Source organism: Spermophilus citellus (genome assembly GCF_964194105.1).
Source record: "Spermophilus citellus genome assembly, chromosome: 7".
NCBI classification, from domain to species: Eukaryota; Metazoa; Chordata; class Mammalia; order Rodentia; family Sciuridae; genus Spermophilus; species Spermophilus citellus.
This window is the reverse complement of record NC_138188.1, coordinates 159,896,009-159,967,245: the sequence shown is the minus strand read 5'-3', so window position 1 is coordinate 159,967,245 and position 71,237 is coordinate 159,896,009. Positions and strand designations below refer to the sequence as shown.

Below are 71,237 nucleotides of genomic sequence, written 5' to 3'. Positions count from 1 at the left end.
TTCCTGTTCTGCTTTGAAAGAGCACCTGCAGTGATGTCATCCTCGCTCTCTTAAATTCACTTGGAGGCAGAGGAAGGCTTCCCTGGCCACCCCGACCCTCTCCTCAGACCTGACCCCTGGGTGCTACCCGGTGTCCCAGAAAGCTCCCGTACTCGGGCTGACGGACAGGATCGCCATATCAAATCCCGAGAATTATTACAGCCAATGAATTCATTCCTTTTCAGTTGTTTGCTTTTATATTTGAGTTGATTCAACAATTTTTTTTTCTTATCTAAAAAGTCATACTTACTAAAAAGTAATATAGCATAAGAGCACAGAGAAAATCAAAATTGTCTGGAAATCCATTTCATAAAGATAATGACTATTAAAATCTCTTAGGTTTACTTGTGATCTTTTTTGTTTGTATTTTTTGGAATTCTATATAATCTCTATAAAAATGAAAGGGGAGGAAGGGCAGAGGGAGGGAGGGAAAGTGAAGAGTCTTAGGGTGCTGCTGTTGTGGATCCTCTGTGCTTTTTCCAGACTGATCTCCACACGCCGTCACAGACCTTTAATGGTTCATAACGTTTCATTGCACACCGCTCCTCCCTGCTGTGTGTGCAGTTCAGTGATGCTCTGCTGTTCTCTTCACGTTCCTAAGGAGCCTGAAATCTTTTTCACTAATAAGAGTCTACTTTCTGCTTGGTTCTCATTGGTGTGGAGAAGCTATTGACTGTTTATGTTTATTATGTTTTACTTTGGCCCCTTTAAATTCTAAGCACTTTAGAGTCACCTCCCTGGGTGTGCAGGTTATCGAGTCGTATCATCAGGTATGTATAATGAACTTTTTGCCTCCTTTCTGACACTCGAGAGTTCACATTTCTATTTCGGCTCCTATTGCAGGAGCTAGGTCTCCCCTGCATGTGCAGGAGCAGGGCTCACCAGCCGCTTCTGGTTTCAATAGAGACACTTTCAGTGCTCCTCCATGAAAACGTGAAAATGCTGGCCATTTGTTTGAATAATTATGATGTGAAAGTAGCATTTTTAGTTCTAGTTTCCCCTCGATAGGCTTTGAAAAGGTGGAGGTGTGTTTTCAGTGATATTTGATACCTTTTAAGTTAGGATTAAAGGTTTTGAACTGTTGCCAAAAGATATCATAATAGATTTCCCAGAGTGAACACTTTTTTCATCATTGAGATAAAGACACTCTCTTTGATCAGGACAGAAACTTCTTTTAAGATACTACTTATTTTGCAGCTACTTTAGGATTTTAAAATGATGACTCCTCTGAGGCTGGTTTATGGTCATCTGGTTTTGCTTGGTTTCTGTTGGGTGCTGTGGTCAGGGTCAATGTGGCTTCATGAAGTGGACTGTGTAGCCTCAGATCTTTCTCTCTGCTCTGGAATAGCTGATAACTCCTGGGAAGTTCACAAGACGCTTTTGAGATATGTTAATTGTATCTTAAGTTTCTTCTGTGGTTAGTAATAGAGTCACATTTTAAATTTCTTCTGATGTCGATTCTGGTAGTATGTCCAGAGAACACCTTTATCGGAAATCCTCAGCCATGTGCTGTGGAGCAGCCGGTCTTAATCTCCTGTTGCTTCTGTTCTTACCTCAGTTTCGATGTTGAAGCTTCTGATTAGACAGAGTTAGAGAGGCTGTTCTTCCCTCCTCAAGCTTCAGCGCTGATCAGCTCCTGGAGACTGCTCTGTGCCTGTCCCTGTCCCGCTAACCCGTCCCGTTACTGTGAACCAATCACATCATCAGTAGTTCACCCAGAAATACTTCAGAGTCCCTATGTCTCCAGAATATAGGACTCTGAAGAATAATGAAGATACCGCCGCCTACCCACAGCATTAACAAGACACGCTGAATATCATCAAGGGACATTTCGTGTTCAGGTGTCCCCAGGCCACGTCCACTGGCAAGCCTTGTTCGCGGCCACACAGGACCATCGGTTGGTGGGCGTCTCCTGCGTTTCTATCCTGCTTCTGCTGCCACCTCTTTCCCTTTAAGATTGCTCATTTCTACTTCCTGCTTGCCCATTTTTCTCTTGATTAGATTTGCGGAAGTTCGTCTATTTTCTCTCTTTCTCATTTCTATGTTTATTTATTTTTTCCTGTTTCTCGATTGTACTTCACAGAGTTCATCTGCGGAGCTTTTTAAGAAACCAAACTCACATTGCATTGGGTCTGACACAGTTCTGTCTGATCCAAACGTTTGTCTTATTCCACTTTGGTTCCCTAGAGTCCCTTCCAGCCTCCCCAGACCTGTTACCTCCCCATCTCGTGTCCTGGCTCATCTCAGGGTGTGTGCAGAAGCTGATGCTGACTTTCCAGTAGCTTTATTTCTGGGTCCTGGGTAAGAGCCTGTGGGGGACAGGAAGCCCACTCTGTGGCTCCTCCTTCCCACGCGCAGCCCACACAGCATGAGCTGCAGGCTGGTCTTCAGTGGCGGGGACTTGCTGGTGGCTGGAGTCACCTCACCTTCAGACCTGGGCAGGACCGGGCGGGTTAGACCCGGGAGCCGCAGCAGCACATTTGCCCTGAACCTTCTCCTGGCCACAGCCTTTTCAGAGAAGTCCTGCGCTTCCTTTCCAGCCTCTTCAGAGTTCCTGTGGAGGCTGAGGTCAGCCAGGACCTCCCAGGAGGGCTCCAGGGAGACCCCACCATCTACAGAATGTCCATCCAGCCCTCCGCCCCCAGACCCCCAAGTGAGCTCCTCAGCATCTCTCAACACTCAATCCCTCCTCAAAGCTTTCTGCTCGCTGGCCAGAGATGAGTGCTGGTGGGAGTCTCTGTCCATGGAACGTCCACCCACCCCTCCGTTCTCGGTGCCGTCCATGTTTGCTCTTTCAGCACAGATGTTCTTGGACTGTAGTTTTCTGATCTGATATTTTGGAGGCGCTGCCTGCATGTGCTCCATGAGGGTCGGCACACGGTTTCCTGATCACTTATTCCTCATTACCTAGTAAACGGTTTTCAGCTTCCAAGGCCATCGATTTCTGGTTTGCACAGTGAGTCACTTCCAGAAATGCTCACCTTCCTCTGTGCCACCCCTCGAGGCTGTTTCCTTCAACATTTCTGAATGTTTTATTCCACTTCCAGTTTCGAGAGTTTTATTCCAATTTCAACTCACCTTTCTCACAAGAAGCACCTGCCTAGGCATGATGACGGTCTGCAGGGAGTCACCCGACCTGCCTGCTTCCCGTGGCGGTGCAGCAGCCGAGGACAAGACTCACGGCAGAAGACAGTGAGCAGCAAAGGGGCAGGGAACCTCAGGGACCCCAGTGAGACCCCAGAGCGAGGTCCGACTGCCACTCAATCAGAAACAACAGGGACCGAGGGAAACGCCAAAGACCATTAATTCTTCTCCCCACCTGCTGCTCAGAGCCACGTTTCCAGGGACCGGTGTTAGGAAACTTCCAGAATGGCTGTGGAAGACCAATGCATCTGTCACCTCATTTACAAAGACCTCAGTGTCCCCAACACGGCCACTGCCCCACATGCGTACTAGACCCTACATGCGTACTAGACCCTGGGGGCCTCTGCTCGGCGAAATCTAACCCCCACCCAAATCCCGTCTCTGACCGGTGGGTTTTCATTTCCTGGCATCTGCTGCACTAGAAGGCTGACCAAGAGAGCTGAGAGGGGAAGTAGGAACGGCAGCCGAGGGAGCCGATGGCAAGTTCCCTGCACCAGGCAGGGTCGCGGACGGTGGAGCCCCGGCACCCACAGCTCCATCTGGGAAGCCTTCACCCGCCCTGGCCTCTGCCCAGGAGAGGGTCTCCCTTTGTACCAAGGAAGGATAATTTTTTTTAAAAAAATCACAATTCCTTTTTGCAGTAACTCTGGGGTTCTTCTTGACTGTCTTCTTCCATAGAAATTTATATTCAAATAAAATGTGTCACCAGAAATCTCTCCTCAAGCTGTCCACGTCAGAACTTACCACATCCACTGTTTTTTTTTTTTTCAGTTTCAGTCTCTGAGTGAAAATATAAGGGTGTGGGGAGACAGGAGGGGAAATTCTGATCACCAACGTGAAAAGAGAGTGCGGCACAGTTCCTAGCAGGTGCAGATCCTGGGTGCCTGAGCTAAGAACAGGATCTGTGCAGAGATGGCTTTCAGGTAAACCAATCGACCTGATTAGGCATTTGGAACAAGTTACAATAATCAGAATTCTATAGGTCGTGTTCTATGACAATAAAATTACAAGATGATTCATTTGCATATTAGAAGAGATCTCTTTTTTTTTCCTTGATAGAACTTACATGTAGCTTTTCAACAAACAGTGCTGGCACAACTGGACATCTACGTACAGAAGAACAAAATTTGGAATCTACCTCATGGCATACACAGAAACAAACTCAAAATGCATCCATGGCCTAAATGTGAGAACTGAAAATGAAAGATATACAATGACCATGTAAAAAGAGGCCCAGTGTCATCAGCCTATTGAGAAATGCAAGTCAAACCACAATGAGATGCATTGCACACCCACTGGGAGAACTAGAGGGAAAAAAGGCAGTGGGTAATGAATGTGGACGAGCAGTGGAGACACCGGACTCTCGTTCTCTGCTGGTGGGAACTTCACTGAGGTGGCTGCTCTGGAGCACAGCAGGGTGATTCCTTCCAGAAGTCCTTTGTGGCATCACCATGTGACCCGGTGACCCCAGCCCATGGGGACTGGAAACATGTGGGCGCTCAAGGACTTGCACACAGGGGCTCATAAGAACATTGCTCAGAATCGTAAACAGTGGAAAAGCCCCGCAGCACAACGGCTGATGAATCGACCCTCAGAAGGCGCCTTCCATTCACTATAAAAAGGAGTGAGGTCTCAGTACGTGCCAAACGTGGGTGAATCTTGAAAATGGTATGTTAAGTGAAGGACGCTCCCAAGGTACTACAAACTGCATGACTCCGTTTCTGTTTCCAGTCCATACCAGGCAAGCCCATCAGGAAGAGCACAGGTCAGTGTTGCTAAGGGCCGAGGAGAAGGGTGGGGGGACACTGCTCGTTCTACTAACATGAGAGAATCATTGAGGTTGCACGACTCTGTGAGCACCCAGAGAAACACTGACTGCGCACTCCAAAGGGGAAAATGTTGTGCTAAGTGAATTAGACCTCCAAAAAGCTGCTATTTTAAAAAGTAGTGAATGAAATCATTATTCCCATTTAACCCAAACACTGCTCACTTAGCACAGATTATTTGTGGTCTGCTCATTGGGCGCACTATAGTCCTGACTTCAGTAAAGAGTCTGGAAATGAAAAAAAAAAAAAAAAGAAAAAAATGGAAATTCTAAATTAGTTTAAAGGAAAATGGCTAAACTAAAGCAGAAGAAAGGGGGTGATGTAGGTAAAAGCAAGAATTGATGAGTTAGAAATTTTAAAGATGGTAGGTATCATAAATTCAAGTCTAGTTCATTGAACGAAATTCAACAAAGCAGACAGCCCTGCTTAAGAAGATAAGGGAGAAAACAAAAACAAACAACAGTGGACAATGACTGAAACAAAGGAAGTTTTAAAAGCTATGAGCAGTTCATCTCAGATCAAGCAGGAGTAACAAGATCCAGGCTTCCCTGTAAAGTACTCGAAAACTGAACACGAGAGACCAATGTTTCCAAACACTGGCCAATCAACAGCTTGGTGGCCAGTTTCCTGTTGTTAAAATGAAAAGCCTGAAGCCAGGAACTTTAAAAAGAAAAGAGGTTTATTTAGCTCACAGTTCTGGAGACCGAAAGTCCAAGATCAGGCAGCCTCACTGATTTGTCCTCTTGTGAGGGGCCTCTTGGCTAGGTCACCACACCACATCATTGCAGATGGCATCGTGATGGAAGCATGCACAGGAGACAGAGAATGCATGGTGAGACAGGAAGCCAAGTGTGTGGAGGAGTCAAGCTCATTTAAATTTTTTTTTTTTAGTTGATAGACCTTTATTTCATTTATTTATATGTGGTGCTGAGAATCGAACCCAGTGCCTCACATAGGCCAGGCAAGTGCGATACCTCTGAGCCCCAGCCCCAGCCCCCAGGCTCATTCTTGAATATAAATTTACTCTCGAGGGAACTAACCAAGGTCCCAAAGGAGCCACGTGAATCCCTCCCCAAGGCAGCACCTTAATGACCTACAAACTTCCCTACCTCTCACACCACACTGGGGACCAAACTTCCAACACATGAACCTCTGGGTGACAAACTACAGCCAGATCACAGCAACTGTGATCCCTGTTATAGTTTGGATGTGAGGTGTCCCCCCAGAGCTCACGTGTGAGACACTGCAACAGGGTCCAGAGGAAAAATGATTGGGTTATGGAAGCCTTAACCCAATCAGTGGATCATTCCCCTGATGGGATTACCAGGTAGCTGAAGGCAGGTGGGATGTGGCTGGAGGGACATTGGGGGCGTGGCTTTGGGGTATCTATCTGAATCTGGTGAGTGGAGACTCTCTTTCTCTCTGTGCTTTCTGATCTTCATGTGACCTGTTTCCCTCCGCCACACTCTTCCGCCATGATGTCCTGCCTCACCTCAAGCCCCGAGGAATGGAGTCGGCTCGCTATGGACTGAGACCTCTGAAACCATGCGCCCTAAGTAAACCCTCCTCCTCTACAGATGTTCTGGTCGGGCCTTTAGTCACAGTGGTGGGAAGGTGCTAAAACAGCCCCTGACTATGGGCAGACCAAGGACACACTCTGTGGTTGCCAGCTTTCTATCCAGAGGCATTGCTTAGACCATAGATGTAGAAGTGGCATTTACAAATGGCACAGTGGCCTCAGTGAGTGGAAGGGACAGAGGTCAGAGTCCAGGGAGGCTGGAGCTGTGAGAGGCTGTAGGGCAGAGTTCCACAGAAGAGGGAGCTACCCAGAGAAACAGCTGTAGACATCTGCATAGGGCATCTGGGAGTATTGAGACTGTCAGGCTGCTCTGGTTGGACTGAACCTCAGTAAAGAGGTGCAAAGAGTGGTCAGAGGGCTGGAAGCTGCCTGAGGACCAGGTCGCAGGGGGATGCACTTGACCCTGACCAGCTGGAGTGCAAAGGCCTCAGGTGCAACCTGCAGCAGTCACCCAAGAGCCCGGGGCAGCCAGGCCGTGTTGCTAGGACTGAGCCACCGGTGGAGGGAAGCCTCCACAGACCTTCCCAGGAGAGCTAGAGCAGGGGCCTCGCAGGCAGCGGCCAGGCCTTTGATACCTAACTGCCCTCCAAACCAGGGCCCACCACTCCATAATGGAAACATCATAACCAGGCCCTAAAACGTCACTTACAGTGTCCTGCCCAAAATTGTAAGGCACCCATAGAAGTGCCCATAAACTAGGAGAACCAACCATCATTAGAAGAAAATCGGAAATGACAGAGGTGATGGAATTATCAGGCCAGGACGTGATAACAGGTGTTATAATTGTACTTAAGTATTTCAAAGAAAACCAAAACACAGTGAGGAGGGAAATAGAATAAATTCAGAAGAGCTAAATGGAACTTCAAGTGATAGAGAATTCAATAGCTGAATTCAAAAATATAGTGGAATGAAGAATAGTAGATTAGATACTACAGAAGAAAAGATCTATGGACTTGTAGGTATGGCAGTAGAACTAGTCCACAATTAAGCAGACAGAAAAAGACTGGGGAAAAAAATGGACCCAGCTTCAGTGATTTGTGGCAAATAGAAAGTTCATGTAACAGAACAGCAGTTGAAATCCCCCCAAAGAGACAGAAGAATATTTTAAAAAATAAAGTCTGAAGCGTTTCCAAGTTGAAGAAAATTATAGCTAGAGATCTAAGAAGCTCAACAACCCAACATAGCCTGGAAGCTCACACACACACACACACACACACACGCACACACACACACATGCACACATGCACACACACATGTACACACATAGACACATGCACTCACACATGCACACACGCACACACACAGACACATGCACACACGCACACACACATGCACACACATACACACACATACACACACACATATACACACAGACACATACACACATGAAGAAACATCATAATCAAATAGTATAACCCAGTGATAGAAAAATTGTTAAACACACAGAGAGAAAATGAACATGTGCAAAGAAGACAGAAGAATGACTGCAGACCTCAAATCACAGAAGACAAAGGAAGACAAAGGGAAGGTGCGTTAGTGGGTGAGCAGACAGAGAATAAGCCCTGTGAACCTACATTCATGGGGAACAATCCTTGGGAATGGAAATAAAATCACTTAAAAAACCCCACAACTGCAGGAATTCATTTCCAGGAAACCTACACTGTGATAAACTTAAATCAAATCCTTTAAAACCACAGGGATGGGAACCCCACGAGCACCTGGAACTTGGGTCTGCACTGAAGAACACAGAGTGCAGAGACTGGAAAATGTATGGGTACATATAAAAAAAATCTTGAAGAGATGCTTGAATATTTAAAGCAAAAAGAATCAAGCATGGACTCCAAATTACATGAGAAATAAAATGTATGGTAATACTAGCACAACAAAAGGCAAAAATAGAAGCCTAATATTCTAAGAATTGTGCATCATACATGAAACAACATAAGATTATTCATGTATGAGCTGTGATCCATTAAAGTTGGATGCTATCAACCTTGAGTAACCATTTTTAGAATAATAAAACAGAAGAGAGTTGTATCCAAGAGTATATAGATAAGATAGTAAAAAATTGATACATCTACTCTTAAAGAAAATTGAAATTGAAGGAAAATAAAAACATAGTTACAAACAAACAAAAAAGAGTAGATGTCAACCATGTTGGTCATTATGCAACAGATAGTGGTTGATATTCCAGTTAAAAGCATCTTGTAAGATTAGAAGAAAGACAAATCTATGTGATCTATGGGAAATCTACTTTGAACATGACATCAGAGGGTAAAGGTAAAGGATGGAGATGAATGTATTGTGCAAACAATGGCTCAAATAAAGCAGGACTGGCTCTGTTAACATCAGAGAAAACAGCCATCATCATGTGCTGTGAACAGGGGCGAAGAAGGTCGTTTCACACAGACAGAAGTTCAGGTCCTCACAAAGCCCTGACTCCTCATGCACACAAGAAATGAAGCAAAAACTAATGGACTCAAGAGAAGAACAGGCAAACCAACAGTTGTGGTTGGGAATGTCTGCAGACCTTTCCATCTAATTGTAGAACAAACAAACAGGAGCTCAATGGTGATTAGAACTGACTTGAATATCACTGTTTACCACGCTGGCCGGCTGACGCAACAGGGTCCATAGTTCACAAGCAGACCCTGGGCTGTGCCAACAACAAGCCTCGACAAATGTAAAAGGATTGAAGTCATATAAAGTTTATGTTATGCCCCACGAGAGAATTTAGTAAGTCAACAACAGAGGGATCTGGAAAAGCCCCAAATATTTGGAAATTAAACAACATACTTATAAATAACCCACGGGTCAAGGAAGATGTCACAAGGATTAACAGTGTTTTGAACCAAACAAGAACAAAAATATAGCATATTAAAATCTGTAGGATACAGCTAAGAAGAGATCTTCATCTCACTTTAAGAGGCTAGAAAATAAAAAAGAAACTGTTTAATTCCTAAAACAGAAAGGAGATTATATAAAAGTAGACATCAAGGAAATAAAAATAACTGAAAAACAAATCATAATGATAATGTCCCTGATACCTACTGCTAGTTCTTTGGTGTGAAAATCAATGGAATCCATGAACCCCTAACTAGACTTATTAGAGAAAAAGAAGATGTCAAGTACCTGCTCAGCAACAGTCTACAGACCTATGGCCCTAAGAAGGCCAGCAAGGAGGCAGGAGGCTGTGAGCACCCTCATTCCAATCACTTGGGCAAATGCAACCAATTCTGTGTTACACTGTTACTTTGTTTGCATTAGAGTGTCTTTGTTCTTAGGAGAGACTTGCAGAAATATGTAAAGTGAAACTTACTTTCAAATTGTTAAGCAAAATGCTCACAATTGTGAATCTAAGTAGCGAATACAAAGATGTTCAGAGGATTCTTGTTTTACTTTTCCTGTAGTTGTTCAACCTTATTTGCATGTTCCATAGCCTCGTATTTAGCCAACTGTGGATGAAAATATTCGAGAAAAAATTGTCTTTGTGCTGAATATATTCAGACTCTTTTCTTGTCATTGTTCCTGAATACAGTAACAAAATGTATTTGTATAGCATTTACATTGTATTAGAGAATATAGATAATCTAGAGATGATTGAAAACATACAAGAGGATGTACCTAGGTTCTGCACAAATCCTGGGCCATTTTATGTAAGGGTCTTAAACATCTTTGGATTTTGGTATCCATGAGAGGTCTTGGAACCAGTACCCTGTGGATGCTGAGGAATGATTGTATCTAAAGATTTCTGTAATACAAGAGATACGGAAGGCCTTCATGCCAGGTGTCATTTGAAATGGGGTTGGGACAGGACGGACAGTCCTGACCTTCTCACTCGGAGGACAGGCCTGACCGTCCCTCTGTCAGGCCCTGGCTTCTTGGTGGTGTTGGTGGGCTGTGGAGCTTCCCACAGGCTGAGCAAAGACAGAGGAAGGACCCAGATCCCCGGGCGCCAGTCTTGCCATTTCCTAGCAGCCAAGGCCAAGGGCAGATTGAGCAGCTTTGTTTAGTGGTCCAGCTTCCAGGAGTCACTCGGAACATGCCGGGAGCAGGCAGCGTGGGGCCTGCTTTGTAAACAGAGGCTTGACCTATTTAACTCTTCCCAGAGGTTGGAAAGAGAAGCCTGACTCAGGGACATGGAACTGCGGCCTAATTGGATACTAATTACTCACAAGGGCTCTGTTTACCCAGACTTCCCGTAAATGGAGCTGCGCCTGGAATGAGAGCAGCCTAAAGAAGCAAGACCCTGCTAGGAAAATGATCAGCCCTCAGAGGCCTTTCTTCAGAAATGCTGCTGCTAATTGCACAAGAATAAACAATAAGGAGTTGGTGAATTCCACACTGAGGCGCTGAGAACGGCTTTCCTACGGTTCTGAGGGGCTCTTTGGAAATATTTGGAAATTTCTAGGGATAATTGATGTTCTAAAGCCAAGTTGGATGAAATAAGGAGAATTCCCCAACTTTTGATAAATGTCTGCGTTGAGCATCTGTAAAGACAACTATGTGGGTTTCCCGGTTGGTGTACTGTGCCAGGGAAAGGGCTGGGCTCCTGGGAGTTTGCTGTGGCCTCCGGGCTTGGCTGGTGTCTGGTGTCCAACAGCCCTTTTGGTCTCGGTGCAGACGTGAGAGGGCACGAGAGGTGGGAAGAGCGCCCAAACCTCCCGCACAAAGATGAGCCTGGAGGACATCGAGTTGGGGGAACGAAGCCAGGCACAGAAGACAAGTGCCACGTGTTCTTGCTCAAAGTGGAAACCCAAGAAGTTGATTTCATAGGAATAGAGATTAGAGCGGTGGTCACTAGAGGTTAGGGAGGGTGGGAGGAGGGGGTCAATGGATGGCAGGTACCAAAATACAGGAACATGGAAGAAATAGTTCAGTGTTCCTTAGCACACCAGAGTGACTGTTGTTTACAACAATGTTTTATGCATTTACGTAGGACTAGAACTGGAGTTAGGAAATTCCCAGTACCAAGAAATGATAAATGTGTAAGGATCTAGAAATGCTGATGACCTGGGTTTCATCACCACCCATGGTGTACATGTAGCAAATCACCACCCTGTACCCCCTAAATATTTACCATTGTTCTGCATCGGGAAGTCATCACCACTTTGCAGGGAGTCATCAACCCCCTTCTTCTTGTCTCGTGGACTATTGGTTTGTCACAGAGAGCATCTCCATCACTTGGAGCTGTTATAGACACAGGCATAAAACTAGGGTGGGGGAGACAAAATACATGGCTGAGATTTTTTTTTCAGCTAACAGCATGACCCATAACAAGAGGCGTGGGAAGACTTTGTGCTTGGGAGACCTGGGCTCTCACCAGCTTTGCTGTCGGCTTGTTGGGGACAAGCGTGGGCTCTGGAGTAGAGCATTTCTGGCTTGGCAAATGACCTCTTCTTCTCCTTTCCAAGTTGTTGAAGCACTGAGACATCAGATCTCTTGCTGCAAAATGAGATAAAATGCTGCTCACAAAGGTGACAGCAGAGCGGTCCCCAGGCTCCTGGCACCTATGTGTTTTTGCTCCCCTGGGAGCTTCTATGTGACAAAAGGTTGTACCCTGAAAAGACAGTGATCACTGCACTAGTGCCAAGATTGTGCAATGGAAGCTGCTGTTGCCCAATCTGAAAAGATTTTGCTGGTGATGGAAAAGGAGTCCTCCCAGCTTTAATTTGACCATCTTTGATCTGAAGGACTTCAATTCAGTGAGTCCCCAATGGCACGTACATTGTCACTGCTGAGTGTATGCTCCTTCTGTAAACTGTCCATGGCCACAAGCTGCACCTATTCTTTACCCAGCCTACTCCAGGCACAGTGGGGTTGACCAGAGGTGGCAGCTACTAGCTTTGCCACTACTGTCCTCTGGGAAGATGGCAGGACAAGGTACTCTTGGTCAAGTATCAGAAGGAGGCTCCCCGTGACAGCAGTCTTATCTTTTAGGGGCCTTACGTGGAACTCTCCAGGGCAAAGTCCAATATAATAGCCTTGATTTCTTTTCATTTCCAGGTGTAATAAATGATTAAGAATGGAACTCCAGGATTCAGAACTTCTGGTGAACATCAGCAAGAGGAAAATAACAATCTGATTTTAAACTGTGTCTCGTCTTGAGCAGAAGCTTCACAATGGGGCACAGATGAGGTAAGGTCCTGTGGCCCCCCCACAGCCTGACGGTTGAGGTGAGCTTTGCAGGAGCACAGTCATGCCCATTCAGCCACATGTGACTGTGACTGCGACTGCTCTACATCCCCTGTGGATCTGAGACTGGGGACCAGACCACATGGCCCACAGAGCCAAGGATATTTACTCTCAAATCCTTTACAGAGGAATTTGCTGGTCCCTGCAACAGAAGATATCCAGGTGACTGACCCTCACATGAAAAAATGCTCCAATGTGATGAGCCACTGTAAAAAGAAAGGCTGGACCCCTGAAGGACACATTCACTCTCCTTTAAGATGGCCCGACAGCAGTCCTGGAGCACCAGTGGCTCCAGTGCCAACAGGCCATTTGCAAACAGCTGGGAGTGTCTGCCTGGCTCACCACACCTGTCCCTGTGGTTCAGCAGGTCCTGGGTAGATAGATATTCAAGGAAAGTAAGGGTCTCGGGCAGCAGGAGACATGGGGGGAATGACCTTAGCACCTGGGCTTGTAACAGCCCCACACCTGACACACCCAGATGTCCACCATCAGGGGAACGGATTAAATAAAGTGTGATATGTGCACACGAGTAAACGGCAGATAGCAACGAGAAAATAAATCTTAGTTTCTTGCAAGAACATCTCACAGAATTAATGTGGACAAAAGAAAACAGGCCCTGGGGAGTGCGTAGTGTGCTACAGCTTCCACATGAAGTTCAGTAACATGTAGGAGTTAGCATGGCAGCCAGCTGCAGGACTGCAGGATTAAGTGGACCGGAGGGACTCCAGGGGCCAGCTGGGGGCTTGGATGCTCTGGTTCTTGTTCCAGGAGTCATTGAAAGGTACAGCCGAGATTTGACCAAGGTACAGTGTTGTGCCTCAGTGAAATCCAAAAATATGTATTAAAAAAGATCCTGCACTTTGGACTTGAACCTTGTGCTGGGAGTGGAAACTAGAGAATCATGTTTAACTAGAATTTGAGCTGTAACACCTTATAAGTGTTGCATTAAAAAGAATTAAATTTCAGAATTTAATTCTGCATTTGTAATAAACTGTGGTATAACTGTGGTCTCCCTGGGAACCTTGCCCTGATCTCTGATGGGTGTTTGACAGACATACACCGAGGAGACCAGCCATCCCGGCTGCGGCCCCTCCCTGTACCTGACTTCCACATGCGGGTGGCAACTGGTTTTCCTGTTCGCCCAGTGATGGACATGACAGGAGGAAGCGCCCTCCAGAGTCTAGGAGGAAACACAAGGGACAAAGTTAGATTTCTTGGTCAACTCGCACCTGCCTTTGCAGAGCAACCCCTGGGGGTCACCCCATCACACCTCAGACAGGAAACGCATCCCACACTGTGAGCTACAGGTGCAGGTGGACACAGGGTTGCAGCCCAACAAGTGACATGGATGCAGCTGCCCGGTTGGTCTCCAAGGCAAGCAAGGCAAAGAGGTATATCCCACCAGGTGACCTGGACCCTCCTCTGCTCTCAATTACATCCTGCCTCACCTGTGCTGGGATCCTGGTGTGGTCCAGTAGGATCACAGGGTCCTGGAGGGCTGGAGCCACATCAGAATGTCCTTGGACCTGCCCCCCATTGTGGCCACCTGTGAGGCTTCTCCCCCCAAGGGCTCAGCTGACCCAGCACACAGATCAGCTGGTCCCACAATGCCTTTTCCAGGGGCTTTGACTTACAGCCACCTCAATGGAGGGGGGGGGCAGGGATACAGGATCAGATGCAGAATCCGCATCCCTCCATGGACGGACCCCAGTGAAGACACCTTCCCCAGGATGGAGGGGGCAGAGTGCAGCGTTCACCTCCCCAGGGGGAATTGATCTCCAGCTGTTCTGCACCTGTGCTGTGAGAGCAGGGCCCCCTGCTGAGCTGCAGAGCAAACTAGAGGCCCCGGTGCCTCCCCCAGCCCCTGCAGCCACCCACCTGGCTCAAACAGCAAAGGTAACGCCAGCCTCAAGTTCATGGGACATTCCCCAGAGGCTGCTTCTAAAATAAATACCTACAGGAGGGGCTGGTCTGTTCTGTTTTCTTACTATTGGTGCCTCCTTGACAATGTGGGGAGCAGACCTCAGTCACACTAAATGTTGGTTTTAATGACAGCTCAGGCTTGGTGTGTGTGTGGCACTGTATGAGTTTCCTGTGGCTGCTGTAACAAACAAAGCTCCACAGACTGGGAGTCCCGACACAGCAGAAGTTCGTTCTCTCACAGTCCTGGATGTTGGAGTTCTGCCTTTGGGGCTCTCTGGCACTGCTGGGAGCTGCCCACCCATGGTGTTCCCTGGCTTGTGGCCGCTGCACTCCGCGCTCCCCTTCTGTCCTCTCATGCTTCTTCCCTGTGTGTCTTTGCATCTCTGTTTTCTCTCTTTGTAAAGACAACAGTCTTTGAATTTAGGACCCCTCCTAATCCAGTATGACCTCATCCCAACCAATCACACCTGCAAAGACCCCGTTGTCACACAGGGTCACTCTCTGTGGCTCTGGGAAGGACATGGGTTTGGGCAGATGCTATTAACCCAGCACACGGAGCACCCAGCGCTGGTTTGCCCCTCCCTCCCGCCCTTTGCAGTTCTGCAGAGACCCCTGTGACCACACCATGGGACGTGGAGGAGCCTCAGGTTCTGGGGGAGAGGGCCTGGACCAAGGGAGGATGGGGCTGGGGTGCTCTCCCTGGTGACTCCCTGTCCAGTCTCTATGGTCCTCCCTGCCACGGGGGTCCTGTCTTCCACCTTCGGGACTGGATGATTCCTGAGCCAACGTCCCCCACACAGGGTCTTATGGGGGCCAGCACTCTTCCCCTCACCCGATAGCATGGGGTCCAGTGGAGCCACAGCTCTGGGAGGGTGAGGAGGGCTGTGCTTCCAGGAGGGGACACTGGGGGGTGCTGGGAAGGAGCAGGCGGCTGGGCTCTAGCCCTGGGCACAGGGCCCAGATGGGCCTGAGACCCACAGCACACAGGTCTCCTGGGGCTTGGCCTCCCTGCAGGACAAGAGGTCTAGCTGGGCTTCCTGTCAACTGGTGGCAGAGACCTGGAGATTTAGTCATCGCAACTGTGTTCTGGAAGCTGAAGACAGGGCGAGGACTTTGCTTTGGAGCCCCAGCTGGGGATTTCTCATGGGCATCTTCTATCAGGCATTTGGGAGAAGGTCCAGTCTGGGCCTGGGGAGTCAGGTGCCCCCAGACAGGTGGCATTCCACAGACCCTGCTCCCTACCCCCCTGGTCTCCCCAGAGTTAGTGAACAGGGTGGCATGGATCCTCACCTCCGACCATCCTTCCCACACCTGAATGGATGGGTGAGAGCCGCCTTCTTTCCATATCCTGTCAGGGAACCTGCTGGTGCTGGGTGACGGGATGTGGTTTCAGCTGGAAGGTTCTGTCTGGTGGCTGGAATTAGGTATCCAGGAGGCACAGGAGTGGAGTTGTCCTTTTGCATCAGTTTTACAATTACTGTTTCCGTTTGGTTCATCCTAACTGTGATTCAGACTGGAAATTTCATCAGCAGAGAGAACACGAGGGAATATTGAAGAAAAACCAGCCTCAAATCGGCCATGATTGAAACTGATGGTGGAATCCCAGCTGGGGCGTTGGTGGAGGTGCTGGTCAGCTGTTGGGGCATGCAGAGAGGCAGAGCTCCTGCTCAGGCTTGGTGACCAGGTGGCCTGAGCCAGGGGTCTGTCCCCTGAGGCGCCTCCTGGGGTGCCAATAGCTCCAGGCCCTGGGGGGGGGCTCCCTCTGGAGCAGCTGCACCTCTTCTCTCCTGGCCCAGCAGAGCCCACGGGAGGGAGGATTCTCCGGGCTCTGGGCTGTCTGGGGCCCTCCAGCCTCTGCCCTCTGGGCCTGACAGGTCAGCAGCCAGGGCTGGGCCTTCGACTCCTTGTCGTGCCATGTTCGGTGGGTCAGTTTGGGAGTAGGCGGAAACCACCCCACAGTGAGAAAGCCAGGGCAAACAGGTGGCGTCAGAGGAGAGTCTGGTCGACCCGGGAACAGGGTGAGTTCCTACTGCTATTGTCCCAGGAGGTGAGAGCCCCCAGCCCTCTGCTGAACCCTGAGCTGTGGAGCCTTAATGTTCTGATGGCTCTGTGACTCTGCACAGAGCATTCCACCTAAGGGACTCGGCTCACTGGGAGGATTAGCACCAATTATGCCAATAGAATCCTTTCATGAGAATGGGGCAGAAACGCAGCTCAATTGGCTTAAGCCTGCAGGGGGCTGACTGTCTTGGGTGATTTATAGACTAGGGTATGGGGCTTCAGGAGCAGGTGGATCAGGGCCTCAGGACTCTGTCCAGTGCTTCCTCTCTGAGAGCTCAGTCCCCTAGGTAGGCAGCTAAAGGGGACAGGATGACTGTGGAGCCCAGGATGACCGGATTCTTGAAGCCTATGATTCCAGAAGGGGAACTTGGACCTGCTGGGGTCTCATGCCCCTCCTGGTACTGAGGGCCTGGAGATTGCTCCTGGGTCAAGGAGGGCAGTTCCCAGGAGACAGAACTGCATCATCCACCATGGGACAGTTGAGACCAGCTCCAGGTGGGGGCGGGGGGGTGAATTCCAGGCTCCTGGTGAGCGTGTGGTGCTCAGCAGAAGCTGGAGGAGGAATAACTGTGATGACAGGAGGAAATATAAGGGCTTTAAAGACCCTTCACACTCACAGGTGCACAGCTCTGAAAGCTGAAAGCATCACGTCAGTAAGGACAGCAGAGGGCTGGCAGGTCCCCTGGCCCAGCCCGCAGCGCTGCTCTGGAGCACAGAGCTGCCTGCCGCGGGGACCTCGCAGCCCTTTGTCTTTGGCCTTCAATGCCAAGGTTTCCTGGGGAGACCAGAGCGACTCTCCAGGTCCAGGTAAAGGGCAGCTCTCTGAGCAAGGACGTCCTCTGCCAAGCTGGTCACCAACGCCTGCCTCTCAGGAGAACCAGAGGAAGCAGAGTGGCCGGAACCACCTGTGACATCCAGTGCTGTCCCTGTGACCTGAAACTGAGACGGGGGCCGTGTTTCAGTCCCCTGAACCAGAGGCCCCAGGCTGGGTGTCCCCAGAGTCACCAGAGAAGTGACTGTTTGGGGTCTAAGAGTAAAGATGGACGGGGACGCACATTTGAATTTCCCCGGACTTCCAGCTGGCCGGGAGCCTGGTCCTGAGCTGTTGAATGGAGGCCGGGAAAGCGGGATTTCGGGATACTGTGACGGTTCCAATGGTTTGCGGCTCCTCCTACTGTTTTCCAAGGTGGCTGTGCCAGTCTGCATTCCCACCGACTGTGAGCAAGGGACTCCTTTTCCACGCAGCCTCACCAGCACGGTTAGTCTTCTGCCCTCAGCCAGTCGAACAGGGGTGGGAGGGCACCTCACTGTGGACCGGACTGGCATCTCCCCGATGGTCAGTGACGCTGAGCATCTTTTCACACTCCCGTCGGCCATCCGAGTGTCTTCTCGGGAGAGCTGTCTATTTGGATCTGTTAGATCAAAACTCTTGACTGCAGGATCTCTAAAATAAAAGTGCTGATTAGTCTTGACGGGTGCTAGCCAGAAGAACTTGATTCTGGGCCAGTTCCTGTAACTTCCAACAGCAAGGGTAGACAGCAGTGGGGAAAGCGTCCGCTGGACCTAACAGCCCAGAGCATGTTTATAATGAAAATTTGGGGAAGAAAATTAAATCATCAATTGTTCACAGGGAACTTACATTGGCTGTGGATGTTGTGAGGCTGGAAAAGTCTGGAGGCAGGGGGACGGTCCAGATGTGCGTATTGCTTCTGGATTGGTGGGATCAGTGGTCTGGAAGGTTTGTAGCCCTGCAGGAGGGCTAGCGCCTGGGTCTCCAGGGGTCGAAGTTCAAGGCTGCAGCTGGTATTCAGGAAGCAGTCTTGTGTGCTCCCAGGAGAAGCTGCTTGCTGATGGATGTCCCTTATCTCTTTCTCCACCCCCACTCCGGCTTTGAGATTAAATTTAGACGTCTCAGAATTCTTTTGTTAGATCTTCTGCCCATTTTTTAGTTTTTTGCTATTGGCTTGAGTTCCTCGCATGCCCCAGATATTACCCTCTTGTCAGATGTGTGTTTGCAGATAGGTTCTCCAGCTCCGCAGGCTGCCTCTCCACTCTGTTGACTGTGTACTTTGCTGTGCAGAAGCTTCTTCTTTTTTGTTTTTGTTTTGGGTACCAGGGATTGAACCCAGAGGTGCTTAACCACTGAGCCACATCCCCAGCCCTTTTTATATATATTTTTTTTTTAATTTTGAGACAAGTTCTAAGTGGCTTAGGGCCTCAGTAAGTTGCTGAGGCTGGCTTTGAACCTGTGATCCTCCTGCCTCAGCCTGCTGTGCCCCTGGGATTACAGGTGTGCGCCATCGTGCCCAGCTGTGGGGTGGAAGCTTTTTAGTTTGATGAAATTCCATTTGTCTACTTTTGCTTTTGCTGCTTGTTCTTCTGAGGTGTTAGCCCAGGGACAAATGACTTCCTTCCACCCTTTGAGACTTTTTTTTAGCAGGGCTACAAATTAAATAGATAAATGACAGATTTACAAAAGAAAAGAAACACAAATTTATTCTGTGAGTAGGAGCATCACACGAGAGAAAAATGTGTACCCCCAACCTTATGCTCATATATGCCCTTCACGGGGAATTCAGGACCGGGAGGGGATCTTGTGCAATTTGGGGGATCAGAATGAATTGGAGGAAAGGTGAACGAGCCTGCGGAAGAGTACGTCCGGTCTGTTTGGTCCTGGCGTCCGTCTCCAATCTCTTCTGTGAGTCAGTTGATCAGACTGGGTTAAGTCCCAAGGAGGCAATTGTGATAATGGAGTACCCTTGGAGGACAATCTTCAGATAGATAAGACAGGTCAGGGAAAGCCTCTGCTGTGTCCACGTGCCCTCTGCCCAAAGTCACGAGCACACAGTGCATGGTGCTTGGGGAGATATTTCCTGCTCTCCGGTAAGGAGAGTTGTCTCTGGCAGCCCTCTTCCGGACGCAGGTATGCTCAAAGCAGATTTCCTTTACACATACAAATTCCTTTTAGAAAAGAACAGATTTTCTGAGCTACTCCTGTGTCTGACTTTCTTAGACTAATCAACTACAGATGTGACAGGTTTGTGTGGTATATTTCAGGTTTGTGTGGCATATTCTGCTCACTTCCATTCATATTTTGGAGAGACGCAGTCTCAAGCCGTGTATTGAGTTGATGCTTGGATGTGGTGTGAGATGAGGGTCTAGCATTATTCTCTCGCTGGGGACAAGCCATGGATTCTTTCAATCCTCAAATATGGGGTATTTTCTATTTATTTGTGTCTCCTTCAATTTCTTTCCTGATTTTTAAATACTTTTCAATGTATGTATCTTTTACCAACTTGGTTACATTTACACCTAAGTAGATTTTTTTTTTTGAAGCTATTGTAAAGAAGACTATTTTCTTTCTTTCTTTCTCAGATAGTTTGTTGTTATTTTATAGAAACGCTATCAATCTTTTGCATGTTGATTTGGGATCCTGCAACTTCACTGAATTTATTTATTAGTTATGACGGTTCGTGGTGAACCTTCAGGAATGTTGTATGAATCATGTTATCTGCAAACAGAGACTCTTTTTGACTTGTTTCTTTCTGAGTTGGATGCTTTTTCTTTCTTTCTCTTGCCTAGTTGCTCTGACTAGGACTTGTAGCATGACATTGAATAGAAATGGTAGGAGTGGGCACCCTGAGCTTACTCTTGATCTGAGAAGCTACCAACTTCCCACCGTGGGGTGTCATGTTAGTTATGGGACAGTGGCATTGGCCTTTAAGATGAGGCATGTTCCTTCCATACCTAATTTGTTGAGAGCTTTCACCATAAAACATGTGCTGAACTTCACTGAGTGCTGTTTCTGCATCTGTGGAGATGAGGGTGTGGTTTTTGTCCTTCATTCTGTTAACATGCTGTGTCACATATTGATTAATGTGCATTGAACCATCCTTGTATTCCAGGGCTAAATCCCCTTCGTTAGCCTTTAATCTGGGGAGCTTGACCTCACAGTGAAAGGTCGTGACTGAGGGAGGATTTAGAGTGAAAATAGATCTAAAAATTAGAGATTTCTCACTGAAGAAGGCTCTTCTCTCCTGAGAGATTGTAGGAACACCAAGAAGGCCTGCCAACGCCTCTCCCGTACCCTTCCCACCTGCTGCCACACCTCAGCCACCCATGGCCCCTCCCTCCTTGGAACCCCTCTCCCTGAGCTGGGCACTAGCAGGCTCACGTGAGATACTGCACTGACGGAGACACAAGTAGAAACAACCCAGAGAGACGAGCTCACGTCCAGCCACCTCCATCTCTCAGAGGAACCTAGAGCCCGAACCTTTCCCACGGGATCCAGTGTCAGTCCCTGTCAAGGCTGGGGTCAGGAAGAGTCCCTGCATCTCCTGGCCAGCGTCCATAGGGACCATGCATTGGCTGAGTGCAGAGGTCTTTGGAACAGCTGCCCAGGTGTGGAGGGTGGCGGTCTCTCCCTGAGGGTGTGGCCGGGGTTCCCTACGGGAAGGTAACTCTGTGAAGATAAAAGCAAGTGACCTGCAGCCAAGTCCTGCCCCATGAGCCAAGGCCGTTTCCAGCCTGTGGCCATCAGCCACCGCACGTGGGAATGGCCCAGGGTCAGGGCAGCCAGTGGTGAGGGAGGGGAGCAGGCTTCGAGGGGCTGGTAGAGCAGCCCTGGCGCTGGGTGCCACACCGTTGTGGCCTGGAGCGCTGGGGAGCCTGGGACAGTGCGCTCTGAGGCCGCGGGAAGAGAAGTCAACACTTCTGGTGACAAAATCCAGAACACCTGCCTTCTAAGTGGTGCCCCTGCCTCCTAAAGACCCCAGCCCTGTCTGCTTTACTGTCAGTCATCCCACCTCTGCCGACCGGCCCACTGGCCCATGGACACAGGCTGCAGCTCTAGCCAAGGCCCTGCAGGGTCTGTGGGGCTATGTGGGGGTACAGGAAGCCCCCTGGGGTTCCACAGGGAAAGACCAATGGACACACAGGGACTGGGCCTCCTTCCAGGGCCCTCGTGGACACTGGGGAGGTTTGTGGCTGGGCGAGGTGGGGTGAGGTGCCCCCCACACCTGCTGGGATGTCAGCACGTTAATAACAAGTGCCAACCAGGAGGTAGGGACAGCAGAACCCCGAGCCCTGCTGTGGGGGTGGAGCCGTGAGCTGCTGTGGGTGACATTGTGGCCCTGCCAGAGACAGCACACGGCACCAGCACACGACCTGGAATTCTGCCCACAGTGTGTGTGCCAAAGATCCAAGAGCAGGGCCCAGTGGGCATGTTGTGTTAGTGTTCCTAGTAGCCTTGTCCACGAGAGCCAGATGGTACAAATGACTCCACTGTCCACTGATACACAAGTGCCACACAACAGGTATCTATACAATGGAGTATTATTCAGCCTTTAAAAAGAATGGAATTTTCACGTATGGTACAGCCGGATGAACCTCACACTAAACAGAACAAGCCAGACCCAGGAGGACAAGTACCATGTGATCTCACCTCTACGAGGTCCCTAGAGTGGTTAGACCCCTAGAGACAAGAAGTGGAATCACAGTTGCCAAGGACCAGGCATGGAGGACACCGGAGCCAGTGTTCAGTGGGGACAGAGCTTAAGTTTGAGAGGATGAAGGAGTCCTGAAGACAGAGTCGGGGGCTGGGGGCTGCAGTGTGAATGTGCTTGAACACTGAATGGTGAGCTTACAAATGATTCCAGGGTAAGTTTGATGTTCTATATATTTTACCAAAATAAAAAATTTCAAGAGATTCCAAAAATCTGAGCAATCAGATTAAATATTGTTAATGCAATATTTTAAAAATAAAAATTAATGTAATAAAATCCATGTGGACAAAATTGCCAAACTTTAAATAAAGGGGATACTAGTTCTGAATGTTCCCTTTGCCCCAGGCTCCACGGTGGCAGGGCCTGGTGCTGACAGTTATGCCTCTTGACGGACTCCGGTGCTTGTCACGAGATTTCTTGTTTGTGACAACCCCACAAGGAAGGATTATTATTCATTAGATCGTCACTATTGTTTTCATCATTCATCATTATTACTCCAGGGGTCATTATTCATTAAACAGGTAAACTGAGGCCCCTGGGAGGCTAGGCCAGCTGCCCAATGTCCAGCCTGTGCCCTCGGCCCCTGCCAGCCACCTGCCAGCCACACAGGACACCTTGGCTCAGAACCAGAGAAGACTCACCTCAGCATCTTCTGAGGAAAACCGCTGAGCAGGTAGAGCGCGGCTGAGCTGATTTCCATCAGGCAGCTTCAGCCCCGGGAGGCGGGCGCGGGCTGACGGAGCCAGGGCTTCTCCCTCCGAGGTTCTTGCTTAACCTCTTTCCTTATTCGTTGTTCCTTTAACGATGTGATTCTTTCAGCTGTAATCTGTCCTAATAAACACTGTAATTATAAGTTTCCCTGACCGTGTGCTGACCGCCAGTGCTCTCCCTGGCCCCGGGGAAACCGGACTGAAGAGGCATCTGGTTAGGGAACCTCTGCCGTCCACGGGCCGTTGGTCAAGTTGAGCTCTGGTAAGCTGGACCTCGTCCTCCTGTTCCAAGTACAGTGCCACAAGTGGCCCAGTGCCTGGACAGAGAAGATGCTTGATTAATTCTTGATGGATGAAGAAATGAACGAGAGGAAAAAAAAAAGTCTAACTAGCATAGAACCTGTAAAAAGGCACACACCATCTTTCTGTCCTTTTCCCTGCCCCTGGGGTAGTGGTCGGAGTTAGCCGAGAGCTTTTATGATTGAAATGAGAAAGCACGTAGATCCTGTGCAGTTTTGTAAGCTACATGTAGGAGATACAGACACACACAGGGATAGTTGAGGTGGCCACAGGAGAATGTACACCTATCATCTGAGGCCAAAGGAGATAAAAACATACATTTGTCATCCAATACTTAGGCCTCTGCTGAGCAGTAACTTGATATGTCCACTAAGACGAGTGGCCAGCTGAGCTGTCAGCCGTCCTGCTCATGGGACGAATGAGCTCATCCCTGAGCACATGAGTTGGCTTACAGTTTGAAGCCACGACTTTATCTTCAGGCTCTTCTTTCCAAATAGCTCTGCTCCTTGGCAAGCTGTTTCTGCGTCCGGCAGAGCGGGGGTCCATGGCTGGCTTCCAGGGCAGCCTCGACCGTGGGTCCTCATGCCCCTCTGAAAGAGTGTGCTAAGACGGGGACCATGTGTGTTGGCAGCTGTGCCGGGAGGGCAGCTGAGGAAAGGGGGCCTTGTGCACAAGTCCCCCGTGGGCTCTGCCCTGTGCTCTGCCCTCTTCCTGAGCCCTGGGCCCAGGACACTCACTGCCCAGAGCCCTCCCCGCCTCGCAGACCTAGCTGCTTGGGTCCTTGCCTTTCCAGCATGGCCAGGAAGGCCCAGCCTTCATCTTTCCCAGCTCCTGCCTATTCCAGGTGTGGTCTCAGCATAGTGACAATTGGGGGGTGGGGGAGGCAGGGCCTCAAGACCTGATAAATCCAAATCTGCTTGGTAACGAGATCTCCCAGTGATTCACAGACGTTCTGGAGTTTGAGAAGCATCGAGGGTGACTCCTGATATTTGGTGCTCAGTCCAGAGGACCTGTCTGGACCCTCCCACCCGTCTCCAGCTGGCTGCAGGAACAGCCCCAGGCACGCCCAGCTCTGGAGTCTTCCTGGTCGACCGCTGCACACTTGTGCCGGAGGAGCATGGCTCTCCTCGGAACGCCCAGCGAGGAGTCCAGCGAGGGTCCAGCTTGTGGGCTCCCTCCGGTTGCCAGAGCGCCTCACCTGGGAATAGGTGCCCTGCCCTGGGGCCCCACTTCAACCTGCCCCTTTGGGTGAGAGCACCTGAGAGGTGGGGCCACCTGGTCAAGAGCCTCAGGGGTTCTGGGACCGCACGGAGGCCCGGGAGACACAGGCCTGTGCCAGGTCCATCTTCAGAGGACAGGCCTTCTGGGCTGAGCACCGTGACCACCTGGCTTTTCTCAGGGTTTCCCTGCAGATTGTGTTAGTTTGGCTTCAAGAAGTGACAAACAACACAGGGGGTTATTAGAAAATGTCTGAGTGTCCTTTGCTCCTCTTTCCCATCCCCCAAATCATCCAGGCAACCCACTTCTCCATTCCCATGATGGCCACCCAATGGCCAGACCCCCGCCCCCACCATCGTCCTGTTCCTCTTTCTGCATGCTTTGCATGGCCCAAAGAGCCACAGAGCCACATGTCCCTCCGTGTCCCCTTCCCTTCCCCCAGCCCCACCTCTCAGGGCTGGACACCTCCCCTGGGGGGTCACCCTGTGCCCCAGGCCACGCCCGGCCCTGGGCCTGCTCCCCCTCCACCCGCCGTCCCTCCTTCTCCTCTGGCCCCAGAGGCTGGGCTCCTGGTCTCCAGGCCAGAAACTTGGTACCTGGAGTGCTCTGTCCTCTCCTGCCCAGGCCAGCTGCTTCTTGCCTTCAGACCTCAGGTTTTATGTCGCCCCCATTGTCCCATCACCCCACGGGAAGTGTCTGCAGTCACGTGGCCTTGCTCTGTTGATTTATCCTCACACCTGACCTTGCCCTCAGGAGAACGCCAGCTCTGGGCCTCAGGCCTCCCCGGGCTGCTCTCTCCAGTGCTGCACCCCAGGCCCCGAGAACCCCACCGAAGGCCTCCGGAAGCGCAGTGGACTCTTGGCAATAAATGGAGGTGGACGGATGCAGTAACACCCTCGGCCAAGGGAGGCCACGTGTGCCAGTTCTCTCCGGATTCCTGCAGCCTTTGCCGGCCGCCTGTCGGCAGGCTACTCTACTCCCCTGGCCTGCACTGCCCAGTCCTCTGCCTGGCAGCTGCCCGGGCACCAGCAGTAAGTGGGAGGACAGGAGGAGAGAGGACGGGACCGCTTTCCCCATCCTTGGCAGCTGCCCACTGGGGTCAGATAACAGAGATCCTCCTTCCTCCCTGGGGGCCTAGGGGTGGGACAGCCTCTGCACTGCTCCTCTGTGGGCACCTCTCCATCCTGCCCCCCCGGGGAAGCTGCCCTCATCACTTGTCTGCGCCTGCGTCACCTGGGATGGAGCGCTTCCTCAGGGACCCTGTCCTGCAGTGGGCACTTCTCCTGCTGGGTGTATATTTGGATACATACAAATTTTACACACTTTTTTTCTTTTCATTTATTTGCTTAATTTTTAAAAATCTCTGAAAAATTTCAACTTTATTTTAAAACAAATAATATACCAACATAGCAATAAGGGCGTTTATCCACATCATGGTTGTGTGTGTGTTTGCAATCAGAGGAGAAGATCTTTGTGACTCCATAAACATAACAAGCACTAAACACAAAACATTATCTTAATCAAAACTACTGTAGTTAAGAAAATACACAGAACAATAATAAATAGTTGCAAAGTGTTGACTCATTAAAATTAATCTATGAATTTAGGATTAAACTAATAAAAAGATTATGTCGTTTTGATGATGTTTTATTTAAGTTTTTTTTTTTTTTTGGTAATGGTTTTAAAAACAAAACTCAAGGAAACATTAAGTCACTTGGGTAGACTAATAAAAAGAGCTAAGAGCATACAGAAATGGTGTTCACTATTTTCAATGTCTCTTTTGATCTCAATGTTAGATGCTGGCATAAGAAGTAGTGGTGATTTCACTTAAATCCAAATACAAAACAAAAGATTCAGTGTGGGGGAAATATTTTAGTGAGAATTATAAAAAGGCGACTGTATTTTAAAATAGAACCATAAAATTATAATGCTTTCTCAAGTATCAATAAGAGCCAACTGCAGCACCCACTAAATAACATAGCTAAACCAGACGGATAAACCAAAATCACTCTGAAGGGCGCCCAGACAGATGCCCGGTGAGGACGAGGCAAGCCTGCAGAAGGTGCACCGGAAGCCTCCCCCTTCTTTCCGGCTCCCTCCGCTTCTCTCCCACAGACTCATGGTCAGGAGCCTGTGGACCTCCTGCAGAGGAGCCTTCCCCCCTGCTGTGGGCAGTTCTCCTGACCTTCTCCTGCTCGGTTGCTGGTCTTCTTAGCCGTGGCCTGGGATGGTCTCCTGGAGACTCAAGGAGGCTCCATTTCCCATGGTTTTCCAGGAAGTCTATGGGGAAGAGCTGCTCAGGTGTATCAAGGGCTTACAGGTGGAGCGTCTGTGACCGCGCAGGCCTGGCCCCACCTGAGGTTCCTTGGCTCGTGTCCTACGTCACCTGTCCTGGTGGCCTTTCTAAGGCTCCCTGGTGGGCAGAATGCCTGTCCTTAGCCATCCTCCTCTTCCTATAGTACACGGCCTCCTCACTGTGGAGACCCCCATGACAGGAAACCAGCAGCTCCCAGGGACACCCAGGTCCCCGGGGTGTGTCCCATGCTGTCAGCAGCAGAGCAGTCGTGGCTGCTTCTAGGTGGCAGGAGAGGCATTTTGGGGCTGCAGCTGGCGGCAGAGGTTGGAAGGCCCCCCTGCCCTGGATGCTTGGGTGTGAGCAGGTGCGTGTGTGTGCACGGGGACACCTGCACGTCTTGGTCCCCAGGGCAGGGCTGCCTCGAGGGCGTCAGCACACCTGTGCACCCGGGCAGCTTCCCAGCACCGGCGTGTGGATGCCCTGCTGCTTCCTGTTGTGGTGTCCTGTGATGTGCACTGTCCGGGAGAAACCAGTGACGTGGACTCCAGCCACAGCCATAGCTGGGGAGCCAGCTGAGCCTCCCGCTGGGGGCCCCTGTCCTCCCAAATTCCTTCCCTGGAAAGTGGCTCCCAGCTGGCAGGGCCTGGCTTTCAATCATCTGCAGATTCCCAGCGGCTGACTTCCACAGCTGCTAGTCAACGCTCCTGGGGGGGGGGGGGGTGATGGTAAAGGAAAAAGTCCCGCAGCTGCAGGAGCCGGCATTGGGGTCTGCTCCACAGCTGGGGAGGACAGACGCCCCAGGGCCCTGCAGACTTAATCCCGAACCCTCCGATTGCCCAGGACCTGAGAATCACAGACACGATGTTGATTTCTTGGTTGATGAAGGAGTCGCCTCAGCCTGAGAGTGGGATGGAGCAGGGCACCCACAGCCCTCTCGGTCATCACCAGAGATGGAGACGAGAGGCAGCTCCAGTACCTAGGGGACACTGAGACCCAGTCGGAGAGGCAGCCCTGGCTCCAGACCACGGAGCCCCCCACCACCCCAAGCCACAGTCTGCACCTCGGGCCCCACAAACCAGGAGCCACCGATGAGTCAGGACCAGTCCCTACAGTTTCACTATGGGGCTGTCACTTTCCAAGCCTCAGTTTCCACCTGTGCGAAGTGGGTGTAGTGACACTGACTCCCCGGGTGACACAGAGCTGTGAGTGGACGACGGATGGAAGCGAACTTTGAACATGGAGCCCTGTTTTGCAATGATTAATTATATGTCCACTTGGTGATCTTTCATCATGACACAGGCAGACCTGACCAGCAGGCGGGGGGGGGGGGGGGGGAGATTTCTCAGCTTGGCTTCACGTGGAGATGGCTCACACCGTTCCTTTGCCTGAAAGCTCACTTTTATTCAGCATTTATCATTTCCTCCCCCCACGCTGTCCTCCAGCCCACCCAGCCTCTCTGGGGCCACAGATGCTCGTGACTCCCCATTTCTGACCCCAGGCCACAGGAGCCACACATGCGTGCTGAGCTGCAGCATTGGTTGCAACAGCAAGAAGCCAGAGATTCAGAGACAGATGATAGGAGTGAGGTGTGGTGACCCCAGGCTGCTGTGCCATCTGAATGTGAGTTTGGGAGGCCGGGAGTGGCACTTACTCAGAGCACAAGGAACAAATACCCTGTCAATTCCAGTTGCCAAGATGTCATCACACCAGCTATGACCAAAAATGGTCTTTCCCCTAACGTTAGATTTCAAGCAGAACTAACATGCTTGAAGCCCGCCCAGGAATTACAAAACAATTACAAAATAAGGGGTTTCCCCACAGCGCTTCGGGTCTCACCCTTCTGCTTTGCTCCTACAGAAAGACAGATTAACATCTGGCCCAGATTATGAGATCCTTGCATCTGTTCAAACTCAGTGAGCCGCCGCCAGCGCTGAGCACCAGGACTGTGCGTTCTTTCGGGGGGAGGTGATGCTTAATGGAACATGAACCAAGGGCTGGCCCTCCGTGGTGTGGAAGGAGGGACTGGAAGCTTGGGGGAGGCCCTGGGTAGCGTTTGTAATCACTTAAACCAAACTGTGATGTAGTCTGTTTTCTGCAGCCTCAAGATAATGTGCAGACTGGGCAATGCATAAAGAAAAGGAGTCCGTGTCTCACGGTGCGGGAGGCTGGGAAGGCCAAGGGTCCAGGGTCAGCGGTCTGGCAAGGGCCTCTCGGCTGCATCACGACAGCACAGAAGGTAAGTAGCCTGTGCCGGATGGACAGAAGAAAGTGGCCCCAACTCACCCCTCTTTTCAAGAACTGGATCCTTGAGGAAGAGCCACTCCTGTGAGAGCCGCAGGGCTCCACTCAGGAGGCCAGAGAGCCCCGTGACCTAATCACCCCTGAAAGGCCCCACCTCCTAGCACTGTCCCAGTGGGGATGAAATTTCAACTCGAGGTCAGGAGGGGCATTCGCACCACAGCACGGGGCAGGGTTACCGCGGTCGGAGACCCACACCAGGAAACGAAGACCAGGCCTTGGGTGGAGCCTAGGTACTGGCTCTATTGCTGACCTTTGGGTCAGGTCACTCCTTGTGAAAATGGAGACGTGGCTGTCAGGAGCCCTGTGTTCTTTGCAGACCCCTGGCTGAGCACACCTTGCCCGGAGTCACTGGTTGGTGCCTTCATGGTGCTCCCCCAGGGCTACCAACGGCACGCTGTCTATACCCACGATGGTGATCCATCCACAGCCACCCAATGACCCCACTTCACAAGGGGAAACTGAGGCAGAGAGGGAGTGGGTCTCATGCCCCAGGTCACAGGCCATACGTGACAGAGCTGGTGACAGCCAGCCCCAAGTGGCTCCAAAGCTCAAGGACACCTACTGCCAACTGGCTCCATGTTTGCCAAGAAGAGAGGAGACAACTTTCTACCCCCACACCCGCTGCCCATGCTGCCCTTGCCGTCCCCCTGGGCCCTGTGCCTTACACACCTCACTGAGCAGCTCCATCAGACTCTGAGTCCTCGTCTGCCGTGAGCATCCAACACCCAGAGGCCCTCAGCTCTGCCAGAACATGGGAAGAGCCGGCCTGTGGTGTGGGCCCAAAGGCAACTGAGCTTCACTCCTTCCCCACGTGTGGAAAGGCTGGAAGGCAGGCCACGTGGGCCTCATCTCGGCATGGCCTCAGAACTTAGAATGTTAAGAAGAATGACTTCTCTGTGTATTAGTCAGATCTCTGCCACTGTGATAAAATGCCTGAGAAAATCAGTTTAAAGAGTAAAGGTTTATTTTGGCTCATGATTTCTAAGGTTCCATCCATGGTCACTTGACCTGAGGGCTTTGGGACTGTAGTGAGGCTACCCATCATGGCGGAAGCGTGTGGTGGAGGGAAGCCACTCAGCTCGTGCTGGCCGGAAAGCCAAGAGAGACAACTTGCTTTTATAACAAAGCCCCTCCCCCAAACCCCACCAGCTCTGAATCCATCAATGGATTAGTCCGCTGCTGAGGTCAGAGCCCTCAAGAACCGAGCACTGTCCAAAGGTCCCTCCTCTGAGCCCTGCACATGGGGACATTCACGCTGTGACCCCTGGGGGACATTCAAGATCCAAGACACAGATCTAAATATTTAATTTCCATTCCCTTTCTGTTTTTTTAAAAAAATTCATTGTGATGATAAATTGAGGTTGGTTACAAGTACAGAACCTGTCATTGATATTGTCTTCATAACCGACCAATGACATTAATGTTATCAAAGTGATCATCGGTTCTCTTGGAGGCGACGAAGTGAATATTTTATGGGAAGGTGGTGAAAGCAATTGATTAACTCTTGCATCCTTCAGAAAAAGGTCTCCATCTTTAAAGGGACAGGATCTTGTATTTTTAGAGTGATTTCGGTTCAGCTCTTCCTGATACTTCTCCCAGCCAGGCCACCCTTATAGAAGATGGTCCTTATGTCGCTGTGGTTTCCATCTGAATGTGCCCCAAAGGCCCATGTGCTTCCCAGGGTGGCACAATTGAGAGGGGAATGGAGGCTCAGCAGGGGCACCTAGTAGGAATCTTTAGATCACTGGGAGAGTGTCCCTGCCAGGGATTGTGGGACTTTGGCCACTTTTTCTCTTTTGCTTCCTTGTCATGGGGTGAGTGGTTTTGCTTCACCTTGAGCTACTGCCATGATGTGCTGCCTAGCCACAAGCACAAAAGCAATAGGGCCAATCAGTCAAGAACAGAAACCCTAAAAAGTGTGAATCAAAATAACCTTTTTCTATTTATAAATTTATTGCCTCAAGTATTTTGTTACAGTGACAGAAAACTAACTCATGTATTAAACAGACAATTATAACTGAATTTAAATCTGAACTGCCAAAAAGTGTGGTAAAATATACATTTTTTTTTTTCTATAAAAGGTTTGGAAAACAAAGTCTGTCTTACTCCAAGTGAGGAAATTTTCCTACATCATGCAGAATAGTAGGTGATTCCTTTTGCTTTAAGTTTAAAATGCATCCTCTGGTTGTGAAAGGGTAAAATTGAAACCAGGGACATCAGATTCTGACATAGCCAGGCCTAATTTTGCTTACTCCCCTCAAGGTCCACCCCTTTTGTTCTAGGTAAGCCTCTTTCCTTTCTAGAATAGTTCTCAAAGTGTGGTACTCAGACTGGGGGGGGGGGTCTCCTGAAGGTTGGAACTACTTTTTTTTTGCAGTATCTTTTTTTTTAATATGTATTTTCTAGTTGTTGATGAACCTTCATTTTATTCATTTATTTACATGTGGTGCTGAGACGCCAATCCATGCCTCACACACGTCAGGCAAGCGTTTTTGCGATATCTTTACTGGGCTGACTTTGGCACTGACAACTGGACAAGAGTCACCACATTCTTCAGCATCATGTACTTGATGAATTAAATGTGTATATATATCAGTTCCACTCAAGAATATTTTTGCTGAATCAGTGAAATCTAATTTTACGAACACAACATACCTCTTTTTAATCTTTGTGTAATAAGATGGAAAGCCTGCTTGGGGAAGTATGGTGACCATCCCAAGGAAAGGCAACTGTGTTGAGTTACAAGCTAAACTAACCACTTTATTCACGGGCACCATTTTTACCTGAAAGAACAAGTGGCAAATTCTACATCTATTCAGCCAAGAGTACTGGGTGGGTTACTTCTCAAAAATAACTGAACTGAGCCTGTCCCTTCAGAGAACACAATGGAGAGGAAGATTTATTGTCAATGATAAGATTTGAATTTCCAAATAAAGATGTGAATTCTTGAAAATTTGTTAGTCGTTGTGAGCCTGGTAAGATTGGTGGTGATTAAAGTAACTATTATGATCGTCTGGTATCGAAATGTGTCAACATTTTGAAGCAATACTTTCCAAATGACCAATATGTATGATGTTACAAAATTACATATGAGTAAAAGATCCATTCTAACGGCAAGACTGACCAGTGGAATTCAGTGTAACCATCGGAAAGTTTATTGATATGGTTTCATATTCCAATGGCAATTAAGATTTAAGAAATCGCCATGTGTAATCGTTGGCATCATAGGAAAGAGTATCCACAGCTATGGGACATGGCTGTGGGGAAGGCCATATTTCCTTCATACACTCATCAAAAAATGACAGAACAAACTAAATGCAGAAATACGTAGACAGAAATCTATTAAGCCAGACATTAAAGAGCTTTGCCAATGTAGAATAATGCCATGATTATTTAAAAAAATTTCATTTCAGTGAGAAAAACGTGCTGATTATGCTAATACGTAGTAGATTATTTCAAAATTAATATCTTAATATTTAACTTCTGAAATGGTAACCATTGGCAGGGATGTGGTGCTATCCTAAGTGCTGTCCTTTGCTGGTTTCCACAGGTCCCGGCAGCCTGGCAGCCCAGGGTGTGGAGTCCTGGGTACAGGAATGAGTGTCCTGGACCATCTCTGTCCTCTCTGGCTCCTGTCCCCTGTGTCAGAGCTCCAGTGTGGGGACTTGGAGCACCCCGGCCTCAAATTACAGAAGTGTTTACACCTCAAGTCCTATCCTTAACACAAACATCCTCAGTCTTTTCCCAAAGACCAGACACCCAAATGATCCCCGTTACCATTAAGAAGAATTTCTCCCTTGAAGGAGCACTTTTTGGGAACTCCTTCCGGATGGGCTCAGTGATTCCTCAAGGCCAGGGATTCTAGGGTTTCTAGGCTTCTGAGGGTGAAACCAGGTCCCGACAAGGAAGGTCCACCAGAGACAAGAAGGTACAGGTGCAGATGGGGTCACCAACCCTGGGGCCTCACTCTGGCTCCTGACACTGGGGTGGAGAAGGTGAGGAATATTACGGAGACGTTTACATAAACCAAATACTTTATTACTTGAGAAAGAAAAAGCCAAATTACAAAACTTTTATACTCAAGATTCATTCATTACCATGCCAAAGGCTTCTCAGGACTTGCTTCCATCACTTGAGGCTGAACCACAAGAAACTGCCATCTCTGCTGGTCAGAACCAGTCTGAAACTGGCCGTGGCTCCTAGCTCAACCTCATTTAAATCAGCCGATGGCTAGGCTTTCTTTTGGCAGCAAGATGTTCCCAGTCATGTCTGTTTATATTATAAACAGATGTTCCAGTGACAAATAGGTCCCACTTGAAAAAACATCCTGTGCGCAAGTGTCCTGAAAACCATCTCTTCTGAGCATGTTGGCTGGGCCGCCACAGGCTGGCTTCGCTGGCCCCGGCTCGCGGGTGCCTGTGCCGTGATTTCATCAGCCTCACATGATTTCATTCAGCCTCAGGGATCCACGGCCACGCTGCTAGGAAAGTCCCTCTGACTCTGAAGTCAGCGTGGCTGGATCACTTGCAAAGGCCAGGACTACATGGTGGACTATGTGTCCTCAAGTCTTGGTGGGAATCAAAACATTTTCCTTCAATGATCCACTCCAGTGCGTTCTTCTCTGTCTGCGGACCCTCTCTGTGCTTCTGGGTATTCCTCACCCAAGAAAATAATAAAGAAAGAGGAAACGATCTTGCTGAGGACACTGAGCAGAAAGGGAAAGCATACTATCCAGATGGTCCCAGGTACGGCAGGTGACCACCTTGGTGCAGCCATGCGTCACTGTATTTGAGGTTTACAGAAGCCCCTCCCACCCACCCTGCCCTTCATTTCTGCACAATACATGACATGGAGCTGAGATAAAAATAAAGCTTTCGTACAAATTACATTTTTTTTTTTCCAGTGAATTACTTTTGTAGTAAAAATAGCTGCTACATAAATCCCTCCTGGTCTCTGAAAAGGATTCGCATATTTCCAAAAATAGTTTTCTTATTTTAATCACACAGAGTCACTCGGGGCACAGGAAGGAAAAGTTTGGCCAGGAGAGGTGAGCTGTCGGGAAAACACGGTTACACCAAAAAATAAAATACATTTGTGTATAAACGGCTTTAAGGCATGCACAGAAGTGGAAAACATATGCCATTTGTCAAGAAAAATACTGCTTTATAGCTTTTGCTTTACAATTCAAGGAAAAAGCAGAGAGGCCCATGTACCCCAGGATAATGACATTAAGTTTCTTATAAAAATCCAAGTGTACAAAGTCCTTGCCAAGACTTTGGCAAAACCAAAACAAAAAACCAACAATAAGAGGACGAAAACCAGGGATTACCCCTGAGACCTTGTTCCTGAAGGTCTATCAGACGAACATAATCCACACTCACAATGCCTCAGTCTGCCACGGGGGCAGAGAGCGTTTTTGTAAAATGCCGGACGCATGTGCTATTGAAAAAATGGAATAAAATATTGGATGTCTGCATTCTTATCTCAAATACAGTCATATAATTATTTTAAATTACAATATACAATTTCTGTTAAATAGAACTGTTAGAGGACTTTGATAACAATTATAAGATTACAATAATATACACAAACTGTCTTCTGAAATGGCGTGGCCCCAGGCTCCCTCCCTCCCAGCCCTCTCTGACAGAGAGGGTCTCTGCTCCGGTTGCCACAGGCCAAAACACCACTTAATGTCCGTGTTTCCACACCCGGTCACTCCCCGGGGAATCCTGAACAGACTCCCTGCCACATGGCCATGCGGAGCCAGGGTGGCCCCTGCGCCTCCATCTTCACCACGTTCATTAAAGTCGCTCCTGCCCAGCTGCGGGCCACTCGGCCACCAGGGGCACCCTGCTGAACAGGCAGGATCTGGGATCAAATAAGGCCACTGCTTCTCGGTGACCTTTCTGGACAGGGACAGGTTCAACCTTGCCTTTCCGGGTCTGGGGATCAGCTGGTCAGGCTGGGCTTCCCGCTCACAGTCCCAGGCCCGGGGTGGCTCAGGGTGGCGCCAGAGACCTCAGTCCTCTGTGTCCGGCTGGACGCCCAGGATGGCGTGCAGTTCCTCCGGCGTGAACCCCAGCAGGTTCTGGAGGTCACACACGAAGCGGTACACGTAGCGCTTGCCCGATGTCTTGTGGATGATGTTCTTGTCGTAATAGTAGCGTAGACCTCGGCTCAGCTTCTCGTAGTTCATCTTGGGCTTATTTTTCCTCTTCCCCCACCGGCGGGCCACCTTGGATGGACAGAGATGGAACAGAGTTACATTTGCCAACTTAGTAACAGAGACTAATGGCTCCCCGACTCTGATGCGGGCGGGCTCATCCGACAGAGTCTGCCAACCACACAAGGCCCCCGGAGGGTCGGACATCTTTTAATACATAGGCAAGGGCCACTGTGTCCCTCCTGGGCTGTTTCTCTGTACCTGGGTGAGTGAGGTCCCCGCCTCTGGCTTAGGTCTGTCTTAGCAAAACCTCCTGGGAGCCGAGGGCTCCCACCAGGAGGCCTGACACAAGGCAAGGCTGGGTCACCACTGCCCTGGGTTCTCTCTCTGAGCAGGACTCCAAGCCCAGTGACATGAGTGACATGTTCATTCCTCGGTGCTGGTTTCTCAAGGGAACTGGGAGGTGACAGGCTCCACTCCACACTGCCAGAGGCGGAGGGCTCCTCAGTGCTGTCTGAACACATCTGCCTTCTGCAGCAGGGAGCCTTGGTCCCAACCCCCAGGGAGGGGCAATCAGGAAGCTCAGTCCCCTCAATGGGCAAATGCGGGTCTCTTAAGGCATTTGGGGACAGGCTTTGTTTGTAGCTTCAGGCTTCTGACTGGACATCACAGCAAGACCGGGAAGCAAGCCCAGTGGCCATGGACAGAGGCCCCTGAAGGACACCTTGTGGGTTCATCATCAAAGCGAAAGCTCCAGTCGAGCCTTAGCACTCGGGAGGGGACCCGATGAGCCCTTTCTTGGGCTCAGGGGATGGAGTGGGTAATGTGGCATGACGGACGAATCAGGTTTAGAGCCTGGGGATTTCCAGGGCCCTGGCCCTACCTCATCCGGGTCCGCCAGCTTGAACTCCCAGCCGTCCCCGGTCCAGCTGATGAAGGACTGGCAAGACTTGTCAGAAAGCAACTCCAGGAGGAACTGCCACAGCTGGATGGGTCCACTTCCTGTGGGGAGAGGGAGGCGGCTCACAGTCACAGAATCAGGACACCGTGGGACAGGACAGCCGAGGGACACAGCTGGCCAGCCTGGCACTGGCATGCAGGCAGGACCCAGCGTGGTGGGGACAGTCTAAATGCCTCAACGGGATGAGGCTGGACACCAAAGGGGGCTGTCCCTCTACACCCCCCACCGTTGGAGAAGAGGCCACTCCGCCACGACGCTCTTCCCTGGGTTTGCTCTGGGGAAGAAAGTTCAGGGCCACCACGTCTGGCATTCACAGTCCTCACCCTGCTGAGCTGCTCCCCTGGGAGAAGGCTGAGGGCCTATTTCTAGAAACTCCCAGTGGGGCACTGTGGGGGCGGCGGAAGGGACACTTCCTCACAGAAAGGGCATGTCGCTCGGGAAGGTGGGGCCGCTGCTCAGGAGAGGGGTGCTCGGTGGCCTGGGGGTGACCCCGTGGCCTCACGGCTGGCCTGCGAAGCCAACCTGGCACACAGCTACTCAGCCACCTTCCTTCTCAACTGCCGCTCAGAACCGACAGCCTGTGGGCCGAACCTCACGGGCCTGGTCTGAGGTGCACTTGCAGGCCAGCGCCCCGTCCTGGTCACATGCAGCCGGGCAGGGGGGAAACCTAGACCTTCTGCTCGGAAGCCCACTCTCTCCCACCGAATAGTGATCCCCTTGAAGCACTAAGGACAGTGTTCTGGAGCCAGCGAGCCAAGCTGGGGCGCTGGGTGACCACCCAGAGCTGCCCACCTCTCCGCCCCGTCTCAACAGTGGGTCCACACCACACCACGTGAGGCTACCCCCACCACAGACCCCGGGCCCATTTCCCCACAGAGTGGCAGTCGACGCATGGGGACCAGCGTTACCACCCACACGGAGAACCAGCACCAAGCCCTGCATTTCCCTACCAGGCCCTGCACCTCCAGATAGGAGAGCTACCGCTGGCCCCCACCCTCCACGTGGACTTCACATACGGGCTTTTCAGATGACAGAAAAAAATGGATGCCCATGTAGCCTCATTTTAATCTACTGAGTTTGTTTTCTTTTTTAAAGTAGCTCCATATCGTTAAAATAATATACACATATGTACATATGTGTGTGTGTATATACATTTTGTGTGTGTGTGTGTGTGTGTATATATATATATATATATATATATATATAATATATATATATATATATATTTTAAAGAACACACAAAGCCATGAAAACAAAAAAACCTTGGTATTTTCGCTCCAGGATTGGATTATCTGTTTCTAAAGTGGCTTTCATATTTGTTCTCTGCCTAGAATAGCCCTCACCCAAACCTGAACACTAAGAGCCGATGGTTGTGGAGGCCAGGAAAGGTAAACAGCCCAGGTATGACTGGAGGCCGGTCCGGCCACTCCTCCGGGGCCAGTTTACATTCTTGGAGATCTTGCAGGAGATGAGTCAGGGCCCAGGACTCAGCGCCTGTCCCCCTCCTCGGCCTCCGCCTCCAGGTGGAGGGCGTGGTCATGATCCTCCCAGGGCGAGACCCAGGGGTGTCACCAGCCAGAGTGGACACAGCTGGTTTCACCTGGAGACACCCTGACCCCCTGGCACGTGGGGGCAGGCCTGGATGGAGGTGGTGGGCAGGCACGGCCGGAGGCCGGCTCCAGGCTCACCTGTGAAGCCGGCCAGGACGGCGGCAGGTATGACCGGCTTGCCCTGCTCGGCCGGGTCGCTCCTCTCCTGGATGTAGTCCTTGAAGGACATGGTGGGCTTGCTGAGGCAGAGAGGCTGGCTGCAGTCATCCTCGAAGCTCTCGAAGGACGGGACCCGCTGCACGTCCAGCAGGGAGGACTGGCTGCTCCAGGATCGCAGCAGTGAGTCCGAGCTCTCGAAGCTGTCCGCACCGGTCTCGGGGCAGTCGTGGTCCTCGGGCTTCCCTGGCAGACACAGCCCAGCACATGCTTTGAGTCCCCGGGACACAGGAAGGGTCCAGGGGTACTGGGTCATCGCCACAGGTGGGTCTGGGGACAACTGTGGCGGCATCACCGCCAACCACCCCGACTGCAGCCACCCCTCCGCAGGTGCAGGGTCCTTCAGGGCCCCCCAAGCGCTCTCAGACTCAGAGGCCTCCTCCTTAAGACGGGCACATCCACAAATCACCATGTGTCCATAGGAGAAGAAACCAAGTACAGCCTCAAAGATGGAACACTATACAGCACTGAAATGGAAAACTGGCTACAGGCTGGATGGCGCTCATGCATAGCAGCAAGACAGACTCAAAGGAAAAAGCGTTGTATGATTCCATCGAGGAAGACTGGCAAGAAGTAATTCAGGACGACACAACGTCAGACTGGTTTCCTCCTGTGGTGAGGATGCTGTGACTGAGGGGGTGAGAGGGTACTCCCTGGGGTGCCGGAAACACTCCTATTTCTATCTGAACAGCGGTTACAGGTGGACTTACATGCACAGATTCCACTGTGTACAACTGGGATTTGCACAATGTGATTACCTCTCCTTAAAAAGAAATCTGTCACATTTTTACATCATTCCCATGAAATGCCCCTCAGGATGGGGAATTTAGCTCAAGAGTGGGGACCATCGGGCTCACTTTCGGAGGCATAGCCCCCTCCAGCCTTGCATGTGAGCTCCCTCCCAGAGTTTCCAGCACATCAGAAGCCCACTTGTCAGAAAGTCACCGAGCACAGAGCGTCCTCTGACGTCCTTCTCCAATGGCTGAACCCAGGACACATTTATTCAGAAACCACTGTCTGAGTGCGGCTCCTGCAATCAACGCTCGTCCAAGGACACTTGTGCTTACCAGAGCTGCTGGTGAGCAGATTCAAGTTGGAGCCTGGGAAGTCCTGACCCACAGGACAGTAGTTGACACTGACGGTGTTGAGCTGTGACTTGGGGAACATCTGGAAGTCTTGCTCGGAACTGAGCACGCCGGGAGCCACAGACGAGGGACACGTGCTGTCCAGGAGGCTGCCTTTGGGGTAATTCTGCGCCTGCACTGAGAACGGAGCCTGCTCCACGCCGAAACCTGAGTGGAATGAAGGAGGGCAGGGCTGTGAGAGTCAGATCACCCCGATGGCCTTCCCTGGAGCAAATCCCATGTGGCACTGCACCCTCCAGCCTCCATGTGACCTGCCTCCCACTGGGCAGTAACCAGAGGACCCTGCTTCCACAACAGCCGTTTCAACTCCCAAGTGCTGAGCCACTTGAGGGCTGCATGGCTCGCCATGGGCCCACCGCAGAGGAATAGCCAGCGACCGCCGACGTCAGCTCTCCTCTGTACACTGCCTGGACCACCCTGACCCATGGGAGACGCTGCAAGCCACTTACATGACTTTAAACTTTCTAGTGGCTGCATTAAACAAGAACCAGGGGCAGTTATGTTTCCATTTTAATTGACCTAACATATCAATTACCTTTTTAATATGTAATCAGTATGGTATGATCATCGGGGAGATTTTGTGTTATCTCATACTAAGACTTATGAACTGGTGTGCATTATAGCCTCCCTCGTATATCTCAATGTGGGTCACCCACATTTCAACCACGCATAGCTCAACACACAGGTGTGGCCACCCCAGGGGGACAGTGCAGGTCCAGGATGCCCCATGGAGCTTCTATTAGGGCCTGTCTACCAGGAAGACCCAAGAGCAAGACCTGAAGACAGGATCAAGCAGACTGACCCAAGGTGTTGTTGTTAATCCAGTGAGGGACTGAATTGAGGTGTGAATTTTCTTCATACTGATCTTCTGTCTTTTCTTGGGCTTCTGAAAAATAGATGCAGGAGACATAAGATGGCAAACAGGTAAAAACCACAAGAAAAGTTACTTTCCGAACTCTGTCACACGGGTGACCCAGAATGACCCAATGCATATGGCACCTCCCATTCATCTCATCACATCCTGTGTCTTTGTGTGACCTTCAAAAGTACAGAGACAGCGATCCATTTTCCTAAGAATGTCAGTAAGCTTTCCAAAATTAATGATGCCACTGGCAAAGTCCAACTTGATGGCAAAGCTGGAAAGACCTGAAATGTCTTTACTTCAGGGCTCAGGAAACACCTAAACCATTCGGGAAAAACCATCCGTGAGGGGCAGGGAGTGCTGAGGATTAACGAGATGGCTCTGGCTCCTGTCCTGTGAGGCTCAGGCCCACAGCGACCAGACCTGGAGGTGTGGCCAGGGCACGGCAGGCCCAGTGCAGGGGCCAGGTGCACCCAAGAACTTGAAAGGGTCTGCACTCTGCTACACGCCTTTCCCGCAACACACAGGCTCACACGCCCGAGTGACAGCAAAACAGGTCCAACTCGCCAAATAAATAGGGCATCTTTTAAAACAAGATTCCCTGGCCCCGAGACGTCGTAACTAGGAAGAGCTGGCAGGTGAACCCCAGGCTTTCTGAGGTTCTGAGTCTACAGCAGATGTTGAAATTTGATATGTTTAAAATCCATTTAAGTGAAGAATATTTCCCCAAACTCAACACACGCTTATTTTCTTATAATTTTTAACTTAAACAACCCCTATGAATTTTGTTTTTCTTTTTAAACAATGCATTTTACACATTGCTGTTGCTGGTAAGTTCTGAACTGTGACTGTCTCTGTATTGGTGAGGTCTCTGGTGATCAATGGTCAGCTTCTGTAAAACACCATCCGTGTATAGGTGTGGATCAACCACTCGCTTGTTTAAACACATAACACTCCTCCTCCTAAGAGAGTCCTCTGCTGGATTTCCTTTGGATTTAGGAAATTTACTGGGTGATTCACAGAGCTCATCTCCATGAAGGCTCCCTGGTCTTCAGAGTCGGGGAACCCTTGATGGCCCACCGCCCGTCCACCTAGGTTGCCGTGATGGTGGCGTCCGGCACAGCAGCGCTCCCTGGCCAAGGCTGCTGCCTGTGGCGTCATCCCCTGTGTATGCCACACACCTCCCCAAGTGGCACGAAGACCTCTGGTCACCTCCCTTAGGGGGTGCCGAGGCAGTGCCCTCTGTGTCATCTGAAACGGGACCCTCAGCTGGAAGAGCACCTGCTGCTCCCAAGCCTCCCCTCCCTGCACAAGGCCGTCGGGTCACTCGGGGTACCTTTGATCATCTGCTCCAGGTGCTCCCAGAGAATGTCGCCCACAAAGTCCGGGGCCAGCTCCAGGAAACGCTCCTTGCCAAGGTTGCACAGCACCTGGCCGCTCATGCCGAGCCTCTGCAGGTTCACATTCACCAGGCTGAACTCGCTGGTGGCCCACAGGAGCCACTGGCACACCTGCCGCTCGCTCCACAGCCAGGGGTCTGCGAGGAGGGAACACGTGATGAGGACTCCGGGGACAGAGAGCGGGAAGGGGGGACTAGGAGACCCTGATGTGTTCTTGGAGACCCACCCAACCCAGGAGATGAGCAAGGCTCTACCCTGAAACTCAGCCTGATGGGGGGCCCGGGTGTGCAGCAGACCCTGCAGGAAACATGGGTTCCGGGAACTGCATCGCTGCCTCTTCTAACACCCCTAAACCTGGGGTCAAAATGGAGCACCCGCAGTGCCTCTGGCCCTGGACGACCAGGTCGGCGCTTGGACACACAGCACTTACTCTTTGGAATGCCAAGACGCCGACGCTCCTTCTGGAAGCCGCTGAAGGTGGCTGTTAGGGCCTGACTCATCACCGCCTTGCTGCAGGGCGTCAGCAGAGGCAGCTCGCAGCAGCTGGCCGAGTCTAGAGGAAAGCAGGGCAGGTGAGGGCCTGGGGCGACACCAGGGGGGACTGACACAGGGACCCAACTTTAGGAAAGAGCAACTCCCAAACCTGGACACTATTCCTTAAAGGAATGTAATCGTGGGGCTGGGGAGGCAGCTCAGTGGGAAAGTGCTCGCCTAGCACACAAGGGGCCCCAGGAACAACAACAAAAAAAGTATAAATAGGAACAAAAAATCTCAACGGAAATTGAGAAATCATTATATGTTTCAGAACTACACACACACACACACACACACACACAAAATCTAAAATAAAATCTATCCTGTTTTGCAAAGCTTTACATGAATAGACAGAATGTCGTTTAAAATTTTAGAAAAAGGTGAAATGGTATGGTTTTTGGTCAAAAGGCATAAGGGATTTTAAATGCACAGTTGAGAAGTTATGTCCATTAAACCAAGCAGCAGGCAGGAGGCCCGGCATGATCAGGCAGACCTTAGCACCACAAAGGGGGCCAGTCTTCAATTTTAATTGAAAAACAATCTTCTCTAGATGCTTCCAGAAGTTTCAAGAATGATAAATGATAGTCACATGATGTTATGCTAATGCAAGCATATGCTTTCAATTAATTGCCTGGGCTGAATCTTCTAGCACTTTCCTCACATGAGGAAGCAGGGGCTGGCCAGCTTGCAGCCAGTCCCTCCATCATCTGCCATGCTCGTCCTTTAAAAAGAGTAAGCAATGACACTGAGAACTGCAGAAAGGAATCAGATGGGAACAGATCAACAATAATTTGTTGTCCTGAAAACAGAGCCGAAGTGGGGGTGGGAGTTGGAAATTTAACTAATAATGTGAGCCCAGGCTTAAAAGCTGGGTGAATTTCAATGTCTGTTTTCTGAGCGGACCCAGGAGAGGAGGAAGTGCATGCCGGGGCTGGAAACACAGAGCTCCCCTGCAGTTTCCTGACAGAAGCTCGCGGGGTGAGCCCTCTGGTGGGATTCTCCAGATTTAGGTCTCAGGGGGAGAGCACCTGTACCCAGTACTGGAGGAAAAAAAGAGGAAAAAAGGAACCCGCCTTCTCCCAGTTCTGGTCTTCTACCAGGGTTTTCACACCCAAGTTCAACATAGGAACACTCACTGCTTCTGAACCATCACCCTCTCCATCAACTGAACCACTCAGGGAAATTATGCACCGTTTGTCTCAAGTCTAAGGATGAAATTACCATGAGAAATAGAATCCAAGCCTGTGGGCACTTCTTGGAGTGTTTGCTCTTCATTTAGAGAGGGGAAAACTGCAAATAGGGACCCATCAAAGGTGTCGAAGGCCGGCTGGCGCTGCAGAAACAGATGCAAAAGCAAATGGAGATACAAGAGGAACTTATTTAATTACCCACTTTAAAAGGGGTCCATGGGTGATCTTACTGATGGACCCTGATTAAACCAACAATTATAAAGCAACACACGCAATTAACCACTCAGTACTCAGACTTCCTAAGAAGGTCAGAGTGACCAGTGATTCCATTTTATTCTGGATTATTTAATTAACCTCACAGAATCAGAATGACCAGGAGGTTATTTTCTTGGTCTAATCAACATAAATTAAGAAATTAAAAAAAATTCAGAACAACAGAATCTTGGGACTATGCTAGGAGGAACTTCAAGACCCCTTTTGTAAACACCTGTCCTTCCTGTTAGGTAGGAGTGGAATTCAACCAGGTGGGGTACATATTTTTAAACAAATAAAAATTGAAAATCTAACCATCACATTTTATCTCTGTAATAAAGATATCTTTGGAATATCTTTGGAAGCATTCACTTGAAATGTTTCTCATGAGACAATTTAAATGGAAATAGAGAAGTTGGTCCCCCTCTGGTTTCAATAGTTCAGAAAATAATAACATGTGAAAAAGATTCCTTAAGGTTTCATTTTATAAAAGTGAAGTGTCTTATTGAAAAGAACCACTCACACACCCGTAAGTGGAAGGATTTCCAAAGGAAATGAGTTTGAAGTTCAACCACCTGCACTTTAGGGGAGAGAGATGCATCGGGACAGAAAACTCAGTGTGTGTGGAGTGCTGATCCAGCACCTCCAGCACCTTGCGAACACAGTCTTTAATGGAAGACACGTTTCTAAGTAATAGATAATGTCTTCATTGTCATTGCCTAACTTGTTGGGGGAAACATGAAGAAAAGTTCTATTTTTCCAACATATTCTGGAAATTCCATGTTATGTGTAACACAATGACCCATCTGTTGAGTCATCAATAAAAAAATGTGTAACACATTTACAAATAAAATCAGTTGTGCGCTTTTTTTTTTTCCAGAATGCAGAACAATGAATGACGCATTGCAAAAGCAGGCAGGCAGAAGTTGGGAGCCCAGCCCCCTAAAACCCCAAGCCCTAAGAGGTGACGTCTTGACTGCCTATGACCTGGGAGGAGAAACTCACCAGGCAAGGGCAAAATACTCATCTGCAGTCATAAACGACTTCACAGCAGAGCTAATTTTGGTGAAATGTCCCATAGAGGTTAAAAATTCCCACTAGCATTACCCAAGCCGCTAACAAGTGCTTTTCCGGACCGTAAGTTCTTGTTTTAAAATCAGGAAGCCAAAGAACAAATCAAATCCGCATTTTGTATTTCAACACACAAATTTCAGCAATGACTATTTCTTTTCCGAATCCAGAGACCTCAGATGCATCATCAGATTCTTTTAATTCATAGAAGGATTTCCTTAGGGGTGTTGGTTGCAACTCAGTAACCATAATCTCTACACCACTTCTGCCTGGCTTAAAACATCGCACCAAACACACATGAAAACTCACTGAAATTTTTTGCTCTTCGTAATGACATGAATACTGTGCCGGTTTCTAGCTTCTTTCGGTACTGTATCATGCAAGTAACTCACTAGTGATTTACAAAGGAAAATACAACATACTGGGGATAACGTCATCATCTTGCCAGACCCAGCTTTCAGGAGGCCAACCTTAAAATCAGTGCTTCTGAAACATGCTTACTATACAAAAACAACCACACCTTGTCACTTACATTTGGAGAAAGCAAATGGGAAGTTACCATTTTGGGCTACGAAACATTCTCCAAAAGGAATCATGATAGAAGAGACATGAAGCATGTTTCTGCAGCGGAGAAGGCTCTTTCATCTTTTTTTTGGGGGGGGGGGGCGGTAGTGGGGATTGAACTCAGGGGCATTTAACCACTGAGCCACATCCCGGCCCTACTTTGTATTTAGGGTCTCACATCTTTGCTGAGGCTAGCTTTGAACTTGCCTCAGACTCCCAGCAGCTGGGATTACAGGCATGTGCCACCCAGGCTCTTTCATCTTTAATCTGTTTTCTAGTTTACATAAACAGGCCTGTTTCTCTGCACCAGTGACAACAGGCTCCCTGCGACCTCCTCCTCGGGGTGTCACCCCTTCTGATGGAAGCAGCCACAGCAGCTAATTCTTCTTACCTCTTTCACAGCAGCTCATAAACAGCCTTTTCACCACCCGAGGAAACCCCCCCAGTAGATAAAAAGGCAGGACAGGAAGCTGCTCCAACTGTCAGACTGAGAATCACAGGACCTTTTCACATGGAAGGAGCCAGGTCCACTACAAAGGCCTCACTACCCATCTTCTGGGACAAGGCCAATATTTTTTCTCCTAGAGATGGAGGTTTCCGCTTTGTAAAATATTGTAATGAAGACTCACTCACCTTGAGCGTCCCTCGAAAACTGTTAGCCACGGGGGCCACCTGGTCCATATTCTTGATTCCAAAATCATTCATCTTGAAAAAGAAAAGGAAATGAAGAGTTAAAGGGGCAACACATGAAGCAGGTTTCCAGGAAGTCCTGGTCGATTCTACAGTAACAGGTAGTTCACACCTGGATTCTTATTTACAAGGCTTTCCTCCCCAGGGTCTCAACAGGAAATCAGGTATTTAAATAACAATGCTGACTCCCTACTGAATTCCCTTAGAAATGATTCTCCAGATTAAGCACCTTTTTGGATGGCTGGCACCTTCATGCTGGAAGGCGGCACTTTCATGCTTTTCAATGACATGGGGGGGCTGGCAGGGCAGTGGGTCACTTCCTGCCTGCAGGGGCATAGTCCCCTCAACCAAGGCAGCTGCAGGAGGGTTGGTGGCCCCATCAAATAGCTCCCATGGGATCCAGATCTGGAAAAGAAGCCCTAGAAGGAGTCTCAGAAAATTCCCCTTTCTCCCTTCTGATTTCCAAGATGCCAAGAAGCACAGGCCCAGAAGGGGGATAAAAGGGAGAGGGTGAGATCAAACCCTTGCTGTTCCAGGATCTTCCTGCTCTGAATACAGAGCTTAAACGATTTCTGCAATTTCCACAGTGGGAGTAATCCCAAATAGGGATCAGCCTCACTGGCTCTGATAAGGTGGGCTTACAAGAGATTCAAAGATTTAGGAGAAAAAAGAAAAATGTCTCAATAACTTATTCATTTACTGCATGCTTATAGAATATTTTGAATCTATTAGGTAATTGAAATGTAATGCAATCAATGTCATCGGTTGTACTATTTCTAACATGGCAAATAAGGCCACTGAAGGCCATCCCCCACCCTCCCTGCATCATGGCTACAATATTGAAGGCTTTCAACTTGCTCCACGGGCACCCCTAATTACCACCCAGGTCTCCTGTGGGTGCTCCTACCTGTTGCAACTGAGAACTTGAACTAAAATACCGTGCTACTGAGAGAACCTACTGGAGGCAGCAAACAGCACATTGTCATGGAATTATGTGGGTTTAAGCTTTCTCATTCTCGCTTTATGGTCAACATTAGGGCTAAAGCAGATGTCTCAAAAATGCCGACAGCCGACGCACGCACACACATGTGCACACATCTCGGCTAAAGAGATAACAGAGGCCGCAAGAAGTGCTGGGAAGGGCTGAAGGAAAGAGGTAAGATCGCAGTAGCCTTCAGAGGCCGAGGAGCACTGCAATGAGCAAGAAGCCCGTGGCAGCATGGGGAAGGGACTGGCTCGTAAGTGGCCACCCTTGTTGGAGTCTCCACTTGGTGCATGGTGTCAGCAACATTCACTCAGAAGTCAACATTTGCTACTAATGATGGTGGCCATGCCGGAACCCACAGTCACCAAGGGATAAGCCCTATGCTGGACAACCCTGTGTCCCCAGTCCCTGAGTCTCTGCATTTCTAGGCAGATGCTCTACCTCCTTCAAGAGAGGCCACTGAGGCCCAGCAACATGAGTCACTGGCCTGGGGCCACACAGCTACTATGGAGGCCTGTAAGGGGCAAGAGTGGGGATCAGAATTCCAGTCGAGGGTGGTCTAAAACCCTGGAATAAGTATGACTATATCTGACAGAGTATACAAATATTATTAGACTAGGCCCTTTTCACTACCCTGGGACCCAGGAAATGCTCTCTAACTTACAACTCTAGGTCTCTAGGTCAGTCAACAAAACCAGTACACCTGGGCATGTTCAATCACCCCTCCAGAGCCCCAGACGGCACTTTCTTGTCATGATTTGGTCTACAGACACCTGTTGACTTAATTCTATGTTTTTAGCTTCTGAGATGGACAGAGAATGGATGTGGAGGGCCACTGAAGAGCTCTGCCAGCTTTTGTGTACAAATACCAGGAGAAAAGGCAGCCAGCCTACCACTCCCACATAAAGAGCGTAATTACCATCTGCAGAAAAGGATTCTTTTGTTGTCCAGCTTTTAATGAGTTTTGTTAAAAAACCATGTAGACTTAAAGTGCTCTACTAAATGGTTTCAGGCAGACACACAACTCATCAAATGTAAGTTCACCACTTATTCTACTCAACCTGCTTGTTAACTCAGCAGGCAGACCAAGTGGCAACATATAAATCAATTTCAAGTTTAGATCTTTTTGGTGCTGTCATTGGCTGCTGCTTCTGAACCAAAAGAAAAATGGGGGTGGGGGAAGAAAGATGGCAGCAGGCTCAGGACTGAAAATGGTTAAATTGTAAAACAAGGAGAATTTGCCTGACAACAGTATCCTTATTGGAACAAGTAGTCACTTATGTAAGATTAGAGGACAGGTTTGTATGTAGGTACATTTGGGGGTTGGGGGAGAACCCTGTAACACTTCTGCTTCTGGCTTTACAAGCCATCAGTTTAGAGAGAGGATGACTAATCCCAGAAATGAGGGTTTGACTATTTGCCTGCGGGACGCACGGTGTTCACATTTACTGTACTGAGATATTACTCAGAATTTTAATAAAGCTTAACGTGGAGATTGATCTCCGCGATTGGCGGTGGTGTGGGCAGGCGGATAACGCAGAGGCGCTTCCACTGTAGGGAACAAACATAATCGCTTACTGGTGAATTAAAATAAATTACTCCTATCTCCAAAGAGGACTGCTCACTTCTTCACTTTCTAAATAAGTAGCGAGTCAACTACTATTTTAGGCCACCCTGAAACTGAATACAGGCTAATATACCTCCTGCGCTTAAACGAATCTAAAAAACAAGAAATAAAACCACAACCCAAACACACAAGCGAACGTCTTTACCCCTCCATCCAAAAGCTCCAAGGCCAAGGAAATAAAGGCGGCCTCCTGGCGCCTGCACACCCCACCTGGAGAGTGCCCTGTGCTGGCCTCCTAGGGCGAGGGCCCTGGCGGCCCGGACCTGGTGGAGCAGGTGACTCGTTCCTGGGCAGCCGCAGCCGCCCAGGTGTTTCGGGCGCCCCAGATCCTCGGGGAACGACTCCCCTCCAGCTGATCACCCCCAAACCCGGGTCCACCTCGAGCGCGCCCTCCGGTCCCCAACACCCTCGGCCAAAGCCAGGGCGCGTATTGGGCAGGAGCCCCTGTCAGGCCCGCGTCTCCTTCCAAACACAAAAGCCAGGGGACCGGATCGGAGACCTCGGGCAGGGCAGCCCCTCTGCGTGGCCGGGCCCCACCACCCCCAGCCACTCGGCCACCGGAAAACAAGCGCGAGTGGAACTCGCACGAGCGACCCTCGATCGCTCCGGACAGCCGCCACCCCCGCCCGCGGCACCCGGGACCTGGCCCTCGGTGCCCGTCCCTGCCCAGCGTGGTGTCCCTCTCCGGCCGCTCGCTCTTACCGTGCTGCTGCGGCAGGGCCGGCCGGGCGGCGGCTGTGGCCGGGTGGACTGCCGGTGCGCGCCGGGCAGGCGAGGCGAGGCGAGGCGCGGCGGGCGCGGGCCGGGCCGGGGGCGACGGGCGGGCGGAGGGGCGCAGGCTCGGCTGGGGCCACTCCGCGCTCGGCGCCGCGGCGGAGGAAGTAAGCGGCCCGGCCCCCTCGCGGCGCGCTCTTCAGGCGCGGGGGGAGGGCAGGGGAGGGGACAGGGGGCGGGGAGGACGACGAGCGCGAGGGGAGGAGGCTGGAGGCTGCGGGGGAGGAGGAGAGAGGCGGCGAGCCGGCAGGGGCCGCGGAGGGAGGCCGCGGAGGGCGGCTCCTTCCGGCCTGGACTCCCCGCCCGCTGTCACTAGGCTGGTCTCTCGCCTGCCGGCCCGGGGCTCGGGGACCGGGGGTCTCGGCCGAGCGGGCGGCCGTGCGCCCTGGTAGGTCAGGCGAGGAGTGTCGCGGTGGGCCAGTCCCTCGCGCCGACGCCCACGTGCCTTTCGGATTCCGCCGGAACCTGGTGCTGGCGCTGGTGGCGCGATGGCATCGGGGCTTGGGTAGTAAGGCCTCTGCACCGGGGCTGGCCCATCTGAGCCTCCGAATGGACTTTGACTTCTGGCCAGTCCATCACGAAAGGACTAAATAAGGTTATAAATGTGGAGCTGGGCCCTTGGCCGGGGCCCGGGATGTAATGCTGCTACCAGGAAGCCCCTTCCTGTGGCCTCCGTGTGCGTGGCGCCCCCTAGAGCTGAGCTGGGCCTTGGCGGAGCTTTTCTCTGGGCCGAGGGCTCTAGTGCATCAACCTTTATTCCTTCTAATTCTCCTTCCCACTTTTCACAGGAGCCAACTGAACCTTACGGTAAAAACCTGCCAGGTCATCTAAGTGGGAAGTTCACAAGTGAACCCCGAGTGCATCTGCCTCCCAGACCCGTGGTCAAAACCACCAGCCATACTGTGGTCTCCATTTTTACCCTAAGGCGCTTGAGTCCATAACTAGAAACCTGTGCATTTCCTATTTAGGCTCAGGTCAGACGCTCAGTATTTAGCAGGACGTTCAGATTTCTAAGATGCATGTGAAACAGAAACACGCAGCTTAGGCAAGACCTTGAAGGACCACCATACTGGGAAGGGCGAGGAAGCACTCAGCTTCTCCAGTACTCAATACAACCGGGTTTCCATGGCAACTCCGGATCGGGGTTACCCCCTAATTGAGGTACTGTTGTGTGTCTCCAGGTGAAGGTCTCCAGATATTCCAGTTGCATGGATGGAGGCAGCGTCTGCTCTTCTGGAACAGCCAGGACTGAGGGAACCGATACTTCTTGGAGATTGGGTGGACTCTGATGGCTTCTCAGCAGATATTCAGGCTGAATCAGAGAACACAGAGAGGTCAAGAAGGAGCTCCACAAATGGAATGCAGATCCATAGTGTGTTGCCATGGAGATATGAAGCATATGTTGATTCTGTAAAAATCACTAGCAGAAAATACTGACTCATCTGGGCTGCAGTTGGTTAATAGAGGGTCTTCCCCTTCCCCCACCCCTAGGCTGTACACCTGGCTTTGGCCATGTCTGAGAAAGTTGTCCCAGACAGGCCACCCCTGGAGCTCAGGGCCTAACTGCTTCCCCGCCCCCCCCCAACACTGCTCTGGAGCCTGGGAGCCCGTGCTGGCTGCTCAGGGGAGGCTCCCTGACCCAAGACCTCTTTACTCCTTCAGGGCTGGTACGGGCTGAGGGACAGAAGGGGGTGCTTGTCTTGCTGGGCATTTTACAACCCATATGAGCAGAAAGCTTTTAAAGGAAGGAGCCCATGGTTTCAAAGACTTCGGGTCTTTCCTCTGCTTACTAGTCTTGAGCCTCCTCCATAGGATAAGGGTGGATTACAGAACCTATGTCATACTGTGGGTAGGCACTGAACAGAACCCAACAGGGAGGGTGGAGCCCATGGTCACGAGGGGCTCAAGATGGTATAGCAATTAAGTTCTTCTCCTCCGAGAGTGTTTTATGAAAAACTTTGAAAAAACTATCCTATACATGGGGGCGGGGGGGCGGGGGCGTGGGCACAGATCTTTCCCTTCTCAGGTCTAGATGTGGGAAACTATCAAAAATGACAGTGGTTGGAAACACAAATGCCAGAGCTGAGAGATTGCTGGTGGGCTGCCCAGGGGCTTGCCCTGTTGGCCAAGGTCACCCCCATGAGCCTGCCCCCGCCAGGCTCCTGCCTGTCTCCCTGGCCTGGGTGCTACCTGGTGGCCCGTGTACTGGCGCTTGGGCAGTTACATGCTCATGTTAACACGGAGGACCTGGTTCTGGAGCCACATCAGGGCTCCTTACAGTTTTTTTTCCTTCCTATTATTAGTCGGTTTCCTAGTTACTCGGCAGAATTAAAGCCCAGCCTGGCTAATTCTGTGATTATTCATTGACTATTATGGTGCGATTCACAGGGAACATGGGGCTGTAAGGTAAATTAAACCTAATAAAAGTACAGCCCTTGTGCCTGGAGATCAAAAGTCATGGGAGTTAGGAGGTCCAGGAAATTGAAAGCCAAGTAAGCAGATGTGGGAGGGAGACTGAAAGTGAGGTACTTTCAACTCTTCCCTGAAGTGCAGGGGAAGTGCTATACACACCAAGTGCCTCGAGAGTGAAATGCAGGTAGGATTTTTTAGAATCTAAACACAATTATGAAAAATTATTAACTTCCCAAGTCATCCTTTAAAAAAAAAACAGCACAAATAAGTTTCCTGAGAAGCTCGTCTGTGTTTACCTTGAGATACAAATCAATGGTCACACATGGTTTGCGGTGGTTTCCAGTTGCAAGTTAAATAGACGTCATTTAGTCGGAGGTGTATCATTTATTCATTCAGCAAACACAGTGTCAGATGCTGAGAGGACAAAGATGAGTAAGACTTAGTCGCTGCCCTTGAACAAGTAGAAACAAAGTACACGGTATTATAAAAATCACACACAAAGTGAGACCTTGGATGTAATGTGGGTGGGGAGCTGGGAGGAAAAAAATGCACTTAGAGACAGAAATAATTTAATTTATGTATCATTTGGAACGTGAGTCTGGAAGTGTCAGCTGTTCCACAGATACACATGGGATTTAAGAGTGGATACACTATTCCACCCATACACATGAGGTTTAAGAGTGGGTACAGTCAAGCTTTTTAACATGCATGCATCTCCCCCACCTCCCAGCCCACCTCATCTCGCTCACTTGTTTACTGGCCTAAGTACCAGGAATCCCTGGCAGAGGTGGGGCCAACTGGCAGCCTTCCAGCCCTCAGCCTCCCAGCCTCCCAACCAGGTGGTCTCAAATCAAACAGGAGTGAGAACTATCTATTCTCTTCTTTAAGATGCTCAAATAGCAAATATGGTACAATCATGGGAGTGGGTATCAAAGCTTTCCAAATGTCCTTTTATCATCTCTTCTGTTTGCTGGTAGCTGTGACACCAGATAGCTGGGGTCAGAGCCCAGCGAAGCCTTCCACTAGCTGTCCAGCTGTAGGTGGGCCCAAGGCGAGTTGCTGAGCCTCTCTGGCCTCTTTCCACCACAGTCTTTTGATGATTCTTGAGCACTTGGAACAATGCCTGGCATGTCTTCCAGTCTCCTGTGTGATCAATAACAGCAGGTCCGCTGACCTGACCCAGAGGACTTGGCGTCTGCCTCTTCTGAACCCCACTCAGGGCAAGGTTTTGGTAACTGGAGCCATGGTTTCTTTGTAAGTTTCTAGTCTTTAATGGTAAGAGGCCAGGGAACAAAGCACTGAATTTTAAAACTAGAAACAAGTTTAGAAAGTAGGTAAGTGAGGCTAACTCCTGTTTTCATAGATATGGAAACAGAGGCCCCCGAGGATTGATTCTTGGAAATAGCCCAGGGTCGTGGCTACTTCTGGCTTGCTGCCCCAAGTCCACCACATGTGACTCTGCCACCTGCTTTCCCTTATAAGGCAGTGTTCTCGAAATTCATAAGCCACCTTGAAAATCCGCCGTGATATTAAACTGCATGGTGACGTGCCTCAGGCATGTCTGAGCAACCAAAACCATAATAGGGACCAAGGTATTCTGTAAAATTGATAATCCTCAAGTAAATATGTCTGAACTGAGTCAGACCTGCACAGGTAGATGATTTTGTAGTTGTGTGTGTGTGTGTGTGTGTTTTCTGAATCACAAAAATAATCCCACATGCATTGACCTGAAGGATGCTCAGAGCATGAAGTTGGTTTTTCTGCAAACTGCAGAAGTGGAACACTGGGAGTTAGTCATTATGTTGTCAGTCTCATTCTAGCAAATGATTATGGAAGGTTAATTCACATGCCACTTTGGGTGACAAAATCTGGATTAAACTGTAATCTACTTTAAAGGTGAAAAAAATGTAACTAACTTAAGCAGGCACGTGAATAAATCAGTGGAGTCTTTCGGTTATGTTTTTGAGGACTGGCTTTCTTCCTGCTGTCAGACTTAACCTGCTTCACATGTTGATTTCCAGTGTCTGGGTCTATTTTAGACCAGCCGTTCACAGCTGTTATATGAAGTTACCTGTCCTGATGCGCTCCGTTTTCCCAGTTAATGCTATCTTTACCTCTAACTGCCAAAGGTTACCTTTTCGAACAGGCTGGGGAGGAGGAGGAGAAGGAGGAAGGTCAAATTCCACTCTTAGCTCTCCAGGGAGAGGGCCACCAGCCCTCATGTTCTGGAAGATCCTCACAGAATTTTGGAGGTTGGATTTACTTGGGTTCTCCTAGCAGAGACACCTCTCAGAGCATCAATGCTTGCTCTAGACTTCTGCTGCTGCCATCTTGAAGTTCATAATCCTTGTCAATCAAGAGGCCCATTTTCATCTTGCACTGGGCCTCAGAACTCATGCAGTCTCTCTGGGTGGTTGTACAAGTCCTGCTGCCACCAGCACACAGTGGACAGGGTGAAACCACCCCTAAAGGCAATCTCATCCATCTCTTCAAACTGTGCTTTCTTGTTTGACAAAAGTCATACTGTAAAGAGTGCACATATTTCCATTTGGAATTATTAATACTTTCTAAGGTTGCAGAAGAGCATTGTGTTTGTGCATGTGTATGTCTGGATGGGACACACACTTGTTAAGGCACAATTCACATATCACAACTGTGATAATGAGCTGTGTCTTAGTTTTTCCAAGCTGCTATAACAAGATTCTAGATGGTGTGCTGTAGCTTGGATCTGGAACATTCCCTAAAGGTGCACATGTTAAAGTCTTTGTTCCCAGCCTGGTGCTGTAGGAAGGTGGAAACCTCTAGAGCTGAGGCCTAGTAGAAAGTGTGAGGTCCCTGGGGGGAGCCCTTGAAGGAAATTGTGGGATGCTGGTGTCTTTCCCTTTTTCTTTGCAAGTGCTGGCCATGGGGTCAGCAGCTTTACTCTGCCACACCCTCCTGCCATGATGGGCTGCCCCACCCAGGCCCAAAGCAGCAGAGTCAACTGACCATAGATGAGAGCCTCCAAACTGCGAGTCAGAATGAAACTTTCCTCTTCATGAGTTGATCACCCCAGGTATTTGTTACAGAAACAGAAAACTGACCAACCTGCTGGGCAACAAAGGAAATTTGATCTCACAGCTTGAGCAGCCAACAGATTCAGGGTCTGGTGAGGGCCTGCTTCCTAGTTCACATGGCAGGACTCCCTCAGGCCAGAGGGCTCGCCTCCTGATCTAACCACCAAAGGCCCCACTTCTTAGCACTGGCACCTTGGAGGTTAGGTTTCTTTTTCCTCCCTTCTTTCTCTTTCTTTTTTGTGGTGCTAAGGATTGGGCCCAGTGCCCTGTGCATGCTAGATAAGTTCTGTACCCTTGAGCCACACCCCTGGTTTCAATATATGAATTGTAAGGGGCTCACAGACGTTTAGACAATAGCAATCCCATTAAAGGGTGCAATTCAATAGGTTTTATAATATGCATGGATAAGGGCGAGCGTCACCCTGTTCCACTTCAAAACATTTTCATCACCTCAAAAGCAAACCTGTCCCCATGAGCTATCACCCTATTTCCCCTCCAGTCCCCCAGCCCTAAGTAGCCACCAATGCTCTTCTTATCTCTGCAGAGTTGTTTCCTGTGGGTGCTTCCCGTGATGTACAATAGTGCCCTTTATAACTGGCTGCTTTCCTTCACTGAGCACAACCTATGCTCCAGGTTCACCCACGTTTTGGCAAGTGTCACTACTTCACTTCTACATAAGGGTGAAAAACTTGGTATTTCACTTCTACATAAGGGTGATAACTTGGTATTATAATAATTATTATATATTATAGAGAAACCCAGGCTCTTGTGATGCACGTTAGTGGTTCTCCGCCTCAGCTCACCTGCGGGCCGCAGGTGCTTAGTAAATGTTTGCCAAATGAAGGTCAGAGTTCAGGAGCTGGTTGCAGACGGAAAAGCACAATGATTATGATGTCATTAAACAACAAATTTTGTAAGAAAACCTCCAACTCCATGAATGTATATATATTATGTATATTATATATATAATATATATATATATATAATATTATTATTATAATACCAAGTTATCCAATTTCTGTTTGTAGGTACCTGTGACACTGCGGATGTATGGTGACAACTCCCTGTGTCCTTTTCCTGAATGGAAAAGCAAGGGCACCATGGGCAGGTGGCCTGGGCAGCATGAGCTTTGCTCAGGCCCCATGTATCCTGTGCAGCCCTGTGGCCGGCAGGCACAGCAGAGAGCTGTGTGATCTCTGGTCCTTCCTCCACTACCATGGCAGCTGTGTGTGCCTGGGGAGGAACAAAGGAGGCGCATCCTGCTTGAGCTTGTGCACTGCCTGGGGGGGGGGGGGGGCAAGAGGGCCTGGCTGCACTAGCCAGCGAGCCTTCTGCTCTCTTCTTCCCGCCCCACACCACGGCAGTGGTGTAGGAAAAGGAGTGGACCATCTCTTTGCCAAGAACCACCTGCTCTTCCTCAGGGGGAAAAGCAAGCATGCTACATTTAGAAATGCCTTTTTATGAGACTTGCAATTCCAACACTTCACTAATTTCCAGAGACTTCTAAACTGAGAGATCCTGTTAAAAACATCAGTCACTGGGCCCTTCCTCCCCTAACGCTCTCAGAGGAAGCCTGTGGCCTGTCAGGAGCTCTGGGACCTCCAGTTGCTGGGATCTCTCTTTCCCCAGTTCCCCTGGGCACCACCGCGCCAGCCTCCTGCGCATGCGCTGCGTGTCCCCCGAGGCAGGCTGCTCCCACCCCGAGATGGGGGTTTCCCATTCCACATGACTTCCCCTCACCTTTACTACGTGGGTGGACTTGGTGGGCTGTCCCTAGCTGCCCATCCACAATTTCAACTCATTGGACACAGCGTGCATTTTTTTTTCTTAAGCCTTTATTATTATTTAATAGTTAATTAAATTAATATTTAATTGAATTAGTATTTTAATTTTTTCCTTGCTAATTCTGTCTTCCCAGCATGTCTTCTACCCTATTAGGGTTAGAATTGTGTCTGTCTTGATCATTATTTTTCTGCACACTTTAGAACAATTCCTGACACAACTCTCCATGTGTGTCTATTGAAAAAATTGTACTAATTCATTCTGAGGATGGATGGTCATCATTTTTCAGACAAAAATGTGACATGTTGGTTGGTAACTTTGAACACATATGTTATCAGTTAAAGAGATAGAAAAAGTTTTATCAGTTAAAGAGATAGAAATAGATTGTGTAACAGCTGTCTTAGTCTATTTTCTGTTGCTATAACAACATGCTTGGAACCAGATAATTCATTTAAAAAAGAATAAGAAGAATATTCTTTGGCTCATGGCTCAGGAGGCTGGAAGTCCAAAAGCCTGTGCCTATGTCTTTCAGCTCCTGGTGAGGGCCTTCCTGCACATCGTGAGGTGGGGAGGGCATGGCATGGTGTGACAGAGCAGATGTGCCAGCTTGGGCCCCTCTTATTCTATGTATAAAGCCACTAATGTCACCTGGGGACCCTACCCTCAGGACCTCATGTAATCTTAATTGCCTTCCAAAGTCTCATCTCCAAATACCACCCACATTTGAATTTAGGGATGAAGTTTTTACACATTAAACCACAGCAATATCTTTTGTAATACTTTGCTGAACTGATGAAAATCATGGTAACCACGACCCCACATTTACCCAGGGCTTTGCCTGGTCCTAGGAAGAGCCTTCTACGTGTATGACATTGCTCTGTCGGATGGTGTGTGAGTCGGCTTTGCAGAGCTTTGCCCAAATTCCTGACGAGGACAACTTAGAGGAGGAAAAGCTTATTTTGGCTCATGGCTTCAAAGGTCTTGGTCCATGGTCAGCCCACTCCATTGCTCAGACAGAGCCCCCAAAGGCACGCCTCCAGTGACCTCCTTCCTCCAGCCACACTCCACCTGCCTATGGTCCATTCAGATTATCCATCCAGCGAATGGATTCATCCAATGATGAAGTTAGAGTCCCCATAATCCAGTCTTTTCACCTATGAACATTGCATCATTCCCTGTGATGTGGATTTATGGGGGGGAACCTTCCAGATCCAAAAGGTAATCACACATCTTATCTCCAGGGTAAATGACTGCCCAAAGTCACAAGGAAAAATTCCAGAAGATTGGAATGACCTTCAAATACCTCCTAGAGGGTTTTCCTGTGAGAACAGGTTGAATGGCCCTTTGCACGTGTGTGGCCACTGCCATGTGCAAACTCTCTCTTAGACACTGGCCCCAGCCCCTGGCCTGTCAGCTCTGGTTCGCAGTGAGATGTGGCTGGTGACTCAGCCACCCTCCAGCCTGGTTGGCTGAGCTGGGAGCTGGCCCTCTGCTCTTTGTACTGACATGACAGTAGACAGTGAACGGGGACTTCAGATGCAGAGCATGTACCTCCCTTGTGCTTTGCAGAAGGGGCACAGCTTGGCCCTTGGCATTTGTGGTATGAGGTTGGCTGGCTTCATCTTTCTGGGGAAACCCTGAGGATGCACAGAGGCCTTGTTTTGAAATGTGGCGAAGGCATCAGTCTCAGTTGTTTGGGATGTAAGGACAGCAAGGGAACCTCACCCCCTGCCTAGCTGGTACCTTACCTTGACTTGGCCGGATTCCCCTTCTCTTGGCCTGTAAAGTAACCGTCTATAGGGCCATCAGTGCACCCCAAAGTGGATTGAGTGATGGTCCCCCAAAAGATATATGTGTGCCCTAACCTCGGGTACCCACAAAAGTGACCTTATTGGACAAAAGGTGTTTGGGTATTAGAGAAGATGTAGTAAGAAAGGATCTCAAGATGAAGCCACCCTGGGTTACCCTGGTGGACCCTAAATCCAAGGGTCCTTGGAAGAGACACAGGAGAGACACAGGGAGAAGAAGAGAAGGCCACATAAAGATGGAGACAGGGACTGAGGAACCACAGATCACAGGTCTGTTTTGCTTTAAGCCCCTGCGTCTGTGGCGATTTGTTGCAGGAGTCACAGGAACACGAGTACCATGTCCTTATGAGACGTGATCCTGTGGAGGAAATCAAGAGGCTGACGGACCCGGGGTGGACATTCAAAGGTACAAAGCAGCCTAGGAGAGCGGGGATGAGGACACTGGAAACCTCAGACAAGGAGTACAGCCTTGAATGAGGCAGTCACTTGTGTCTTTGACACTCTCTACGTGAGAATGAGCACAAGGGATTTCAAATCCTGCTCCAGCCGGTGGGGCCAACGTGCATTTTATGGTGGCAATTACATGCTGCAATGGCAAGTACAATCCCAGGGTGAGTCACCGTCTGCAATTCATGCAGAAAAAAGAAATCACACAAAAAGATCAAGAACTTACCGATTCAGATGGATCACTTATTAATAATAGTGTCTGCGGCAGGAAAACGAGAAGGACCCGGGAGTGACCGGCTCCCCTGCTCCTGCTTTCCCCCTGTTCTTGTCTCCTGGAGCCCCTCAGCTCGAGTCCAACCCCATCCCTGCTCCAATCATTGCCAAGGAAAGCTGGCCCTGCACTCGTCTAGCTGGGGATCAGAAGTCCACCCCAGCCAGCTCTGTGGGCTGGCAGGGGTTGATGCTGTGAGGTTGGTTGGCTTCATCCTTCTGGGTTGCTCTGGGTCCTGAGAACCCCCTACACTCCACTTGCTGGGCTGCAGAACCTTCTCCTTGCTTCATGCTGGTCTCCAGCCGGGACTTCTGCCTTGGTCTCATCCCTGGCTGAGACGCCCAGTCCTACTGTCCAGGACAGCCCCACAGGGACCAACGTCTGCCCATCGCCGGCATCGGAACCACCCAGAGCTCCTCCCAGCCCATCTGTTGGTCTGGGGGAGAGTAACCTGGACCCCAGGTGCTGTTCTCAGGGTCGGTCCTAGACTGCGGGGCACGAGAGTGGCAGAAGTAGGGAAGCCAGAGGCCAGGGGGCGTGGACCCGCAAGTTCAGGGCAGAGATGCAGAAAAGGCCTTCCCGTCTCGTCTCGGGAACTGGACTACCGCCCACCGGTTTCTCCAGCCCTGGCCCTGGGGTTGTTCTTGATTTTTCTTCTTTGTCTCCCATAAACCGTCAGCGAACCCTGTAGAAATTTATCTATCAAATCTTTTCTTAAACTGTCCTCTGGTCACTGCTGTCACTGATCTGACCACGCAGCAGCCCCCCAACTGCTCATCGCCCTCTGCTTCACTTCCTGTAATTTATCCTCCATAGAGCAGTCAATCTCATTAAACAAATAAGTCCTATGAGGCCACTTCTCTCCCCAAAATCCTCAAAAGGCATCTCACCTCACAGAAAATAGAATCCAAACTCCTTCAATGCTCCTTGTGATGGGGTCCCTGCCCGCTTCCCCCCATCCTTCTCAGCACACAACCCTCTGCCTGCTGCACTGCATTCCCCAGGGCCTTAGCACTTGCTGTGCCCTGGAATTCTACTGGTCTCCGCAAGGCTGGGTCTTTTTCATCATCACAAGTCACATGTTGTGGGCGTCCCTTTCCCACCCTGAGTGAAGGAGCCTCAGCTTCCTGTCACTGTCACCTGCTGCTGCTGCTGTTCCCAGTGATTATCACCACCCAAGTGGCCTTGTTAGTTCACCTGCTTGCTTCCTTTTATCATCCTTTGCCACATACAAACTCAGCTCAGTGAGAGCCGGGCTCTTGTCATTGTTCCTCATGGTGACCCAGCACCTTCAACAGCATCTGGGACGTTCCAGGTGTCCAGGGACATGCGTTCACTGAGTGAGACTGTCCAGACTCACTCCAGGCCCTGCACCCCAGGTCTGTGACTCCTGAGTTTCTTATCCAAGTCATGTTCTCTTGCTAACCACTTGGTCACCTTTAACCCTGATAAGCACGTCTTTGAACAAATAGTGACTAAGGCGAAGCCTCAGTGTGTCACTGGGACGCTCCCTTTGAGGTGACATCCTCCTGGGGAGGATCGGCTCTTCCCCTGGGACTGCCCATGGAGAGAGCAGGCGTTGTGCAAAATGTCCTGCCTGAGAGCAAATGACATCTGCCACGCTTGGCTCAACTCCTCTCGGGCACAGCCACCCGGTCACACTGACACAACTTGTTTTCATAAAGTCCTGGTGACCGGGGGCCTCCCTCAGCACTGTGCTTCTGCCAGAGCACACATGCATTTTCACTGCTGCCCACAGGCATGCTGCCGGCCCGTGTGGCCTCTGTCCCCTGCTGTCATGTGCTGAGACACCCCCAGAGCCTGCGGGCCAGGGAAGGGTGGCTTTCAGAGCCTCGGTTCAGATTCAGCCTCTCCACCAAAGCAAACAGGTCTGTTCCTCACATAGAGCAATGCCTGAGATAGCATGTCACCAGAGAGGCCACACAGGGCTGGGGGGAGGGCTGCCATGAGCTGCAGAAGGCGGGCCAAGGCTGGTTTGGCGGCTCAGGGACACTGGGACCTAGGCTTCTCCTGTCCGGTTCTGCCCTCATCCCTGTGGCTGAAGGTGGCTTCACCACCTTATTCCACCAAGAGAGGACAGAGGGAGACCGTGGCTCCTGGTCTTATGGTGCTGGTTACAGCTGCAGGGGGCGGGCTGTGCACTCCTGCTGGTCGGGATGGAGCCACGTGACTTCACACAGCTGCAAGGGAGGCTGGGAGGTGGTCCAGCTGGATGAGTCTGTGCCGCACCTGGACATCAAGTGGACATCATCAGGTCCTGTGCATCCTTCTGTGCATCCTTCCTGTGCATCATCAGGTCCTGTGCATCCTTCTGTGCATCCTTCCTGTGCATCATCAGGTCCTGTGCACTCGTCTGAAAAGTGCCTGTCATCCTCGGGTATCTGCCAGCCGGCCAGCAGTGGAGCCAGGCGCCCGGAGGGCTGGGCATCCTCAGGGGCTGTGCCTGGGAGGACCCGACTGGATCCCAGCTCCTTACACTGAACTTCTCAGACCCTATTGTCTCTTCCTGTTCTCACTGATCTCATGGGGACACTGTGGCCTTGGCGAGCTGTTCCCATCAGGTGCCCTCCCTCTGATTCAGCAACCCAACACCCTCCCCGACAGGTTCCTTTTCGTATGGCATCTCCTGCTTAAGAACACCCAAAGCCTCTGCACTGCTCTGAAAATAAAATCTCGGCAGCCTGGCCTGGCTTCCGTCTGCACTGCCCGCGGTTTCTCCCACTCTGCACCTGGCTGCCTCCCCAGGAGCACCAGGATCCATCGAGGGAGGGGCAGGAGAGGGAGCCGAGAAGGGCACCCGTGCTCCCTGCAGTTTACCGGGCTCCTGCTGAGGGCCTAGCCTCCCTGTGCCCACGACCCTTACACGGTCACCTCTGTGCTCTGAATCAGCCTTGGGTCTTATTTCCTGGGCTGTGGGGATCAGTTTTGCCTAACTATTCTCCCTGGACACTCAGAAGACACTAAGTCCCAGAAGACCCCCTTGCTGCAAGGCCTTCTCAGGGTGGGGGAAGCACCGAGGTCTTACAGGACTCAGGGGAGGTGACTTCCGGGCTGGGAGGCTGGGAGTGAAACAGGTCCATGCACTCAGGGAAACCAGGATCTCAGGTGGCTGAGTCTAAAACTTCCCCTCCCCTTCCAGAACTTTCCAGAAAAGGCAGCAAGGCCTGGTCTGTGATGATGATCACTTACTCCTGGGCTTACCAGGAGCTAGGGCCTACCTCATGTGAGCAGTTAGAAGCAGGCGAGGTGAGTGGGCATGACCTGTCCCTGTCTCTCACAGCCCAGAGCCCCTTGAATGAAGGGTTGGTCCGCTGGAGGAGGGTGTACTGTCCTCCAGGAGAACCCGAGCCAGCTGCTAACCTCCACCAAAGGAACGGGGTCTCATGGACCAGGGAAGGGTGCTCCCAAACCTCTCAGGGCCCAGTGGACATGATACCAATGACAAGAGGCTCCTTTCTTTTTATTTTTATTTATTTTTTAATGCCAGGGATTGAACCCAGGGCTGCTGTACCACTGAGCTACATCCCCAGTCCTTTTCAGTTTTTATTTTTATTTTGAGACAGAGTCTCTCTAAGTTGTCCAGTCTAGTCTTGAACTTGGGATCCTCCTGCCTCAGCCTCCAGAGTCCCTGGGTTTCCACATGTGCAACACCCCACCAGGCAGCAAAGAACAATTGTGAGTGTAATTTTGACCTCATGGATTGACAGCAAGAGGCGCAGGGTCCTCTGGTGCCCCTGGACCACACTTTGAGACCCATGGCTCTGGGGGATTCTGGTCCAAAAAACAGACCCAGGCCCAAACCAGGACTTGTTAGCCCAGGCTCACTCCCCAGCAGGGTGTTCATTTGTTGCTTTATTATTTCAGCACAAATCAAGTCTCCAGATATTTAATTCTACTTTTAAGGAAGCAGCGACTTTTGAAATAAATAAGGACCAAGCTGAAAGGCCAGGGGCAACCAGAGGCAGGTTGGGCAGGCTGTTATCGGTGTTGACTGCTCCGTCTTCCCAGCGGGTTTGCACAATGCACCTTTGTTCTCTCTGAAAGGCGCATGTGTCTTAGGTGTAGTCCTGTGTACCCTGAGAGGAGTCACCGCAATAACAGTAAATATTCCCCTGGGGTGAGTGGAACAAAGGCCATTTCACTGCAGGTCGGAGGAGGGCTCCTGAGCTGCTCCTGGCAGGCCCATCACACTAGGCTGGTCACACTTGGCAGCGCACTGACCTTCGAATGGGTGTCTTCAGCACACCTTGACTTCCAGGGACAAGCCAGGCCCTTCTTCATTCCCAGGAGCTGCCGGTCGTCTTAGTCAGGGGCCGCCTACTGTGAGTGGGTGAACTCATCATTTCGGGGGCCACAGAGATGAACCGACTTTTAGTTTCTGTTCCAGGAAGGACAGCCCCTGGGGTGAATGCAGCCCGAACAAACCGTACCTGCACTGAGCTCCCCGTGTCCTAGGATGACTCACCCAGATGTTATCAGGAGGGAGAAAATCCTCATAGGGTCCCCAGTGAGTCATGGGCCCCAACAGACACTGTGAGGCACCTAGAAACCACGGAGAAAATCGATCCAGACATATCAGGGATTGTGCAAGCCAGGACTCCACCTCCTGGAAGGGAAGACCGTGGCAGACCCCAGATCACAGCAGCCAGCTCTGGGGGCGACAGGCAGGGTTTCCCTAAGCCAGGGTGCCCCAACACCTGCTGTTAGCACACTGTCAACATGTCAATCTTTCTGGGTTCTCCTCTTAGAAACCTGAGTGCATGATGGTGGGGCGGGCAGTGGAGTCTCTGGAATGTAGGGGCAGGGCAGGGCATGGCCAGGAGAGGACCGTGGACGGCCATTGGAACCGAAGGCCAACCTCAGCATCCAAAAACATGTCCTTCTAACAGACAGCCTGTGTCTCAAGATCTCAGCTCCTTCCTGCAGTTTTAAACACTGTTGGCATCGTAAAATAACTTGGATGATAGCCTTTTATGGCCATCATAAATGTGAATTATTAAATATTTACCATGTTTATCCAAACTCAGGAGTAAGTTTAGAAGGATGTTCAGTGTACTCTGGTCTATAAAATTAAAAATTCATTTTTTTCAACTGTTTTATTGTATTTCTGAAGCGGCACTATAATCAAGCATGGACAGAGAGAACCTGGCTTATACATCCTGTCTTATTTTGAGGTTCAATACTAATGTCAATTAAAAAAGACAAGATGTTGCTTTAAAATCAAGAGAAATGATGCCACAAGAATATGTAAATTATTTGACACCTTCTTAATGATGATAGTAAATAAAATTGTTTAAGGAACACAGACTTATTTATAATGAAATACCATCTAAATGTCCTCACCTCTCCCAGCATAAGCATTTGCATCCTCATCAGTGACAGCCACTCATCTAGGTGGTGCAGGGATGCCCAGCTCTGCCCTGGTCATCGTGGGGGTGTTAAAGGTGACAGGTTGGGCTTTGTGTTTGACCAAGTCAGTGCCATCTTCCTGAAAGGCACATGAGGACTTGCACCCTGCTCCTCCATGTTCCTGAGACCAGTCTAGAGTGACTGGCATCAGGTACCCTGTATTTCCCCTGGTGGTGTCATATGGTGACAGAGAAACCCAGGCTCTTGTGATGCACGTTAGTGGTTCTCCGCCTCAGCTCACCTGCGGGCCGCAGGTGCTTAGTAAATGTTTGCCAAATGAAGGTCAGAGTTCAGGAGCTGGTTGCAGACAGAAAAGCACAATGATTATGATGTCATTAAACAACAAATTTTGTAAGAAAACCTCCAACTCCATGAAGACCCCTTTTTCTAATTAATATGTGGCCTTCTCTATGTGACCATCTCAGGCTTGTCAAGGGACACAGGCCACTTCAAGAGAAAGTCCAGGAGAGTGTGGTGGGGGAGGTCTGTACATACACACACACACACACACACATGCACACACATGTACAAACACAAACACACAACACACACACCTACACATAGGCATTTGTACCCATACAGCCACACACACATATGCTCATACACACAGCCACAGTCACTGTACACATGTGCACACACAGACTCACACACACAGACTGTGACCTAACTGTTCCCAGCCACGCCAGCCTTGGCTCTCCCAGAGAGATTCCCCTGTTCCTACGCAGAACTTCCTCAACCCTGCCTGGAGGGCCACGGGGATGGCTGTCTCCACTGCTTTTGTGTGCTTGGGTCTGAAACTGCCAAAGCTGGGAAAAGAAACTAAGAAAAACTTAGAAAAAAAAAGTGGCCCCAAAGCCACATTTGGACTAAGAAACAGAATGCAGGCCGACATTTTATTTTTAAGATTTGGCCACTGGATATTTTAGTTTGCATTATACTGGGGTCTAATTCAGCTCAGCAGCCGCCCAGTAGAAGGAGAGCTTGCAGCACACACAGGGCGGGTTCTGTTTGGGGTGTACTTTGAGAGGCAGCCGGAGAGCGTGCCTCCGACCTGGCATGCGTCCCATCCTGGTGCCGCCATTCCCAAGCTGTGTGATCTGGTGGCGGCACCCTCTCCATGCTACTGGGAGGACCAGTGTCCACCCTGGCGCTCCATCCATCATCTGTCCTCTATCTATCGCCAGTTGTCTGTCAATCACACCAGCGCCCCCAATCTATGCTGGAAGTACAAGTGCTGTCACTCACTGGCCACGCCGCATCCAAAAGTGATCCAGTCTTAGGCTTTTGTGTAAGGCAGGATCGTTTCCTGCTCCAGTTTGAGAACCTGGTAGGACAACGGAAGTGTGAGAATCTAGTAAAATGTCATAAAATGGAAGACAGTGGAAACGGAAGTGTCAAGGGACCTATGCCATTGACACAGACCAAGCAGGCCTGTGTCTTTGCAGAGAGCTAGCTTTCGGTCTTAACAGTAAATCCACAGGTTGCAGCACTTTCAGCAGGGGGTTCACTGACTGCTCAGGTCACCTGGTGGTCAAAAGCCAGGCCGGTTCTTCTGTTGCAATCTTAAGTCACACTTTACACGGTGAGATAGGTATGCCAATGTGAACCACTGGTAGAACCAGGAGAGGGCTACGGTGGGGGCTGGCTCAGAGCCAGGGCAGAGAGCAGATAGGAGGGCAGAGAGGCATTGCAGGGTCAGACCGAGCTGGAAAAGAACAGGAGCTTGTCCTGGGCCAGCGTCAGGAAGGAGGGCAGTTCAGGGGTCAGCCTGGAGTCGGCCTGAAGGGACAGAAGAACCAGAGGCTCATCCTTGTAGGGATTTTCGCAGGCAAGGTTTGTGACAACTGACCAGGGGACAGGGTCACTGTGTGGCTGTGTCCAGTCTTGTCTTGGGGTGCTCCTCCTTCATGGGCCTCGGGTGAGGGGGCTGCTTTATTCTGCGGCCTGGGTGTTTGCTAAGCTCGTGGGCCTGGTCCTTCTGCCCAGGGGTGATGTCCCCTGCAACCCCGTGCTTCTCATTGATTGAACACGTTCGCCAGAGGTCATTACTTATTAGCACCATTAATTTAGGTGTCATTTGTTCCCTGTGGTGGTGCTGGCAGAGGGTCATGTTTACCTGTACAGACGAGGTGTAGAGTCACTCTGCCTCAGGATTTACACTCCAAATGGAGCAGCTGACCGCAAACTGCTGCTTTACAAGATGGAGCAGCTAGGGTGAGGCCCAGCCTGGGAACTGCTGTCTACACAGAGCAGGACGCAGCCTGCTCTCGACAGCAGTCTCATTTTTTATTATTTTGTTCTATCCTGCTCTTGGGTAGCCGACTAGTAATAAATAATCTTTCAGGGTCCCCTCACGTGAGACAATGGAATGGATTACCCAGCCATGGTCAATGGGAGCTGCAGTCCCCCAAACTGGGCATCATCTGAGCACACAGCAGTTTTCTTACTCCATAAAATGCAACCCTCAAGGTCAGAGCCTCCTGTAGGATGGCGGGAGGTGGTGCTCAGAGTCTGATGGCCAAGCTCCAAAGTCCTCCTTTCAGCCAGGCAAACAGAGTCTACTTGGGTTTAATAGAACCTGTTGCTGGGTTAACAACGAGAGATTTTTCTGGTGAGCCCAAAGTAAAGGTGACGGTGTTTACCAGAAAGCCCTTCCCTGGGACAGAGGCCTGACCAAGGGGCCCGGCTCCCGGGGAAGCAGGTGGCTCCCCAGCAATGCCCGGGTCTGAAGGGAGGCCAGCTCTCTGCGCTCATTTGGGTGGCTTGTGTATTTCCACACACGTTCCTGGTTTAGTTATCATCACCACCTTTTGATCATCTCTTAATGGGCACCGTAGAAGACACCTGTCCATCCTACCAAGAATATTCACCAAAGGCCACGGAGCCAGCCTTGGCCAAGGTGAACCACTGGTAGAGCCAGTCATACTCTCCAGCCACCCACCACGTCTGTAAGTAAAATGAATGGCCAATAGGCGCCAGAAGAAACCCACGTGGTTGGAGTCTAAGAACCAAGTGTAAACAGTTCATGGACAGAAGGATTAGAGAGGGCGGGTTGGCTTGCAGGCTATCAAAACAAGGCCAAGCTGCTGGGCGCTTGGATCAACACAAACCTATTTTCTCACAGTTAAGATCCAGGTGCCCATGGACTGGATGCTTCTGAGGCAGATCTTCTGGGTTTGCGGCAGTCTTCCTGTCTGTCTGTCTGTCTGACCCTCTCCTCCCTGTTTGCAGACCCCCATCACATTGGACTAGGGCCCACCCTGAAGACTGTTTTAACTTAATCACCTCTTTACAGGCCCTATCTCCAAACAGAGTCATGTTCTGAGGAACGGGAGGCCTTCAGCATTTCATTCTGGGGGTTAAACAGACCTTAGCCTGGTAGGTCTCCTCCTGTTGTGAGAAATAGAAAGTTCCACGATCCATTTTCAGAATACAGCATTCAGCCTTATTTGGGATATAAGATCCAATCGTAGCCACTTTAACTTCAGCCCTTCCCTTTGTCTGCCCCAGTTTAAAATGAGCCAAGCACACAGATGGCCACTGAGTTCCTATCAGAGCAAGGGACAGCACGCACTGGGGATAAAAACAGGGGGACTGTCACCCAGGTGTGCTTGCTGGATGTGTGGGGAGCATGCCCTTCTGCAGAAGTCAGGTTGGCCTTGCTGAGCTACTTCCAAGCACGTGTTTGATTGCCTGCGGCACCTGGTATTTCTAACACGTTGGCGAACTCTCTCTCTGGGACTCCTGAGCTGTCTTGAATTGGCCAAACCATCCTGAGCCCAACAGCTACAGAGGTCACGTGTGACTATCCATCCGACAGTCCCACCTGAGCCAACCTTCTGGCCATCCTCAATAAGATGACAATCTCAATAAGTGAGACCCTCTCGGACCCTGTGGACCAGCCCAGCTGCCAGCTGAATAGCCCTAGCTGCGTCAGTCAATGCCTGGAACAGAGCAGAACCGGTTTCATTCACCTGAGACCTGTTCACGCTCATGACACCAAGTCATGACAACAATAAATCTGCTTGTTTTAGGTTGTTAAGTTTGTGTGTGTGTGTGTGTGTGTGTGTGTGCCGCACGCACACATGTAATGTAGTAATAGATATAGATATCCAGACAAAGGTTCAAAGAAGAATCGTAATGGAAATTAGAGAATATTTGCAAGAAGTACAATTATAGCTTTAAATGTTGATGTTATGGGGGGCAAAGAGCAAGATTGAAAATTAATGAGTTAAGCATCCATCTTAATATGCTAAGAAAAGAACAGAAAGACAAATAAACTTGGGGTCCAAGCATGCAGACCAGATTGTGAAGTCTGTGTGCGCATGAGGGAGGGTCCACCCGTCCGTCTGGCGGGCCACAGCGGGTGTGGGTGTGGGCTGAACAACCCCCGGACTCCCTAACTCCCTTTCTGCGGGTGCTGTCAGCTACGCTGCCTCCTCCGGGTCTGTCTGTGTGGTCCAGTGACCATGTCTCCCCTCTACTGAGAGACGGAGATTCTCCCCAACTCACATGGACAGTCAAGCTGGCAGTCTGTGGTGCTGCTCCACTCTGTGGCTGAGGACAGACTCTGACCTGTCCTAGTCTTGGCCACCATTGCTGCCTGAGTCACTAAAGGACCTAAAGCCACCTACTTCTGGCTGCCTGACTTTGGAGCCATGGCTTTCCTCAGTCCACCGTCATCGTCCTCAGAATGTGGCCCCGCACGACACTCCTCTCACTAGCCTGCCATTCCCTAGAAATGAGCTGTCCCACTAGGCTCTGTCTCACGTGTACTCACCAGACACCTCAACCGAGCAAAAGGACCAGGGTTCTAGAGTCAGACGGGCCTGATTGTCACCTGGGAAACAGGATCATATTATTTCCAATTTATCCATGGCCATTGTGAAGATTAAAAGCATCATTGCTCAAAAGCTAAACGCAGACCTATGCTACGGCCAGTAACTTCCCTCCTACGAGCACACTCAAGAGGGATGAAAATATCTGTCCACACAGAAATGTGCTCCAAGTGCTTGGAGCAGCGCTGTTCATAAGAGCCAGAGTGAAGGCGACCCAGCGCCGCGGACGGGCGAGTGGATACCGTGTGGTCCGTCTGTGCTGCATCAGATGAACCCTGAAAACATCATGCCCAGAAGCCAAACACAAAAGGTCACAGATTGTCAGATTCTGTGCATGAACTTCCCAGAACAGAGAAAGAGAGCAGAGACCCTGAGCCAGTCGCCAGGGCCTGAGGGAAGGAAGCTGGAGAGGCCTGCTTGAGGGGTGTGGGTAATTTTTCTAGGGTGATGTGATGAGTAGGATTTGAATATTGTGAAGGTACTAAGTGCCACCAAATTTTACATCTTAAAATGGTTGATTTTGTGTTAAGCACACAATTGAGAAGAAGATGAAAGGAGCCAAGGGCAGGTGGTAAGTAGAGAAGGAGAGGTGATCTTATCGTCACCCACAGCACTGGCCGGCTGAAGTCTGGCTGGCTCCCAGCAGGTCCGTCCTAAGCCCTGGGTATGCTGCTTTTGGAGACCCCACAATAAACTGCATCACATATTTTTAAATGCACTCATTTCCCATCCTAAATATTTCCTAATGTAAAATAACTTGAGAGGATTTTTTAAAAAATAACATTGCTTTCAAAACTAATTGGCTAAAGTAATTAATTCCATCCATTGTACATGCTTGAGAATTCTGAATTCTGGTGAAATGAGAAAAATCAGCTCACATATTGTTTTAAATGTAGGAATTTCCACATATGAAAAGTTTAAATTGAGGAATCCGCAGTTTGTTGAACGTTTCATGAGACAATTTTGATCTCATAGTTTTCCTTTCTCTTCTAGGCTTTCAGAAACTTTCACAAGTTCCTGAAAAAGTTATGGGGTCTAAGCACCATCCCCCCCTGCCTAATGGGTAAGTTGGCTGTATTCCTGTGGCCCTTCACTATTTGTTCTATTATTTACAAATTCCTTTAGATAGCAACTCTTTCAAGCTTCTTAGTGGAATTGTTTTTCCGATCGATATCCTGTTTCCAAAAGAGGACTTTTCTCGAAGCCCTACTTCATGAGAACTGATATTTGATCCCTAAATATGGGACTTCCATCAAATTCCTTTTGTACTGCACTATGCAGCTGGATGAAGGGTCACCCTGTGGTGGCATTAAGAGGGTCCACATGGAGGACACAGATGTGCACTGCGTAGCCAAAGAAGGATGATCATATAAAGTGAAGGGCAAACTCAGAACGTGGCGTTCAGGGAAGGCTGTCTTGGAGGAGGTGGTGTGTGTCCCCGATAGGAAAGGGCAGCAGACAGGATTTCAATGGGCAGAGTCGTGTTGGGGGGGCTGGTCTAATAGTGAGGTCCTGTCAACACGGTTTCCGCACCTGAAGGTCGTGTGAAGCCAAAAGAGGGTTTTTACTAATTCTTTAAGGAGTTTGGGTTTTATTTGGATGAAATTTACATAATCAGAGGATGAAGCTGGCAGGGGGTTTGCCTGGAGTGACGTCCAATACTGAGCAGTCTGTCAGGCGACAGGGAACAAGGGGGACACCACACATCTGGCCATCCAGAAAGTACTCTGAGGGATGTCACCCTGTCACTGCCGTCCCTGCCGGGGCCCCTGGGGACCAACACCAGTCAGGACCATTTGGATGGTGCTGATGGAGGACTCTGCTGAGAGCCTTCCGAGCCCAAGAGTGACTGTTGTGCAGGCCCAGTGTCATCAGCCTCATATTTGAAGTCACCTGTGTCAGTGTTTTAAGGCTGTTGGAACAAATGGCCACAGACAGTTGTTCAAAACAACACACAGAAGTTCTAAAACCCAGGTGTCGTGGGCCCTGCTCCTTCCAGAGGCTCGGGAGGAAATCTGCAGCTTTGCCTTTTCCTGCTTCTGCAGGCCACCTGCATTCCTGGGCTCCGGCCCCTCCTCCATCTTTGAGGCCAGTAATTTAACACCTGTCCCTC

The 71,237-nt window shown here is 50.1% G+C and overlaps 1 protein-coding gene across 2 annotated transcripts; it reads right to left on the bottom strand.

Annotated features, from left to right (window-relative positions):
- Nucleotides 1–33,112: 33,112 nt before the first annotated feature.
- Nucleotides 33,113–49,592, bottom strand: ETS2 (ETS proto-oncogene 2, transcription factor). 2 transcript variants are annotated; one of them, XM_081301787.1, is made up of 10 exons: nt 49,009–49,582; nt 45,638–45,709; nt 43,149–43,260; nt 41,824–41,946; nt 41,330–41,530; nt 39,934–40,017; nt 39,054–39,278; nt 37,909–38,172; nt 36,143–36,261; nt 33,113–35,331 (listed from the first exon to the last, which is right to left on the bottom strand). In XM_081301787.1, exons 2-10 carry the CDS (start codon nt 45,707–45,709, stop codon nt 35,116–35,118), a joined length of 1,416 nt encoding a protein of 471 aa, XP_081157913.1. In that variant the 5' UTR covers nt 49,009–49,582; the 3' UTR covers nt 33,113–35,115. The 2 variants fall into 2 exon arrangements, with proteins under 2 accessions (XP_081157913.1, XP_081157914.1); XM_081301788.1 differs by lacking the exon at nt 33,113–35,331 and adding an exon at nt 35,911–35,972 and having other exon boundaries at nt 36,043–36,261; nt 49,009–49,592.
- Nucleotides 49,593–71,237: the final 21,645 nt, after the last annotated feature.

Bases quoted from the DNA above. Each gene is read 5' to 3' on its own strand.
- ETS2 (XM_081301787.1), bottom strand. From the start codon at position 45,709: ATGAATGATTTTGGAATCAAGAATATGGACCAGGTGGCCCCCGTGGCT. The intron at 41,947-43,148 runs GTAATTTCATCC...GCTTTCCTCTAG, and splicing joins CTTGGATTCTATTTCTCATG to ACTCGGCCAGCTGCTGCGAG. The intron at 35,332-36,142 runs GTAGGGCCAGGG...TGTCCATCCAAG, and splicing joins AGCTGGCGGACCCGGATGAG to GTGGCCCGCCGGTGGGGGAA.